This window comes from Narcine bancroftii, chromosome 9, assembly GCF_036971445.1.
Source record: "Narcine bancroftii isolate sNarBan1 chromosome 9, sNarBan1.hap1, whole genome shotgun sequence".
Taxonomy (NCBI): domain Eukaryota; kingdom Metazoa; phylum Chordata; class Chondrichthyes; order Torpediniformes; family Narcinidae; genus Narcine; species Narcine bancroftii.
In genome coordinates this window covers 9,443,775-9,515,863 of record NC_091477.1, presented here as the reverse complement: position 1 = coordinate 9,515,863, position 72,089 = coordinate 9,443,775, and the positions used below count along the sequence as shown (strand labels likewise).

At 40.9% G+C, this 72,089-nt stretch overlaps 1 protein-coding gene across 2 annotated transcripts; it reads right to left on the bottom strand.

Moving 5' to 3' along the window:
* Positions 1-13,849: 13,849 nt before the first annotated feature.
* On the bottom strand, positions 13,850-61,933 carry LOC138743169 (palmitoyltransferase ZDHHC12-like). 2 transcript variants are annotated; one of them, XM_069898074.1, is made up of 8 exons: positions 61,817-61,933; positions 52,490-52,651; positions 41,512-41,648; positions 33,992-34,088; positions 24,443-24,595; positions 22,170-22,339; positions 19,058-19,223; positions 13,850-14,227 (listed from the first exon to the last, which is right to left on the bottom strand). In XM_069898074.1, the coding sequence occupies exons 3-8, from the start codon at positions 41,517-41,519 to the stop codon at positions 14,030-14,032; spliced, it is 792 nt and encodes a 263-aa protein (XP_069754175.1). In that variant the 5' UTR covers positions 41,520-41,648; positions 52,490-52,651; positions 61,817-61,933; the 3' UTR covers positions 13,850-14,029. The 2 variants fall into 2 exon arrangements, with proteins under 2 accessions (XP_069754175.1, XP_069754174.1); XM_069898073.1 differs by lacking the exon at positions 52,490-52,651.
* Positions 61,934-72,089: the final 10,156 nt, after the last annotated feature.

Here is a 72,089-nt window from a genome sequence, read left to right as displayed (position 1 = left end):
TGCTTTACCACTGGCAGCCTCACCTTAGTTGCCTTGACCCAAAACCCTGGAATCGATCCTCTCCACCTCTCTTTCATCCTCAGGAACATGTTTTCAAACCTGCCTCCCTGCCCAACCACTTCCCTGTATGCCACAGTGTCAAATTAGTTTGATTATATGTCTGTGCAGGGCCTTTGGGGAAATTATTGTTTCCAGCATGAAATCATCAAAATGTCTCCTACATTCTTCATCCCACTTGAGTCCACCTGACGATAGCTTCCTGCATTGTTCACTCAAGTCCACCTGACGATAGCTTCCTGCATTATTCACTCAAGTCCACCTGACGATAGCTTCCTGCATTGTAGGAATACAAATATATTATCAGATATGATAAAGAGGACAGGAAAGGAAGGGTGCCAGCCTAAAACATCGATTATATCCTATGGATGCTGTGAGACTGGCTGAGTTCCTGTGTTCTTCCAGCATCTCTGTTTTTACTACAGCCATAGTATGTGTAGACTTTTGTGCTTTACTTGTCTAGTTACTCTTTCAGTCATCCATCTGTAATATTAACTCTGTTTTTGTCCTGTCTCCAGTGACACTCCTTGTTCTAATATCATTTCTGACCCAATATCTCACACCTTTTAATTGGTTTCTCTTCCACTAACTGGTCTCATTCCAACTTACCAACAAAATGGCTTCATCAGAAGCTAATTATCACAGCAGTCCTGTCTCAGCTTATCAGATGTATTCCCTTTGTCCAAACCATCCCCCCCCCCCGCTCACATTCTCCACAACTTAAAACTCACTTAAAGTACATTTAGAGATACAGCATGTAACAGACCCTTTCGGCTCACAAGCCTGTGCCACCCAATTGCATCCAATTGACCTGTAGGTTTTTGAAGGGTGGGAGGAAACCGGAACACCTGGAGGAAACCCACACAGGCATGGGGTGAACGTGCAAACTCCTTACAGACAGTGCTGGATTCGAAACCGGGTCGCTGGTGTGGCTACAGTGTTGCACTAACCGTGCCACTCTCTTCTCTTTTTCTGTTCGACCAAAGGGTCTGAATATAGCTCTAAGTACAATTTTATTAAAAAATACTTCAGATGTTGGAAATCAGCAGCAGTGGAAAGAGGAGCGGAGTTCACCATTCAGGTCAAAGCTTTAACAAAGCTTCTCTGATCTGGGACGTGAGCTCTGTTTCTCTGCCAAGATTGCCATTTTCTCCTCAGTCTGCTGGAGGCCCTTTGGAATTCCATGTTCCAATGTCAAGTACTGGAGGTCATGAAGCTAAGGGGGTGGAAAAGTTTGAAGGAGATGTGCGGGGCAAGTTTTCTTTTTACAGAGACTAGGGGAACAGACTACCAGAGAGCTGAACACAGCTCAGGCCAACACACAAACCAAGCTCTCCTCCATTGACTCTGGCTCCACTCACTCGGACTCAGAAAGCTGCCAACACACTAAAGGATGGATCCCACCCTAATCATACACTTACTCCCTGTCCTGTCACATAGATGAGCTTGAAAATTCAAACCAGATTCAAGAACAGTTGTCAAACTCTCAAATGGACCTGTCATTTTTAAAAGATGATGCTATTGCTTTAATTGTACTTTTCTCTATGCCCTGCACGTTGTAACACTATACCCTGCATTCTTCGACTTATTGCTACACCACACTTTTGTTATATTATTGCACTACATACTGTAGTTAAGTATGGGCTGATTTTCCCTGATGGCACACAAACAAAACTTTTCATTGTGTCTTAGAGCATGTGACAATCAACTCAATTCAATTCAGGAACAATGGTGGAAGTAGATATATTAGGTTTGCAGAGGAACTCATGAATATGCAGGAAATAGAGGGATATGGATGATGTTCAGGCAGAAGCAATTTAATATATGCCATCATGATCAGCATAGTCATTGTGGGCTGAATGGCCTGCTTATTTTTAGATATACAGCACAGTAACAGGCCCTTAAGACCAATTAACCTACTAACTAGAATGTGGGAGGAAACCGGAGTACCTGGAGGAAACCCATGCAGGTCATGGGAATAATGTAGCAATCGTGTTACGAGTAATATTAGTATGGTTATGGATAAATATGTTTTTAAAAGAGATTGATTGTGGGGGTTTAGTGTAGGTCACTTCACAAACAGAGAAACACTTCACAAAAGGCATCTAATTTAAAATGCAAGAACTTTGCTGAAGCTAGATGTTGAGGCTTCGGTTGGCTTTGCAGAAACAATGAAGAATGTTGATCTATTTTGTATGGGCAATAAAGTCCAAGCTCAGAAGTACTGATAAGATTGGGTTTGGAGCCTTGGGGTAGATTTTTGTTTTTTACCAACAGAAGAAAAAAAAGGATTCTTCTCTGAGAGAGAGAGAGAGAGAGAGAGAGAGAGAGAGAGAGAGAGAGAGAGAGAGAGAGAGAGTCAGTTCTACAGTAGCAGTTGAGGCTGCAAAATGGAAAACTTGTTGAAAACCCCATTTTGAAGATGGGTTGTGAGTTCTGAGTTCAGCCTGTTCAAAACCCTTGTAGTCCTTACAAGTGGAAATGGGTGACTAGAGTGTTTCTCTTGAAATAAGGGAAAAAAGAGGAACTCTGTGGTGACCTGGAAGAAGAGGTCATCATTTGGAAAACCCTTGATGGGGCAAGTTTCTTCGTCAAGACACTGAAGTGACTGATTAGGGGAAATCAGTTTGTGTGTGTGTCCAACAAGCAACACATTTCTCTCTGAAACCAACAAGAACCTTCCTGAGCAGTAACAATTTAACTTTAAGCACCAGACCCTGGTAGAGATTCATAAATGTTGAACTCTGTGCACAGTCTAAGAATTGCCTGATACCAGTGAACATGGAGAAGTGAGAAGTGAATGAATGGATAGTGAAACAAAGAACTTTCCTGAACATATACACATTACATACACATGCACTTAGAATTAGAAGGGGGTTGTTAGGTTAAGGTAATAGCAATAATTTTAAGAGGGATCTTGTTATTATACTTCAAGAAAATTGAAAGCAATTTTTGTTTAAGTGACCATTGTCCTGGTGAATTTCTGTTGCTGCTGGGTATTGGAGTCCTTGGGCTCGGAACACTCCTTATAAGCATAGAAGTGCCAGAATCAAACTCGAGTTTGCATGCGCTGTAATAACATTGTGGGGACCACTATACTATTGGTGCCACCCTCTGTTCCTGTGATGTATTGTTGTATATTTCTCTGTTCAGTATTTTCTCTTTGGCTCAGTCACTGCTTTGCTTCCAGCTGGGAACACACGCAGATTGCCTACTACAGGAGGGCATCCATGTGACAGGTAGAAGCACATTGGATTGGTGAGAGGGTTTTGTGGCATCACCAGGCAACTGTGCGATAAAGCTCCACCAATCTCCCAGCCCTTGTTGTGCTGGAGCTCTAGTGATCCGAGACAGATGGACGTAAACCACCAGACAGGGCTGCGTGCCTGATTCTCCCTTGCTTCCTGCACCTGGAACAGATGGGTAACACGATCAGCCTGCTATCTTCTGGGACCTTTGGATCGGGTATCCTGGAAAGTGATCAAAAGATCAAATGCAGTTCAATCGTCCAAGCCTCGCTGAATTTGACTCACTGTCACCATGAGGAATTTGATAACACCAACAAATGAATATTGAATGAACATTCTGGCTTGTGGAGCTGCCTGTGAAATGCAGATAGGCAAGACGGCGCCTCAGCCCCAGGGACCCAAGTTCAATCCTGACCTCTGCGGCTGTCTGTGTGCATCTCTGCATGTTCGGCCCGTGACCCCTCGTTGATGTGATTTTCTAGACATATCGGCAGTTAGGTTCATTAGTGTTAGGTCTGCTTTGTTCGTGAATGAGTGAGTCAAACACCAGACTGAGTCGAAATCAAGGTTCTTTGTTCTTTATTGCCGGATTGTAACACTTGCAACTAACAGTGTTAGTTGGAGAAGGCGCATTCTGCCGTTATCAGCAAGTGGTGTTTTTTATATACCTTAGGATACGTACTTAGTAAATTATCATACCATGACATTGTCCAATGAATAAACTGTTGCTGTCCCTCTCTGCTAGCCTCCTGCACATCAATTTGTCATCCCCACTCTTATCTTGAGAGTACAAGGTCACAACTGCATCTTGTTACGGCCCAGCACTGGGTGACTCCCTCTACATTCCCAGCTCATGATGTTTTTACCTAACATTAGCTGCTGCAAATGTCAGCACTACACTTTTACAGTGGCACTGACCTGGGTTCAAAACTGGCGCTGGATTGTGTACCTTTTGCACTGGTTTCCTCCCACCTTCCAAAGATGTATGGGGTTGGCTGGTTAATTGGTCGTATGGGCGTATTTAAGTGGTCCGGGTTCATGCGCCGAAAGGGCCTGTGACCATTCTTTATCTCTAAATTTAAAATAAAGTATGTGTTGGCTAAGTGGCAAGAACTTGATGGAGTTGATACGAATGTGGGAACAATGAGTGAAAGGGAAAAATAATGGGGGAATGGGATCAATCTGTTGGCTAGTATAGACATTATGGGCTGAATGGCCTATCATAAGGAAATATTAAACGTGTAAAATTTGGGAATAGAAGTTTCATCATTTGAATCTGTAGCACGTTCAGAGTATGACCTTAATCATTCATAGTTCAGTATCTGTCAAAGTTCAACATTCAGATTTATTGTCAGAGTACATACATGACAACCCTGAGATTGATTTTCCTGTGAGCAAAGCAGAATTACCACTTATTGGTAGTGCAAAAACTGTACTCATGTAAACACATAAAGAAATGTAAACAAATCGACTGTGCAATAGAGAGTAACAAAATTCCATAAAGTGCAAAGTCAGAGCCCTTGAATGAGTCCCTAATTGAGTTTGTTGTTGAGGAGTCTGATGGTGGAGGGGGAGCAGCTGTTCCGGAACCTGGTCATATGAGCCTGGTGATGCCTAGACCTCTTTCTTGATTGGTATCAGTGAGAACAGAGCAGGTGCTGGGTGGTGTGGATCCTTGATGATCGTTGCTGCTCTCCGATTGCAGCATTCCCTGTAGATGTTCTCGATGGTGGGGAGGGTTTTGCCTGTGATGTCCTGGGCTGTGTTCACTACCTTTTGCAGGGCTTTACGCTCAGGGCCATTGGTGTCCCCATACCAGACTGTGATGCAGCCGGTCAGCACACTTTCCACCACACACCTGTAGAAATTTTCCAGGGTTTCCAATGTCATACCAAACCTCTGCAAATTCCTGAGGAAATGGAGGCACTGATGAGCTTTCTTCACGAAGCCATTAGTGTGTTGGGTCCTGAGATAGTGACACCCAGAAATTTAAATTTGCTCACCCTCTCCACCTTTGATCCCTCAATGATCACTGGATCGTACACTTCTAGTTTTACCTTCCTGAAGTCAATGCTCAGCTCCTTGGCTTTGGTGACATTGAATGTGAGGTTGTTGTTATACACAACCTGCTATTGTGAATTTGTAAATGGTGTCATTGTTGTACCAACCACAGAGTGATTGGTGCATAGTGAGTAGACCAGTCCTTGATGACCAAGCATTTTGTACCAGTTTTGTACAGCAAGACTTACTTACTGTCCTTTATATAAAGAACTTTGTGTTCACATCTGAACTATATAACCTGTGATCAGAGGGCTGCAGTGGATGAATCTTTTAATAGGCTGGCTGCTTTTCCAAGGCAGCAGGAATTAGAAGTAGAGTTGATGGAGGGGAGTGGGGTGTGTGTATGTGTTGGCCTGAGCCACCGTCACAACCTTTGGTAGCTATTTGTGGTCTTGGACAGAGCAGTCCCATAACCAGAGAGTGATGTACCTTGATAAGATGCTTTCATGGGGCACCTATATAAGTTGTTTGGGGGATACTGTTGACATGCACATTTCTTCAGACTTCTCAGAGACACTTTCTCTGCCATTGCATCCAGCTGGGTGGACCATGACAAGTCACGAGGAGCTTAAACTATCACTGTTGAGTTTCTCCAGCACTTTTGTGCACTGGCCCAGACCCCAGCATCTGCAGATTTTCTTGTTTAACTTCAACTGTCTACTGTCTCCACCTCTGATTCGTTGATGCAGACTCTGCATAGAACATTACAACACAGTACAGGCCCCTCGATCCTCGATACTGTGCCAACCTATATATTCCTACCAAAATAAACCCTCCCTTTCCTTATAACCCTCTATTTTTCTTCCATCCATGTGCCTGTCTAAGAGTCTCTTAAATGTTCTTCCATCCTCCACCATCATCCCTGGCAAGGCATCCCAGGCACCCACAACTCTCTGTGCAAAAAAAAAAACGTACCCCTGATGTCTCCCCTAAACCTTTCTCCCTTCACTTTGTACACATGCCCTCTGGTGTTTGCTACTCCCCCCGAGAAAGAGGTGTTGGCTTATCTTGTCATTCAGGTGCCTTGCCATTCGGCCTGGGCGATCATGTTCCTCCATCCATCAAGGTCTCTGACCCTCTGAATTGCAGGTTGTTGCCTCCCGTTTCTAATCGTGATGTTAATCCATCTATCATTTTCATTCTCTGTCTGCCTCGGCTTCTTTTCCCTTCCAGCTGTAAGAAAACATTCTAAAGTATCTCTTCGCAGGATTTGTCCAAAGAATTTTGATTGCTGTTTTCCGATTCTTTTAAGTAATTTTGCTTTCATTCTTTGTAGAACTTCTTCATTTGTTATCCTGCCTGTATATGATCTGCGCAGCATTCTTCTAAGAAACCACATCTCTGGTGCTTTGACTCTTTTACCCATTGCATTTGTGATGGTCCATGACTCACAGCTACACATCAATGTAGGAAGAATGTAGCAGCTGAGAGTTTGAAGTCATATGTCATTTGCTATTTTCTTGTTTGTTAGGGTGTTTCTCATTTCTATAAATGCTGTTCTTGCCTTTGCAATTCTTGCTTTTATATCTATTTTCATTTGCCATCAGATGTTCCCCATGACCCAAGGTACTTGAAGTTGTGAACTTGTTTCAGGATTTCATTTTTTAATATGATCCTACAATTTTGAATATCAGATTTCTTTGATATTACCATTACTTTAGTTTTCTTGTTATTTAAAGTTACCTTGTCTATGCCTCTCATTATCTTGTAGACCTGTATTAAGTCACCTCTTATCCTTCAGTGGTCGAAAGAGAAAAGTCCCAGCTCTGCTAACCTTGCCTCATAAGACATATTTTCCAATCCAGGCAACATCCTGGTAACTCTCCTCTGTACCTTTCCTGTAATGAGGTGACCAGAACTGAACACAACATTCTAAGTGTGGTCTCACCAAAAAAACCAGTTCCTTGGTCTTGCAGACATTACGGGAAGTTTGTTGCCCTGGCACCAGGCAGCCATCATTCAATTTCCCTTCTGTACTCCGCCTTGTCGTTTTTAGGGATCTTGCCTACAAAGGTGGTGCCATCTACAGATTTATAGATGGAGTTGGATCTGTTTTGAACATTTGCTAGAACTTCCAGGGATATGTTTGAAATCATGGCCTGCAGTATAAGATCATGGATTGGCACTTTAATTCCTTAGCTGAAAGATGGCATCTCTTATAGTGGAGCAAGGTAGAGGAGTACCAAGTTCGGATCTATGAGGCAAGATTAGCAGAGCTAGGGCTTTTCTCTTTGGAGCGAAGAAAGATGAAAGGTGACTTAACAGAGATCTACAAGATTATGAGAGGCATAGAGAAGGTAAATATCCAGCACCTTTTTCCCAGAGAAGGAGTAGCAAACACCAGAGGAGATCTGTACAAAGCGAAGGGAGGAAAGTTTAGGGGAGACGACAGGGTTGTAACACAGAGAGTTGTGGTTGCCTGGAATATCCTCCCAGGGGTGGTGGTGGAGGCTGGAACATTAGGAACATTTAAGACACTCTTAAACAGGCACATGGATGAAAGAAAAATAAAAGTTATGTGGGAGGGAGAGTCTAGTTTTTTTTGTAGCTCAACATAGTGGGCTGAAAGGCCTGTTTTGTGCTGTAGTGTTCCATGTTCTATATCCATTGGAGGGACATCAAACAACACGATCCTCGAGCAAAGGAGAAAGAAAAATGCTCTCAATGATTCTTTGTATTGAGCAGCACTTATTTGGTGCACGGTCATGCTTGATCAATGAGGAGCACACAATGCTAAGTGTTGCAATTTAACCTGCCACCTTTGTAAATCCTTGTGTAATTTGGATTGAGAATAGAAAATACTGGGACAGAATGAAATTTGTGACCTCCTCCCTGACTTCTACATTTCATGAAGGCTCTTCTCCGTTCCTTCAATTCTCATTTTATTTTATGTTAACATTAGATATCAATTGCACAACACTTTGTATTTTATCCTGTCCCTTTTTTCTCTCCATGTGTTAGTGGTTCTCAGCCTTTTTCTTACCACTCCCATCCCACTTTAAGTAATTCTTATGCCATCGGGTGCTCTGTGATTAGTAAGGGATTGCTTAAGGTGGTTTGTGAGTGGGAAGGGAAGGTTGAGAATCGCTGCTCTAGACCCATCTGTTACTGAAATATTTTGCTTGAGAAAAATTGTCATTGGCCCATTTCCTGTGGAGTTATGAAAGCATGCACATGACAAGTCAATTAGATACGATTAAAGCAGTGGTTTTCAACCTTTTTCTTTCCATCCACATCCCACCTTAAGCAATCCCTTACTAATCACAGAGCATCTACAGCATAGGAATACTTAAAGTGGGATGTGAGTGGAAAGAAAAAGGTTGAGAACCACTGTGCTATATTCTTGCTGAATGCTCCGCAGTTGGTTAAGCTGCCCACGACTGTAAGATTTTCAGTTGGGATATAGGTAGGCTAATTAAACTGAGAGATCGTAACATGATGGTTAAATTGTCAGAATCAGATGCAATATTCCAGATTAATGGTTCTCAACCTTTATTCACCTTTACTAAATATTCCTATAACAAACCCACAGACCACCTTAAGTATACCCTTACAGAAGTATTCTGATAACAAACACACTGACCACTAAAGGTTGGCCATCCATAGATCACTCACTTTGAATCACAAGTTCCAATCCCACCATGGCAGCTGAGAAATTTATATTCAAATAATTAAATATATATAGATCTTTTTTTAAAAAAAAGAATCAAAGCTGGTCTCAGTAACATTGAGCTAAAACAAAAGGGTTTCTGGAAGACCCCTTTGGTCCACTGATTTCCCTTTCAGGTTGTAAATCTGCTGCCCTTACCCAGTCTTGCCATTCTGTGTCTTTGAATACAAGAATGTGGAGGCTATTAATGACCTCTTTATTTCAGGGGCAATTGGAGATGGGAAATAAGTGCTGGCATTGGGAGTGGCAGTGGCATGTGATGAATGAAGAAATGTAGACATATGGCCCCTATATGTAATCTTGCTTTACCCCACACAAAACTCTGGGAGATAAAGTCATATAACATAGAAATAGGCTCTTTGGTCCCTTGACGACGCTGACCACCATTTCTACATTCTCTTTTACTTTCCCCACATTCCCATCAACACGCCCCCAGATCAACCTGCTCGCCCCCCAAATAGGGTGCAATTAACAGTGACTAATTAAACCACCCTTCTGAGCTTCTTTGGGATATGAGAGCAAACGGGAGCATCTCGGAGAAAACCCACACGGCCGCAGGAAGGAAATGCACATCCAATTCGGTGGCTATCCCTCAAAAAATGAAATTCGGATCCCTTTATGTTTTGTGCCTGTGGAAAAGTAGCTGGCAAGAAGCTGGATTCTGATGGCACAGAGGGAGAAAGACACTCGTCAAGAAGGGCGCAGGCATTTAACGTTCACTGACTTTTGCTTCGTACGGATGCGGCGGGACCTGCTGAGTTTCTCCAGCACTTATGGGTACTGCAGGTAGAAAGGCGAGTATGCAAAAGTGTTGGAGAGACTCAGTAGGTCTCGCAGCATTCATAAGAGGCAGAGGGTATATATAACCAATGTTTGGGCCTGAAGTTATGTGTAAATAGCCTGAATATGGAGGGGAGAGGAGAGAAAGGACGGATAAAGGACCAAATGGAGAATACAGGCCAACAGGCCGTAGCTAACATGGGTAGGAGGGCAGGAGAGGAAAGCTGAGAATTGATCGGCGGTGGGGGCAGAGCTGGAATAAAGAAGACACAGGGATGGGGAATGAGAAAGAGAGAGACAAAAGGAGGAGGAAAGGAGACATTTGGATAGATGGGAGGAGAGGCTAACAGAAACCAGAAAAGATGATGCTAAAATGCCATCTGGCTGAAGGGTGCCCAGACGGGAGTAGAGGTGTTGTTCCTCCAAATTGCAGGTAGTCTCATTCTGGCAGTGCATGAGACCATTGGCACATAGGAATGGAACGGGAAATGAAATGGGCGTCCACTGGGATCTTCACGCTATTGTGGCAGACAGTGCCGAGGTGCTCCTCGAAATGATCTCCTAATCTGCGTCCAGTTTTTCTGATGTGGAGGAGGCTACACTGGATGCTGCAGATGATGTCAGCACATTCACGTTAAACGTTGTCTACATGGCAGCATGGTTAGCGTAGCGGTTAGCACAATGCTGTTACAGCTCCAGTGACCCTGGTTCGAATCCCACGCTACCTGTAAGAAGTTTGTACTTTTCCTCCTGTGCGTGCGTGCATTTCCTCCGGGTGCTCCGGTTACCTTCCACTCTTCAAAACATATGGGGACTGTAGATAAATTGGGTATAATTTGGCCTCATGGGCTCGTGGGCTGGAAGGAACTGTTACCTACAGCATCCATAAGGAGAAAGATGAGATTCAGCGCAAGGTGATATATGTTGAGGTCAATAGCCCCATCCAGTGGTCAACTCAATAATTACTGGTACAATGCTCATCAGAAGGTCATTGAGTTAATATATGAGATCAGCTGAAATGTAAACACATCTGGTCAGAACATGCCAACTTTTAAACTAATTCACTGGATAGAGACTTATGGCTCTCTTATGCTAAATGAAGTTAGCCTTTAACTCCAGGCTGAAGTTTGAAAAGAATGCACAGAGATGCCACATTCCCTTTTTAAGACATGGATTGAGAGCATTAAGCCCATCAAATCATAGCTCCAGAACAGTGGTTCTCAACCTTTTTCTTTCCACTCACAGACCACTTTAAGTAATCCCTATGTCATGGGTACGCTGTGATTATTAAGGGATTGCTTAAGGTGGTATGTGGGTTGGATGAAAAAGTTTGTAAACCACCATTTTAATTGTACCTAATTGACTTGTTACGTGCACGGTTTATGAACTCCAAAGGAAATGGGCCAATGACAATTTTTCTCAAGCAAAATATTTTAGTAACAATTGGGTCTCGAGCTGTGATTCTCAAGCTTCCCACTCACTTCCCACTAATCACAGAGCTCCGATGGCATAGGGATTACTTAAAGTGGTATGTAGATGGAAAGAAAAAGATTGAGAACCACTGCTCCAGAAGGATCCTATTTGTTTGTGCATTATCTATTCCCCCCCCCTCCCCCCTCCCCAGTTCCCAGCCATTCAACTACACACTGGGAACAACTGACAGTCACCAATTAACCAAGGCAAGTTTGACTGGTACTTCTCTCCCTGGAGGATTGGAGGCTGAAGGGGGACTTTAAAGAAGTCCATAAAATCATGAGGGGTGCAGATTAGATAAACAGAGTTTGGCTTTTTCACCAGTAGGTGAGTCAAACAACAGAGCACAGATTTAAGGTGAGAGGGAAAACATTTAAAAGGGACCTGAGGAGCACTTCTTTCACACAGAATGTAGCGGGTGTGTGGAATGAGCAGCCAGAGGAAGCTGTAGAAGCTGTAGATCTTGGGGGGGGGGTGGTGGTGGGGGTCGGGGGAGCCCAATTGTAACATTTAAGACATTCAGATGATGTATGTAGAGAGGACAGGTTTGGAGGGATATGGGCCAAACAAAATGGACAAAATGGGACAACCTGGTCAGTATGGACAAGTTAAGCTGAAGGGCCTGTTTCCCTTTTGGATGACCATGACTCTATGAGATTGTGACCCCTGGTTCTAGACCCCTCAACTGGGAGAAACTTCCTCCTGTCAAGACTTGTACGACTTTTGTAAATTAAAATGAAATTGCTCACCATTTCTGCTAGAGTATGGGGTGAGTTTACCACTCAATCTCTCTTTATTTGGCAAACTGCCTCTCTTGCCATCAGCCTAATAAACCTTTGCTCTACTCTTTACATGACACGTAAATTCTTTTTTGATGTCCAGGGACCATGGTGCTCCAATGTGTTTCATCATCTTTTAAACTGTTTAAATGATTTCTGAGTGTGCTTGAATGTTTGCTGTTGCCAAAGACATCGGTGACATCTTCAACAGCCATTCAGTGATTGGCCCAGAGCAATTAACAAGTACGGGGCCTCTCGAATCGGCTAGGAGTTAATTGGTAGATGCAGTGTGGTCCCTGTTGAGCTTAACGCCAGGGGAAAACCTCCTCCAATGTCACTCTTCGTTTAGGCAGTCCAATGAGAAAAAGCTCCAGAATCAGCTATAAAGTTCTTTGGGATCTCAGTGAAGTCGAAGACCTTTCAAAATGCTTGTATCCTCTGGCAGTTGTAAAAGATCCCAAGCTCCTGTTTTGAAAGGAAGAGGAACTTTATCCAAATGGCCAATAAAATAAGCAGACCTAAATCAGGAAGAGTCAGTCCTTGGGCTTGCTTTTCCACGTGATATCAACTTCTCTGATTTCCGTTAAACTCCCTCCTCCTGCCTCCTTTCCCCTAACTCTGTCGCTCTTTCCCTCTTCCCTTTTCCCTCTTTCACAGAGCCAAAATAAATTCTCACATTTCCACTTATCGTATCCAATTAATGTCTTTGTACAAACCGGGGATCTTAAAATAGAGGGGGAAAAAAACAAGGGAAGGACGACTGCAGAGAGAGTGCTTGGAATTGAAATAAAAACAGAAAATGCCATGAAGATCAATAGGCTGAGACATGTATTTGGAGACACTTTGCCCCCTTGTGAGCAGAAGAGGAAGTACAGTCCTTCAAAACTTTTTAAAACTTCAGAAACCAACCAGGGCTATTGTAACACTCACTGTGTCCATGGATGTATCAGTGCATAGATGCCTTTTTTCATGTAAAGTATGTGTGTGTTTTGGGGTGCATATTTAAATACTTTTTTTTTTGCTAATCTAAATTTAAATTTAAATAAATTATTATTTGTGTACAAGTACAACCCGATGAAACAGCATTCTCTGATCCTCAGTGGAAAAATGCATTCAGACGTAACACAAATACTGACAAACAAGACATATACAGAGTGTATATGCATATATAAAAATCAATAAATATTGTTTAATAAATAGTAGAGTCTTGCATGATTTACACAAGCAGTTCATTTCAGTCATCCAGCATTCTCACTATCCGTGGAAAGAAGCTGTTTCTCAGCCTGGTGGTTCTGGCTCTGATACTCCTGCATCCCTTTCCCAAAGGGAGTAGCTGAAAGATGCTGTGTGCAGAATGTTAGAGGTCCTCAGCAATTTTGCAAGTCCTCTTCAAACAACGATCACCGTAGATACAGTAGATGAGGGGGAGGGAGATTACAGCGATCGTCTCTGTTTCTCTTCTGGTCCTTTTGGATTGACCTCCGATCCACTTCTTTGCAGCAACCGTACCGCACTGTGATACTACTGGCCAGGATGCTCTCATTGAGCTCCTGTAGAAAATTGACATGATGATGGTGGGCACATTACGGGAGAAAGTCTGCCAACTTACCAGGTCTGACATCTATGTGATTCCCAACCCATTCTGTGTGATTAATTCTGACATTTTCTTTTGCAATAATTGGATAACTCTACAGTGCAAGGGCAATTAGTGACATTCAACAAATGCCTGCAATATCAAGATTAAAAAAAAATGAACAAAGAAACAAATGGATTTCTCATTCCTTTATAGAACTATTTATAAATAAAACATTTCATAACCATGTACATTACCAGAGCATGGTTGAATTACCTCGGTTGTATGTTGGCTCACTTGTTTTTCTATATATGAGCTGTAGCTGTTATAGTCCAGAATGTTCATGAGAACTTTAAACAAACAAAATAAAGGATGGACAATTTAGCAGTCACACCAAGTGGTGTTGCAGGTGTTCCTTGATCTCCCTGTCACTCAAAGGGTCAATAAAGTGGAAGAACTCCAACAAACTGAGCTTCATATCTTGGTGAAAGGGGTTCTTAATGCGGCCACCTCTTCTCTGCAGGTAGTCAAGTTCATGACAGTGTTGTACTTCGTAGGCTGTCAGGTTCAACATCGCCAGGGCCAGCTAAATGAAAGAATTAACAGTCACCTGTCCATTTTTCACCCGAGTCATTCCACTCTGAGAGTTCCACAGAGGAACTATGTGTCTTGTGCTAATAGTAAAGCTATACCCAAGAACATCTGTGTTGGACATCCGATGGACTTAAAGAGTTGAATGATCCTGATCATAAATTAAGTAGATTGAATTGGGGTCTGCAAGATGGGCCAATTGTTGACTTTGGCACAACTTTTACCTTAATTGCACTGATTCTGAGAAGTGATTTTATTTTTCTACATCTAAGTATTTGCTCAATCATTTACATACATTGGAAATCAAATCTATTCCTGAATCATTACAATTAGGCATTTAAGACAGAAATTGATAGGTTCTTGATTACCCAGGACATCAAAGATTATGGGGAGAAGGCCGGGCAGTGGAGCTGAGTGGGAAAATGGATCAGCTCATGATTAAATGGCAGTGCAGACTTCATGCGCTGAAGAGCCTATTTCTGCTGTAATGGTTCTTATAGTTTCAAGAACAAAATTGGCTGATAAGTTTTATCAATCGAGGCATGGAGTATAATTGCAGGGAGGTTGTGATAAATTTCCAGAACACCTGGTACTTTCTGCAGTACTGCTAACCATATGGGAGGAAGGAGGTCAATGCTTTGAAGTAGTCTATAAGATTGGTTTGTGGGATGGAGCTACAAGATAGAGGTTTGAATTCCCTGCTGTCTGTGAGGAGTTTGCACATTCTCCCAGTGTCTGTATGGGTTTTATCTGGGGGGGGGGGTCTGGTTTCCTCCCACCAAATGGAAGTATGTAACATGATAAAGGGTCTGTAGTGAGAGAATGGTAGAAGGCTGATCCCGTGGGGTTAGGGATGAAGGTCACATACATAAAGCAAAGGGGAAAAGAATTATAAGCACCATGAAGAAATTCCTTTACATACAGGATGCAGTCGAAGGCAGGTTCCATTGTGGTCTTTAGGAGTGAATTGGATAATATCAGGTGAAGAAAAAAATGGCACGGATGCCAGGAAATGGGCTTGGAGGTAGTTTAAGTGAATTGTTCTGGTCGAGAATCAACATAATGGCCTCCTTCTGTGCTCTAATCATTCTCCAATTTGGTTCCATGATTCCAAATGTCTGATTAAAGTGGTTTAAAAATAGACATTCGAGAAAAAGTAAGTTTGAAATTTCAGAGTGAGACCAAAGCCAAAGTTTGTTTCAAATGGATAAAAATGAATTATTTAAAAAAAAACGATTAAAAAATTTCAAAATTCCTTTTGTTTTCCAATAATTTCTGCCATCCCACAGATAAATACAAATGAAAGGAACAACCTCCTCCACCCATCAATATGGTGAGGTTTTTAAAGCCACAAGAGTTTATTGAAACTGAAATTACACCAGAAGTCATAATTTGATGGGGGGGGGCTTTCTTTTTATATTTTTACACCAGCCAGCAAATTGCAGGTTTAAACATGAAAGTCCACCGTGATTGTCGTGGAGCACGTACACAAAAGTTCAGCAGCTCGCGCAGCAGCTATAAGAAGTAAAGGGTGATGGCCATTTCAGGTTGAGCCACTTCATCAAGGTAGGAGCGAAAAGCAGGTGTGTGCCTGAATAAGATGGTGGAGGAAGGAAAGGAGAGGAGGGAAGAAGTATAGGCTGACATCTAAGAGGTCACAGGTGGGAGGGTAGAGGAGAAAGAAGCTGAGAAGTGTTCGAAGAGGGTAGCTCTGAATGGAGAGGGAAGGAAAGGGGGTGGGGAGCTAGAGGGATGGAGACAGAGGGAAAGGAAGAGACTCATGGGACGAGTTTAACAGTTTTTTAAAAATATTTTATTTATAAGGAAAACAACCATGATTACAAACAATAAAATAAAACAATATATCAAAATTTTAACATGGTTTATATATATATAGAAAATCTAAGAATCTACTAGAAAAAAACCCAACCTCCCTCCTCCCAATCTAAAACTACACTCTCCCTCCAAATGGCTTCAAAACCCCCTAACCACCAACAAAAAAAAAAGATAAAGAAAGAAGCAAGAGGAGAATACTAAACAAAGTTCACTTAATATAAGTTAAGGAGACTTGGCGGCACCCAAATCTCTATCTTTAAGTTTTCAAATTGAAATAATCCAAATATGGGCTCCAAATCTTTTTAAATACACAATATTTACCTCTTAAATTTATGTTATCTTCTCCCATGGAATACACGACCTTAATTCCAAATGCCATCTTTGTAAATTAAGATCCATTTGATCTTTCCACGAAATAACTATACATTTCCTCACCACTGCTAACGCTAATATCAGAAAAGCTCATTGAAATTTATCCAATTTATAAAACAAACCCAATTCACTAATATCTCCAATTTAAAAAAATTTGGATCTAAAGAAAATTCACTTTTCAAAATATTCTGCAAACAATCTCTTACCCGATACCAAAAAAAACACCTAACCTTATCACAAGACCCTACTGAATGTAAAAATGTACCTTTTGGATTATTACAATAAAAACACAGAAAATGGAGAAGTTGATGTTAAAGCCTCATGGTTGAGAGTGCCCAGACAAAATATTAGATTTCTTCCTGCAGCTGTTGGTATGGCAGTGCATGGGTAGACATGTCAATGTGGGATTGGTATGGCAGTGCATGGGTAGACATGTCAATGTGGGATTGTATAGGTGCTTAAATACCTCCAATGTTAGTCTTTGCCAAGCCACCTTTATGCCTTGTGAAGCTCCCCAGTCTATGATAGCCATCTCACTCCTTCTACCTTTATAGTTTCCTTTGTTTGGATTCAGAAACTAAATTACAAATTGTAATATTCACATCACATGTCATCTTAATGACAAATTCTATGATATTCTGATCACGTTTCCCCAATGGACCCAACATGATTATTAACTCAATCCTTCCTCATACACCACTACTCCACGCCTAGTATTTCTAATGAGAGAGGGGGAAGTTTATTTATACAGCAGGTTTTGTACACAGAGAGTCGTAGGTGCCTGTCACACATCACCAAGGGAGGTGGTAGAAGCAGATGCCTTGTCAACATTTTAGAGGCATTTAGGCAGGCGCATGAACACACAGGGAATGGAGGTATAGGAAGCATGAGCAAGCAGATGTGCAAATTCATTGGCATCATGGCTGGTACAGATATCATGGGCCAAAGAGCCTGTTACTGTGCTCTATTCTAGGTTCAGACTGGGATAGCCTGTCCCTATTTGGCTCTTCAGTGTATTAGTTGGTAAGCCATTGTGTATGCACTCCAGGAATTCTTGCTTCACAGTATCTTTGTATGGTACATTCCTTGGTTCCCCTTAATCCACAACCCACAGTTTCTTCAAATGACCAATAAATGGTAGGCCCCATTCCCTTGTCGACTTGTCTGTCCATGGTCTCGTGCACTGCCAAACTGAGACCACCCGCAAATTGGAGGAACAAGACCTTACATTGCATCTGCGCGCACTCCAACTGGATGGCATTCACATCGTCTTCTCTGGTTTTTGTTAGACCCCCCCCCTTCATCTTTCCCTATGTCTCCTTTCCTCTAGCTCTGTCTCTATCTGTCTGTCTGTCTGTCTCATCCCCTCTGTATCCACACACAGAGCTAAAAAAACATCCCCCTGCCCCAAATCAATTCTCACCTGTCCTCTCATCATTTCCAGTTTACATCTTTTGTCTGTTGGTCTGTACTCCTCTCCCTCCAATTCTCCCCTTTTCCCCAGACAGACGGCTGTCTGCTTTTTAGTCATATCTGGAGCTGAAACATTGGTTATATATCTTTACCTCCTTTGGACGTTGCAAGACCTGCTGAGTTCCTCCAGCATTTTTGTGTTTTTTACTACAATCACAGCATCTACAGACTTTTGTATATGAGAGAAAGGTTGTTAAAAATTGACCTTAGCCAACTGGAGCTCACAGGATAGACAGGTAATATCACTGAGGCACATTTGAGAGATTACCTGGGTTTTTGCATACTTATTTATGACATAGGAGGCCATATACAGTAGTTCAATGGGTGCATAGAAGTTCCAAGCAGAGAAATACCGTTAAATCTTTTTCCCCTTGTATATTTTCCTGTAACTCCGCCACTTACTTTCTTACCCATGATTCATCAATTTGCGACACTAATGGCCAATTAACCTGTCTGGGGAGGGAATCAGAGTACCTGGGAGGGAATATGTAAACGCTTCACAGGATGAATTTTGCCCAGCTGGGAAGTCTAAACATGTGGACACCATCACACAGAGGAAATGATTATGTGAACCTGAGATGAGAAGATATACTTTCATTTAGGATTTTTGTGAATCTTTACCTGGGAGAGCTATGGGTGACCAGTCAATGAGAGTATCCAGGGCTAAAATCAACAGATTCTTGGACAAAGCTTGGTGGACATGAGGGACATGAAATCCAAATAAAACTGCAGATGATGAAAATATGAAATAATTATTCACGTGATCATTATATACTATGTGTTGTGCATTTTTGTGTTGCACGTACACACCATGTTCTGTCTGAAATGTTGCCCTTCAAGTCTCTTTCAAATCATTCCCCCTCTCACTTTAAACATGGACCTTCTAGTTTTACACTTTCCTACCCCAGGGGAAAAGACTAAGATGGTTTATCTCATTGATGGCCCACATGATTTTATATCCCTAACGTTGGAGAAGTCCGTGTGGTGCCCAGAAGGATGCAATAGGTGCAAATGGAAGATGAGGCACTGGACCTCTTTCCTGTCTGAAGGATATGATTTTATTGGATAGCTGAGGAGAGATACAGTCTATTGTTGGTTCTTGTCCTCAGGGTACAAACGGTATTTCTCCGCACAGTTTACTCACCGTGAAGCACGCGCGCAGAGACACCACAAGTGTGCTGGCCAGCAGAACAAGAAAAGCAAACATCATAGGCAGGTGGAATCCAAATCTTTGAAGCCACGCTGCACCCAAAAATGTTGCCATCCAGCAATTCAGTGCAAGGAGGACCAGAAAGATGAAGAAAACAGATCTACAAGAGGAGGAGAAGTCAAAATGATTTACGTTTTCACAAACCGGTCAATTTTATTCTCTTCAAAGTGAACCATGACCACGTTTGGATATCTGATGAGCATGGTCAGGTACACTGCAGATAATGACAAAGAGATGTCCTCCTACCTCCCTTTCTTAGTTTCAGGGATGTCTTAAAGGTGGTTAAGCCACCTATTGAGGCTGTTCTGTTTGTTTTTTTTGTCCATGGGGACTCTCTTCCAAATAGAACATAAAATGCAATTAATGTCATAACATAACATAACATAACATAACAATTACAGCACGGAAACAGGCCATTAGGCCCTTCTAGTCCGCACTGAACCAAACACCCCTTTCTAATCCCACCTCCCTGCACAATGCCCATAACCCTCCATCTTCCTCTCATCCATATACCTGTCCAACCTTTTCTTAAATAATACAATTGACTCCGCCGCCACTATTTCTCCCGGAAGATCATTCCACACAGCTACCACTCTCTGAGTAAAGAAGTTCCCCCTCATGTTACCTCTAAACCTCTGCCCCTTAATTCTTAACTCATGTCCTCTTGTTTTAAACTTTCCTCCTCTTAACGGAAATAGTCTATCCACATCCATTCTGTCTATCCCTTTCATAATCTTAAATACTTCTATCAAATCCCCTCTCAACCTTCTACGCTCCAAAGAATAAAGACCCAATCTGTCCAATCTCTCCCCATACTCCAGATGCTTAAACCCAGGCAACATTCTGGTAAACCTTCTCTGCACTCTCTCCACTCTGTTTATATCCTTCCTATAATTAGGCGACCAGATGTCCACTCAAAATATCCAATGGAGAGTTATTTTTTTGTAATATTATTTCCTTACATCTCCCTTCCTTCAGATCCTGTTCCCAAGTCTCTCTCTCTCTCTCTCTCTCCCCCTCTCCCTCCTTCTCCTTTCTCCTCTTCCCCTTTCCTCTTTCCTCTCCTTTCCCTTCCCTTTCTCTCTTCTTCCTCTCCCTTCCTCTCCCCTCTCCCTTTTCCTCCTCTCCTTTCCCTTTCCTCTCTCTCTCCTCTCCCCTCTATTTCATTTCTCCTACCTCCCCCCCTCTCCACCTTCTCTCTCTCCTTTTCTCTCTTTTTTTCTCTCTCTCCCTTTCTCTCTTTCCCTCATATCTGACCAGCTGATCAGTATTCTTATTTATTTGGGACTTGCACTATCTGCAAAACTTTGCTTGAGATTGTTGCTACCTCTTCTCGAAGCATTTATCATGAAGATGCTCGGCCCTTCTCTCCAACAAGAATCTCCTTTGCTTCTTTGAACTTGTTCAGTGGTTACTGTTTCTCTTTTTGATCCTTATTTACCAAAGCCAGCAAACCTCTGTGGCTCCAATTTGTTCCTACTCCACCATTGGTTCTTGCTGAGTATTTCCGGTGTCCATCATCTGTTGCATTTATTTTGTTTTGAATGACTATCTTTTTAATTTCATCTCATGAAGAGTTCACTCCCCCAGTTTGAATTCTGGAATATCCTCACTGAATTTCTCTTCCACTTTCCTTGCTGGTCTCCTTTCAAGACTTCCCACAATCTCTTTCTTTGCCAAGGTTTTGCTCAGCCCTCCTTCCAAAATTCCATGTTTCAACTTAGAGTCGATTTCGATTTTTCTGTAAAGGCTCTTGGATTAATTTTCTGTGATTATAAATGCATGTTAAATTCAATTGGTTGTGACTGTTATAATTTTTAGAACCACAGACAGCACACAATCAAGCCCTTCAGCCCATCTAGCCTGTGCAAACTATTTTTCTGCCGAGTCCCATGAACCTGCACTCTATATCCCTCTATACCTCTTCCATCCACATTCCTATTCCATTTTTTCATAAATGTCCAGCTGCCAGCTCATTCCTCACCCTCACCATTTTGTGCATGGTTCCTCTGAATGCCTCTGTTTCACTAAAACATCTCACCTTTCACCCTTAACCCATGAATCTTGTCTCACCTAAGCTCAGTGAAGAAAAAAACAGCTTCCATTTACTCTATCTCCACCCTTCATAATTTTGTACCTCTTTATCAAATCTCCCCTCATTCTTTTACACTCCGGGGAATAAAGTCCTAACCTGTTTAACCTTTCCCTGTAACACAATTCATCAAAGTCTGAGCCATATCTTAGTAAATTTTCTCTGCATTCTTTCAATCTTTTTGATAACTTTCCTGTGAATGGGTTATCATAACTGCACACATACCCCAAATTTGGCCTCACCAATGTCTTATACACTAATACATATATATATATATATATATATATATATAGCTTCATCATTTTATAATATCCGTCACACTTTGGTTATAATTTTTTGTACTCCTCTTTCAGAGCATATCCTTGATTTTCAACGCGTGTTTCCAGCAGGCTCTGGAATTCTCTCACAATTCCCCTTTGTGTTTGCTCTGGTTTACAAGATCACAAGATTCAGGAGTAAAAGTAGGGTTTATTGGTCCATCGAGTCTCCTCTGCCATTCTAATCATGAGTTGATCTCTCCTCCCACTCAGCCCCACCCCCTAGCTTTCTCTCGGTAACCCTTGATGCCTTGACTAATCAAATACCTGTCAATCTCTGCCTTGACAATGACCTCACTTCCACAGCCACCTGTGGCAACAAGTGCCACAGATACACAACCCTCTCACTTGAGAAATTTTACTGCGATGCTCTTCATAACCTACTTCTGTCCAAACTGCCTCAATGGGGCTAGATCTTCTCTGACCTGGGCTGCTGTTCATGGTCAAACCTAGACAAGGCCTCCATGACAGCAAGGGCTCAGGCGGTGTTCCTCGGAAACCTTGGTCAAGAATGAACAGGCATATGTTGACAGGAGGCGAAAATTGGGCCTAGATTTACCAATCCTGCTAATATCTGAGAAAACTTTTAAAAATTAACAATTCACGCTGGTAATAAATTTCATAAACCGGTTCTAACCTATTCTTGTATCCGACAGCATTGTAAATAACGGAGCAGTAGTGATCAAAGTGTGCCACACAGCGTTTTGTTGCAGGGCAGTGATTAGATCGCAGTGGTCGGACAAGCTGACAGGCGTGACACAGATTCTTTGCTGACAGTTGACCTGAATCTTGTTTGTTCTTAATGATCTGAAAGAGAAGCAGCAATCAGAGCTTCACAGAATAGGATCTCAGGCACTGTGCCCTGCTTCCCGAAGGCACTGATTCATATTGCTCTCCCCAATTCATATTGTGGGCTACTGAATACTGACTCAGGTATCGGAGCCAGAATTCGAGAGGATGCTGTGGGCAAGAAGGGTCCCCTACTGGCTTCGGCTGCTTCCTGATCATGTTGGGAGGTTTGGACCTGGGGCTCTTTTTTTTTCAAGTCACTTTCTTTGAAAACAGTTAACCGTTGCCGAATTTCCGCAGAGCCGCCCAAAAGATGAACAATAACATTATAGATAATTAAACACCCTCCCCCTGCCTTACTAATATACTTAATAATATACCAATAAAAATAAAGGGATTGCTCTGAGAATTCGATTGGGATGAATGGCTTCTTTCTGTGTCATTAGACATATGAAAACTGAGTATGATGTTTGAATCGGTTCTAGGCTAATTGACAAGAGAATGTCAGGGATTGATTGCTACATCAACATGTACACATCTCTATACTCTCTGGGTCTCATGTCTGAGGACAGAAAGGAGGAAAATTGCATAGGGCCAGATATTTTTACCAGCAAGGAATATCCATGTTTCATTATCTTTTGGTAACCTATCCCTTCCTCCCCCTTCAAAATTCACATAAGATTAAGGGTCAAGTTTGCAGCAGGTATGGTTCCAAAGCTTGTGAGTGCTTTAATGATGAGTTTAAGTTTGATGTTGGGGAAGTTTTTTATTGGGTCCAAATTTTCTACAGAGCTAACACCAAAGTAAATGGCTGTCACCATTATTCATGAGGAAACAGTGCAGCAACTTTAGTTGAGGTGAATTTACAGAAGGTACAGTCTGAATCCTGCCATTTCACTAATAACCTCAGGGAAGAGCATCTCATCCGTGGCCTTCTAAACGTCTTTGGAAGTAAATTGCATTTTCCATATTATTGCTTCTTAAACTCACTACATCAGTTGGGTGATATTATTTTAATGATCTGATAAATATTAATGGTTAATAGTTAATTTTGGTTAATTAACCACAATTAACCATTTATGGTTAATGGTTAATATTAATTTTTTGGTTACAAAATATTAAACATTTCAAGAGTGAAATCTCATTCTTTCAAATTTTTTAAACTTACACTATTTTTTTCTGTTCAATCCTCTCTTTCTTCATTGATTTTTTTCCATTCTGTTCCTTATCCTTAGTATTGATTTGGTATTGAATTTATCCTTTCTTGTGTAACCCCTATTGGCTAAGGAGGCAACTAATTTCTTGCCACATTCACCCAGGTTCTATTTTTCTTCCTTCCTTCATAATAACAGTATCCACATTGTCAGCAAAAAGTGGAGGGCAAGTATATTAGAAGACAATGCCATCACGAATTTTCACTCTCGAGGAAGCTGTACCTATTTAGTTTCAATGTCCACTTCTTCCCTCACCACCATTCGGGGCCACAAGCTGTACTTCTAAGTGAAGCAACACTTCACCCGTGAATCTGCTGGGGCCATTTACTGCATCCAGTGCTCCCGATCGGTGAAACGTGGGAGATCGCTTCGCGGAGCTCCTTTACTACTGCAACAGCAAGGACTTCCATTTTAATTTCACACACCATTCCTACACCGACATGTTGGTCCATGACCTCATGCACTGCCAAACCGAGGCCACTGGCTAATTGGAGGAGTAATACCTAGTATTTCATCTGGGCCGTCCAAATGGATGGCATCAACATCAACTTCTCTGTCCATTATATCCACTGTCTCCTTACCTTCCCTCTCCTATCAGAGAACAACCATCTCCTTAAATACTTCTCAAGTTTTTTTTTATTTCTACTCTCTCCCCTGAATCCTATGAAACCTTACACTGTAGGCTGCTCTCCACCTCCTCCCCCTGCCCCTTCCTGCCTCTTCTCCTCCTGCCCCTCCCCCCAACTTTTTCTCAAGCACCTGGCTGCTTTTGCTGATAAAGATGGGCTCAGGTCTGAAAAGTTGGTTACGCTTGTGGAAATTTTTCAGCATGTTTGCACATTCTCTTAAACTTCTGCCTCTTGATCAATGCTATTTGTGTTGACGTTGGCTGGAAAAGCCTTCTCACCTGTCTCATGACTTGGTTATACTGCTCTGTGTATCGTGCCAGGTTCCCTGGATCTGATAGTGAGGCGTCCAAGTAGTAAAACCACATGGCAAGGTTACAGAGAATGAAGATCAGGTGATAGCTCCAGAGCTCCTTCCAGTCCATTGAGATAGCCTGCCAAAGCAATCAGCATAAATCAGTATAAACCTATACAGAGGATTCACCAGAAGGAAGAGAGTGATTCGAGTCCATACCCAGATCTAGTCAATCAATCCCTTTCACCAATGCGATAAACTACCTCTTGAACGTTTAACCTGTCTGGGCACACTCATTGGCTGACTGTACCTTTGGCCCCACCCACAGACTCCTGAATAAAGCAACTCCCTCCTCCATCAGTTTGACATATCTTCAGTCTTTTGGTGTTATTGAGGGTGCATCAACTCCACATTGCACCAAAGCATTAGAAAGCAGCATTTCTCAAGGATCTAATCAATTCTTCTTGATTGGTTTACTTCCCACTGCGCCAATATATTCCTTAACATAACTATTCCAAGTAAGAATATTTTGTCTCAGATCCTCCTTGCAACTTTGCCTTAAACTTTTCAATCTTTCTTTTTTCTCTGAACCTGCGGTGCAATTAATAACTATTCCCTAAACCACCATGAATTGAATTATCTTCAGTAAGCAGCGCTGATTGACATTGAAATTAACAGCAACTAATCCTTTTACTGGATTCAAAAGAGTGCCCTGATCCTTTCCATTTTCACTTTAATGGAGAACTACAGGAATAAACAACACAGAGAGAGGCCTTGGACAGGGAAGTCCGCAGGCACTGGGATTGTAGCGCAATGGAGAACTAAAGGAATAAACAACACAGAGAGAGGCCTTGGACAGGGAAGTCCGCAGGCTCTGGGATTGTAGCACAATGGAGAACTACAGGAATAAACAACACAGAGAGAGACCTTGGACAGGGAAGTCTGCAGGCACTGGGATTGTAGCGCAATGGAGAACTACAGGAATAAACAACACAGAGAGAGGCCTTGGACAGAGAAGTCCGCAGTCATTGGGATTGTAGTGCAATGCACAAAAGTGCTGGAGAAACTCAGCAGGTCACCCAGCATCTAGAGGAAACAAAGCGATTTCACCAACGTCAAGCCTGAGCCTTTCATCAAGATATGAGCAGAAAAGAAGGCAGGCGTCTGATTAAGAGGAGAGGGAGGAGAGGAGAGGAGAGGAGGGACCTGTGAAGATTTAAGAGGAATTCAAAGCATGCAGGGGAATCCCACATAGCCACAGAGAATACCGCACAGAGCGGGCTCTTTGTCCCGACCAAGGGAAGAGAAGCCTCGCTGCTGATTGGCTGTGGTGTCCAAGGCAACAACTGGCAGCGCCGGGGCAAGCAGCGGCACTGGGCTCGGTCCTGCTGAGCTCGTCCCCTTCCTCAGCACCTTCACATTACCTGCACAAAACTGAACGTAGACCCTGGTGTGTTTCTTCTTTCCAAATCATGTGCAAATGTCATAACAGAGGTTAGGATCTAACCCTTATTATATAGCTGTGCTTTGGTAGGAATCCTTCAGCTTCAATGGCAGGAAAAGATGGATAGGAATTTGGAAGGACACAAAATATTATGTTCAATAACCATCCGCAATCGACAAATAAAAATCCATTTGTCACTGAGGAATCTGACGGGATTCCAAAGACTCAATCTGCCTGCTAACTCATGTAACAAGTATTAAGTCAAGGTCAATTAAATATTGTGGACAGAAATTAATAATGGGAACACTATTAGCTTCTTCTGATGGATGAAAACACCTGTTATTTACATTGATCTGGGCATCAGCAATTTAAATCAGTGACCAATTGATTCAGGTTCAAAAGATGCCATCTGTTCCTTTAATATAACAAATCAAATCAGGCATTATTCCAAACTTGATCTATTCAGTAAAAGCAGCTCCTTCTCCATCCATCCCCAAACCCTGAATAGAGTATGAATAATACACAAAAAATACTTTATAATACCATTTATCTCTTTAATTATAATTTGATAGATTTCACGCTGTTGCTGTGATCTCCGAATATCTATCCTGGGGCCATTATGTTGATGCAATCATGAAGAAGGCTCGCCAGCGGCTATATTTCATTCAGAGCTTGAGGAGATTTGGTACATTACCAGAAACACTTGCAAATTTCTGCAGGTGAACCATGGAGAGCATTCTGACTGGTTGTATCACAGTCTGGTATGGGGGTGCCAATGCACTGGGCAGTTAAAGGTTACAGAGGGTTGTGAACTCAGCCACTGTCATCATGGGCTTTAGTCTTTACTCCATTAAGGACATTGTTAGGAGGCAATGTCTCAAGAAAGCAGCCTCTATCATCAAGGACCCTCACCACCCAGGTGATGCCCTCTTCTCCTGCTACCATCAGGGAGGAGGTACAGGAGCCTGAAGATGAGCACTCGACGTTACAAAAACAGCTTCTTCCCCTCTGCCATCAGATTTCTGAATGAAAAATGAACCATAGACACTACCTCACATTTTTCCCCTCTTTTTTGCACTAATTATTTATTTTTAAATAGCGTATTTATGGAAATGTAATTTATAGCAATTTTTGGACCTGTAATCAACAATACTGCCTCCACAAAACAACAAATTTCATGACACACGTTCATGGACAATAAACCTGATTCTGATTCTGATCCAATCTCATCAGGAGTATTTACAAGAATTTCTGTTGTTAGATTCTGTCCTTTACTGTTAAGTTGTCAATATATGGGCAGCGGGATAATCTTTCCCTTTGTGTTCACATGTTTCCCCTCTCTGCGGTTCTGTATCACTCTGAACTGCCACTTTGTGCTGGCCCATGTTTTCATTACACTGTGTCTGTTCCTAGCCTCTGTTGGCCTCGTATCTTCCCCAGTAGGTCTCTGTATCATTCATTCAACAGTTTTAACAATTTGTATGGTGTTATGGTTAGAGTTAGGGTTAGGGTTTTTGGGGGTGTTTTTTGGTAAGCTCGGGTCTGTGTTAGGGTGTCCCTGTAATTTGTTATAAGTGTGCTGGCCCATGGTGTCTGTTGAGGAGATTGCTGTTGTTGTGGGGCTTCTATTTGGGTTGTATTTGAAAAGGGTTGAATCTCGGTAAGGGTGAGGGTTAGGGTGTTAATATGCGGACAGTGGGATCATCTTCCCCCTAGTGTTCACTTGTTTCCCCTCTCTAGGGTTCTGTGTCACTCTGTACTGCCACATTAGGGTTAAGGTTAAGGTTAGGATTAGAATTAGGTTGTAAGCTTGGGTCTATGATAGAGTGTTCCTGTAATTAGTCCTAAGTGTTCTGGCCTAGGGAGTGTGTTGTGGGAATTGGTGTTGTGGGGCTTCTATTTGTGTTGTCTTTGGATGGGGTTGAGTCTGGGTAAGGGTGTCGATAGGTGAAGTCTGGGTAAGGTTGCCTCTTTGATTCCTGATTGTGTTCTGGCCTGGGGGGTCTGTCCTCATCAGTGCCTGGCAGAGTTAGCCGGATGAACTCAAGGCCCATGTGGGATTATATTGGGTTATTTGGGACAGTTTAGGATTAGGATTAAGTCTGGGTAAGGGTACCTTTATGCTCTCTGGCTGTGTCCTGGCCTAGATTCTACCTCAGGCAGTGCCTGTTTTGAGTTTGTTGTTAGGCCTTAAGGCCCTTGTGGGATTGGTTTTGGGTTGTTGGGGCTTTAGGATAAGGTGAATTATGGGTAAGATTGTCCCTGTGATTACTGGTTGTGTCCTGTCATAGGGGGTCTGTCTTAATTCTTGCCTGGCAGAGTTAGCTGGATGGACTCAAGGCCTATGTGGGATTATATGGGTTATTTGGGACGGTTTAGATTAGGGTTAAGTCTGGGTTATCCTGTGGTTTGGTGACATAACCTTGAATTCAAGACACTGTGCGGAGTAACTGAGCCCAAAATGATTGCTTGGACATTGGTGGGAGAGTCACACATTGTCAAAGTTGCTGAACAGAGGAGTTTAAATAACTCTCATCATTAAGATTCACAGCAGATGTTTCGGCTTTAATACCTTTGCTGTTTACAGATGTTATTGAGTGTGTAGTAGCTTTAGTTCATGCTACTGCAGTGCATCAAGACTTTATTGCCTGTAAATAAGTTCCAGGATTCCAGAATAATGGAGGGTTTTATATAAATGCACGTTATTTCTTTCTTAAGCTTTTTCCAAATGATGAACGACCAGAGGAACTGCTCACACTAACCACCTGAGACTTTCATATTCATGAAACAATATTTATTTATTTATAATGACCAACCTTTTAATTTTCAGTGTAGACAAACAGCCCATTTCAGCTGATGAGTCCATGCTGCCAGTTAACCTACACCGCTGGTACGTACTCGAGGGCCGAAATGGCCTGTTACCATGCTGTATGTCGGCATTAAAAATTAAAAAATTGGCCACCCCTAGTCTATATGAATCCTTGTCCTGCCTATGTATTTCTTGTCTGAATCTGTTATGTATGGTTGTGTGTCTGCATGTTTTGCACTGATGACACGCATGGAGAACGCAGTTTAGTCGGGATGTACTTGCGCAATTAGATGACAAATGACTTGGCTTGGCTATGATCAAAAATCAAGTTGTAATGAGAGGAAGGATTTTTAAAGGAGGTCTGAGGAGTAGGATTTTTCGGAATCAAATTGCAGTGGAATCAAATGCAATAATGGACAGTCCTTGAGTTACATAAAGCTCCTACTCCAGAGAACTGTCTGCAAGTGAATTTTCCCTTAAGGCAGAAAAGTCCATTTTAAAAAGCTACTCATGTCATATCGCTTGATATTTCATTGACTATTTTCCCAAATTAAATTAATGAATACCCATCGTCACCAGACATTAATGAATATCTCAAAACATATCATTATTTCTGGCATGAAAAATTCTTAAAAAAATTATGCAGTTAAATTTCCATGAGTCAGGTAAACTGTAACCCAGAGTCTGCCTTCACTTTGGCTGAAAGACATTTAGTCAGACACTTAAAAAGATAAGGATTTGGTGTTTCTTCTATTGTGATAAAGAAACCTGGGTTCTTTTTTATTACATATTTTATTATCAACTCATGACCTCATGGGACGCACGCATTTTGCAGTACACCCTCTTGACTAGGCCTAATTTTTCACATGCTTTGTCGCCAAGAGTAAGTCATGTCCATCTGGGACTGCTACAAATATGATGTAGTGCTCCTTACCTTTATCTTTCACCTTGAGTCGAACCTTGAGCTAAGCAGAATTTGGATGGATGAGTGGCTTTATCTTCTTTGCCCTGATGTCATGTTCACGGATCAAATTGACCTTTGCCCCTGTGTTCAGCTTGAAAGGAATATCTGCTCCATTTGCATGCAATGGTGCCATCCATTTGACCTGCTCAGCTCTATGTTACAGAGTTCTGTGTTGTGTATTGGCCTAAGTGTTTTGCAGTTTTATGTTAAAAAGTGACAGTTTGCCTTAGAGAGCCAAGGTGAAGGTGGACTGCTAAGAGAGTGGGAGATGGACTGAGCATGTGCAGAAACTGAAAAAAATTCTGGACTTGGATGATAAACCACCACTGGATGGTGCTGTAGAGTGGAAAAAGTCCCAGAACATGGGTCATGGTCTGAAGGACAGTTTAGAATGTTGGGATTTCAAAAAGGATGAACATTCCGAAGGCAGCCAGAAGGATTTGGACCAAGCCAGTGGTTCCTCTCTCTCTGCAAGCAACACAAGACAACTTTGAATTTTGTGCTCTCTCTCTCTCTCTCTCTCTCTCTCTCTCTCTCTCTCTCAAAGATCTTTTGGCTTCAATTTACCAAACAAACTGAATTTTGTTTATGATCTTTGCTTCAGTTGAGATCGAAGTTTTGTGAGTCTTGTGTGTTTTGTGTCTAAGTTTTTCAGTGGGCTGGTTGGAAATATAACTTAGACTTTAATTACATATGTTATATTTAGGCTGGGGAATTTATTAGTTTTACACTGTTATAGAAATTTGCATAGTAACCAGTGGGCATTGTTATAAAAGGGGGGGGATTTTGAATTAAAGTTTGAAGGTGAATTTTTGTTAATAAAATAATTGTTCATCTTTACCCCTGTGTGTGATATGCCTTCTTTGTGGTTGCTGGTTTGATCTTGCAACATCTGTTTACGCTTGACTGTTTAGTGTCTTTTGGTTTGAAACCTTCCTATGCCACCATGCCCACAAAGAATGTAACACTAAAGGCAGTTTCTTCCATAATGTGTACACTTTCACTTTTGTTTTGTTTCCCTTTGGAAAATCATTGCTTTGCATAGTGATTCTGTTTGCATTTGTTACAGACTTTTCCATAGGCTGGGCATTGTTTTGGTGCATGTTGAGTGCCACATCATTTACAATTAAATGTCTCTCTCTCCATCGTTTTGCTGTTTCCTATGTCTCATTCTCTATTTATGTGTGCATTCAGACACTGTGGCTATGGCTGTGCCTTCATTTTCACTGGCCCTTGAACTCACTGAATGTTTTTGTGTGATGCTGAGCTAATTCACGGGTGTTACATATCTTCACAGCTCCAGCTAAGGTAAGCACCATCCCTCACAACAACTTCTTTCTCACTTTCTTGACTTTAATCCCCAACACAAATTGATCACGGATCATTGAATCTTGCAGCGATTCAAAATTGTATGTTCTTGCTTTCAATTTCAAGTCCATTAAAAAGTGTCAAAGCTCTCTGCCTGCGAGCAAAACATGCACCTCTTGAACATTTCATTTTTCTTTGGTGAGCAGTGCCCATCAAACCTCTCAATAACCTTGTCAAACTTGCCCTGGTCATCAGCCTTGGCAAAAACAAATGTATTGAAAATTTCTAGTGCTTGAGATCCTGCCACAGTATATAGCAGTGCAATCTTAGTGCATCAGGTTTGCTATTGAGTCTAATGACTTGCAGATACAGCATGAATCGCTCTTTGAATATCCACCACTCATGGTCAACATTCCCAGTTCAATTCGCAGCATCAGGCAGCTTCACACTTTTCACTTCTCCTCCTGATACCCCACCCCTGGAACTATGTGATGTTTCTTCTATTGAGTTATTTGTATTACTTATATTTTATTATCAACTCACAACTTTGTGGGACACATCCATTGTGCATCTAACACGAAGTACGACATTTCATCTCTGATGCCCTCTTAGTGGTCAGGAGGAACACCAACTCCCAATCACTATGAAGGATACAGATCTAATGCAAAGAAGTGAGATTAGTGCAAGGCGGCATAAAGATTGGTATAGATATGATGGGCCAAAGGGTGCACTTTTGTTCTCCACAACTCTATGACTAGATGATTATGAACAACAATTAGATGAGTTCAGTGCCAGACCTTCTTAATGAACAATACAAAGGCAGAGAAATTAAAATCATGATACAGACATTAGTTAATCAAATTTGTCAGGTTTGCCTCAGAACCAATCACTGATTAAAACATTCTATCTACTGATTGAGTGACTGACTTTTTATCCAACAAATTGATTTGTTGTTTTTTGGGGCCTGAGTGAAGCACAAGTCTCAAATGTTAAGTTCAGGATATTTTGTGGTGAAATGGAATTCCATTCCATTTCTTCTGCTTGCTATTATCAAGATTATTATTCCAGATAATTATAGTGCAGTGTGTTTTTCTGACTGTGACTAAAAGTTACTTGGTAACTTTTTAACATTTTCATAAAAACACAATGCTGGAGAAACTCAGCAGGCCAAACAGCAAACTTTATTTAGCAAAGATAAAGACACGTAACTGACATTTCGGGGCTGAGTCCTTCATGAACCTGAATAAAATGGTGGAGGGGGTAGGGGAGAAACACAGTCCCATAGACAAGAGGTCATAGGCAGATAAGGGAGGGAGGGCACAACAGTGGGAGGGGAGGTGGCACTGTGAATGGAGAGGGAAGGGGTGGAGAACTGGAGAAAAGGAGACAGAGAGATTGAGGAGAGCAGGAGAACAGGTAGTGGTCTTGTTATTTTTGCAATATGTTCAATATACTGAATTTCTCCAGCATTGTGTTTTTACTTCATTCATGGCATCTGCCAGCTTTCGTGTTTTGCATTTTCATAACTTTGATCAGGGTGTAAATGCTGTTCCTTCATCTGGGAGAGCAGAATCAGCAACATTTACCCAGGCTCAATGCATTAGAGAGGCAAAGCTGTCCTTCGGAGGTGTAGCACTTCAGGAAATGTCTGCAGCAAGGTCCTTAAGCAGCAGTGTACTATTGATTCGAGTGAAACTGATCAAGGACCAGTGTTCATCAGGAGACCAAGGAGAAAATTCCTGTTCTTTCATAAAGTGTCATAAGTTCCCATCCATCCACTTGGAAGGGAAACTCTTTTTAAACTCATTCCATAAAGAGCACTTCAAACTGTGTAGCACTCCCTAATATTGCAATGGAGAAGCAGTTTAGATTGGGAGTGGTTTAAGATGTCAGAGCCCAAAGGATATCACTGAAAGGGTGCAAGTTAGTTTTGTGAATGTTAATATTGTGCATACATTATCAGCTGAAACACAATTTCCTCTTTTAATGTCTAAACTCTTCTCTTTCATAACCTCTTCTATCTTTCTCCAAAGCAATAATGTCACCCATGAGCTTTCATATCTTGTGCAAATTATTATCTTTTCCAACCATAGAACAGTACAGCACAGAAACAGGTTCTTTGTCGCATCTAGTCTGTGGCAAACTAGTCTTCCTAGTCTCATTGATCTGCACCTGGACAACCCCCTCCCATCCATGTACCTATATAAATTTTTCTTAAATGTTGAAATCGAACCTGCTTTCAGAACTCACAACTCTCTGCATGAAGAAGTTCCCCCTAATGCTACTTTTAAATATTTCACCTTTCACCCTTAACTCATGTCTCTAGATCTTGTCTCACTTAACCTCAGTGGGAAAAGCCTGCTCGTATTTACTCTGTCAATACCCCGCATAATTTTGTAGACCTCCCCTCATTCTCCGACGCTTCAGGGAATAAAGTCAATCAACCTTTCCCTGTAACTCAGCTCCTCACATCCCAGCAACATGTAAATATTCCTGTAGTTAGGTGACCAAAATTCTTTCATCCACGTGGCATTGAAATCAAGAGCAATTAATTTGACATTGTCATTATCAGACACTCTTAACTATTGTTCATTACTCTCAAAGTTTTCAGACGTTTTACACTCAAGCTTCAGGTCCACTGTTATAGAAACTCAGCAGGTCACACAGTGTACTTTATAGAACAAAGATAAAAAATACATAACCAACATTTCAGGCTTGAGCCCTTCATCAAGGTATGGAGCATACTTTGATGAAGGGCTCAATTCTGAAACATTGGTGATGTGTCTTTGTCTTTGCTACATAAATACACCATGTGACCTACTGAGTTTCTCCAGCATTGTGCTTTTTCCTTCAACCACGGTGTCTGCAGACTTTCATGTTTTACTCAGGTCCACTGTTAGTCATTTTCTGATTTGCTTTGATCTCTCTTTCATTTTTAACTTTGCTGCCCTTTCGCACAATGACACAGACTTTACACCCATACATTCAAGCATTCAGCTGCAGTACTTACCATAAAGATGTACACAGGATATCCCCATCCCACAATCATCAGAAAGTAGGTGAAGATTGCAATTCTACTCTGCTTCTGTGCACCATAGATTAAATCCCTTAGGAAAGAAAGTAAGAATTGTAACTTGCGATGAACATTTTTAGTCAAAAACGTTACTATGGTGGATGGTCAAAATCCTGGGAGCTTCCTCTCCAACAATAGGGTTGGAGTATGTTCACTATAGCAAAGATTCTACTTTCTCGAGGGTAATTATGGATGGGCAGTATGTCCCATTTCTACCAACACATACATGTCAATCACTAACACTTCAAAATAAAGTACACCAAAGAAATTTGTCTCAGACTACCATGAATAAATACAGATAAAAGCATCAGCTGCAATTATATTTGGTTCTAAACATTTGATGCCCTCTCAGTGGGAGATTGTGGAAGATAATCAATGGCAGCCTTATCTGAAGCAAATAAGATCTGTATCCACTTCCCCCCTTGCCTAATGAGAAAAGAAACAAGCCGTCCCTCCAGGTAAATAGAGGAGAACGTGAATTGAGGTTGTTGCACAGATGACATGTGTTCTAATGTTTAGTTTTTTAGCTTTAAAGAGCCCTGCCGACAAAGAGCGGAGCTCCGTTGCCGAATCTTGTACCTCTCTTCCTGAATCCATTCCACGCTGAGTCCTGGCTTCTTGTAAACAGGTAGGCTCAGATAACTTCGGGAAATGCAGTTTCTTAACGATCTGTTGCCGTTTTTTTACTTCTTTTCAGCAGTTTTACCATTAGAAACTAACTCAACACCTCTAACTATTTCTAAACTTTTAATAAGTTTTAACGGGCACTTATAGATAAAACAATAACAAAGAGTCAGGAGAGGACTGGAAGGCACGTCTTTTCCTTACGCCATCTTGCCAATTACAATTATTGAACATTGAGGAAGGTCGTAGATCCCGTCGGTCTTGGGCTGTTTGTCTTCTTTAATTGTGTGTTTGTAAAAATTGGGTGGTGGCGGGGGGGGGGGGGGGGGTGGAGTGAACAAGGGGCAGGGGATGGAAAAAATATTGGACTCTGCAAATTATATTGTGTGGCAAGAAAATGTTTTGTATTGTTTGTTTGCATTTCCATGAGCCTTTGAAAATAAAATATTCAATAAAAAGATAATCAGTGAACGAAAGAGACTGCCTTACTTTTCATGCATTATTATTTTTTTATGGTAATGTTGTAAAATGGTTATAATATGAATGTTTGCTCTATGGTACTGCAGCAAAACACTGAATTTCATAACATGTTTATGACAATAAATTCTGATTCTGATTCTGAGATGATTATTACTATTTTTCTTCCTGTTTTCTGTCCCTGCAAATTCTTCAGTACGAGTGCCTGTACATACTTCAGATCTGCAATGTGATGTGGGAACTGTTGGCAATGCCCAAATGTATTGTCAGTCCCTCATTGTTCCTTATGGGGGACAGTGCCATGCACCAGGGAAGTGCACGAACAAACTCAGTGAGACCAATGCTTTGAAAATAAGAAATGTTCTAAGTAAGCCATTCAAACTGAGGCTGAGAGAAGCTGGTCACAAGTAATTGGTTGTGGAAAGGTCAAGACACACAGGGGACTGCAGATGCTGGAAGCTGGAACAACGACAACCTGCTAGAGCAACTCAGCAGGTCGAATAGTGTCAGTGGGAGAAAAAGGTCATGGAATGGTCAGTCTGTTGTGTAGTACTTAGGTCTTTAAAATGCTGTGGTGGATAGTTCATTCTTAAAAGCCTCCTGAACTTAACATATACTTGCAGCATGACTGGATATATTTTAAAATGTCTGGAATTAGCACATCTCAATGGCCTGCAGGATCAAGAACTGGCTGATTGGAAATAAATGGTTGCACATGCAAACATATTCAGAAGAAAGTCAGGAAAACATATTTAAGAAGAGGCTGTAAACAAGTTTCTCTTGGGAATGTTGAATCTCTCCCTGTAAAGACTGTTATTTTGAGAGATCTAGAATGAGTTCATTCCTGACACACTTGGACTCAAATCCAAGATCTCCAGACGCATTCTGAACTTTTGCTCTGACAACTTCAACACAGAAGAATTGTGTTGAGCATTGTATGTGGCCTAATCATGGATGCCAGTGTGTGCTCAGATCTGATTTTGTGTGAGGCAATTGGCAGGTAAGTACAGGTAGGCCTCAAACAGAGCACACTTACTTTTCCAAACTTTATTTAAAAGATAACAGAAACATAGCATACAATATAAAAATAGTGAATGAAAATTTTTCATTAATATCCACCCCCCCCGCCCACCCTTACAGCCAGCTCCCTTAAGGGGAGCAAAAAAAAATTATATATAAAAAATTTTTAAATGTTAACAACATTTCAAAGTATATCTAAATGCATATATTTCAAATACAGAGACCATTTACTAACAAAAGAAGAATAATTATCATGTAAAGTATAAGCAATTTTTTACATACCAACACATACTTTCAGTTCATTAAGCCAACGAACTATATTAATCTCAGTATCATCTTTCCAGGTACTAGCAACACATTTACGCGCTACTGATAATACCAAACATACAAAAGCAATTTGAATTTTATCCAATCCAATTCCTCTAAACGAATAAAAATTTCCCAGCATAAAAATTGTTGGATCTAACGGTAGTATAAAATTATATAATTTCTCCAAAACTACTTTGATTCCTTGCCAAAATGATTGAACTTTAACACAATTCCATACAGCATGTAAAAAAGTTTCAATACATCAACCACATCTAAAACAAGAATCCGAATTGCTAAACTCATATTTTTTTTAACTTTTCTGGGTTCAAATATAATTGATGTAAAAAATTATAATTAACCATTCCATATCGCACATTGGTCAATTTAATTACATTATCGTGACACATCTTCAGAAAAAATGAATACTAAATCACTCTCCCATTTAAGTTTAGATTTCTCCCAATCTGGCTTATCCATACCATCTTGTAACAAATTATACATAACTGAAATATAACCCTTTTTTGATATAGAGGAAATCAAAGATTCAAATCTCGACAAAGTAGGTAAAATCATCTCTCTACCATAATGATCTTTTATCAAAGCTCGAAGTTGATAATATGTAAACAAAGAATTTACAGGTATATCAAATCTTTCTCTCAATTGATTAAAGGAAAGAAATTGCCCCTCTACAAAACAATCTTGTATAGTCTTTATACCTTTGGAATCCCAAATCTTTAAATGATTGTTAAACATTGTAAAAGGAATAAGCTGATTATTATAGTAGAGATAAAATAGATAATTTATCTTTTGACCCTAACACCCTATTTTATTTTAGCCAAATCTTTAATAAATATTTCAATATCGGCATATCATATTGCTGTAACAAATTCAAATTCCAACAAAATATAAATTCATGTATTTCAACCCTAGAAATACATGCCATTTCCATTTTTGCCCAGCTAGGAGGCTGATTTAAATCCATCAATCTACTAATGAACTAAAGATATAGTACTAATCTACTAAAGATTCCGATTCAAAAGATAAATTTTTATGAATCAAAATCGCTACTCCTCTTGACTTAGAATTAAAAGAAGAAGAGAAAACATGACCAACCCAATCCCTTTTCAATTTCAAATGTTCTTTCTCAGTCAGATGTGTTTCTTGTAAAAAAGCAATATCAATTTTCATTTTTTTTATATGCCAATATTCTCTTTCTCTTAATTGGATTATTTAACCCCTGAACATTAAAATTCAATTGAGACATTTTTTAACTACTAATATAGTTATACACTATAAAATAATGCTTCCCTCTACAATTCTTCTAAAAATGAAAACTCCCTCAAAAAAGAAAAAAAAAATTAAAAAACTCAAAACAACAACAAAAAAACAACACACAAAGGTAGTAATACCCTAAAAAAAACTGGGTGTGGTAAACCTACTAGTGTCAGATGACTATTAAAGTTTTCAGTGACATCCACCCCCCCACCCCAGCCAGATATTAATTATTTAATTAAACACAATCGAATATAGTCCATATATTCAACCCAATGATTCCAAGCCCAATGACTGCTCCGGATCTTCAACATCAAAAATACTTTGTGTCATCTCTTCTTTTTTCCATTCTTTCCATTCCCATGTCCATTTCCATTTCAATTCACTCTCCTCTTAGGAGATAACGGAGGAGAAGATCCATTTCTTTGCAATTCTGGCAAAGAGTTGGCAAAAACCAAGCATCATGATCATTATGCAGGATAATGAAAAGCAAATTTGTAATCTTTTCACCACAAAACGTCTTTAGCCGTATTAAATTTTTGTCGTCTTCTAATAACCTCTTGACTCAAATCAGCATAAAAGAACACCCTATTATGTTGAACCACTAATGGAGATTGATTCTGTCTTGCGTTCTGTACTGCTATACCTAGAATCATTTCACGATCTTGATATTTTAAACAACGAATCAAGACTGCCCTCAATGCTTGTCCTGGAAGTGGTCTTCTTCTCAAAGCTCTATAAGCCCTATCCAATTCCAAACCTTCATGGAAAAACTCTTTACCCAGCACCTCTGGGATCCAGTGTTTAAAAAATTTTATAGGGTCAGCACCTTCCATATCCTCTGGAAGACCAACTATTTTCACATTATTCCTTCAACTTTGATTTTCCAATGAATCAATCTTCCTCATTAAATCTCTTTTCTGAATACCCCAATCTACAAAAGAACCTTCCATTTTTTCTCTATTACGTTCTACCTGAGTTTGACACTCAGAGAAAGCTGTTACAATTTTCTTAAGATTATCTTGCACAGTATCAACTGATTTTATACATCTATTAATATCACTTTTAACTACAGTCATTTCCTGTTTCACAGTTGACATTTCATCACACAAAGTATTCATTTTTATTTTCATCTCCATAAATCCTTGAGTCATTTGAGTTGATATTTGCTTTGACATATTATGGACTTCCTGTATTTGACCAGCAATCCCTTTCAAAATAGTGAACACTGAATCCAGTCCATATTCCACTTCCACTTTTTGAGATTCACCCTCTTTAACTGCAGGCTCTTCCTCCTGGACGTATTCCAATAAGGTAAGTTCCTCTTCTTCCTCAGTCAGCACAGCTCTTTTAACCGAATGGCTGCGGGTGTGGACACCCGCCACCGGCACCCCGACCTCTTCGGGACGCCGGCACTCAGGTTCCTCCACTGCGCTAATTTTTTCCAACAGCTCCCGGACCCGCGATGCCACACGCAGGCCAGGCGAAGCCGTCGGATGTGCAGAGGCATCTTGTAACAATACCCTGCGCACCACCGGGCTGTCCAGCAAGATGCCGGGCTCATGGGTCCCCTTATCAGCCGTGCCACCCAAGCGCACGACTTCACATGGACATGGGTCGGCAACGGCTGAACTCACCGATGTGCTGGCGCCGATCCTGCATCCACAGGATGTCAAAGTCAAAGTCAAATGGGCTGGAGTCCTCTGAGGCTTGGAGACTTCCAGTGACGACTCCATGGATTCAGCTATGTAGGTAGGCCTCAATTCTTCCGCACTTTTTTATGGTAGTTTTTTCTGAAGCAGACGTTTGAGCTTTTGCACATTGGATGCCATCATAAAGCACTGTTATTTAAAATACTGTAAATCTTATTTTTAATCACTTTTATACTATTAAAAAACCAGGTATTTAATGATCCAGCTGGGGAGAGGTGGAACACACATCTTCCTTCTACGCCATCTTGCCACGTCCCCAGAGCACACTTACTTGAAGACAAGGGAGAGATTGTGCTTTAAATGATCAAGTCACTGACAAGACCCATAAAGAAATTAACTTGATTATTTCAGTTATGGTACCAGTTAAAAGGATTTAGGGAGTACTGAAATGGAACAAGACGTTGATGGGTGCTGAAGAGAACTTCTGATAATTATCTCTGGAATTAATACAATTACAAAACGCTCCCAAGGAACGTGTGCCCATAATTGTGAATGCACACCTAACCGCAGCAGTTCTATGCTACCGTACCTAAATTTGTATTTGTGTTTAAAATACTTTGGAATTTCTGAAATCTACTCTAATGTTTTGCCACATTCTAATAATTTGGGAGAATATGGACATAGAAGGAAGAGATGAACTGAGCATTCACTTTGGGCCTGCAGTCAGAAATGCGGTAAAAACTGAATGATGGTGAAACTCGGCAGGTCAAACGGTGTACTTTATGTAGCAAAGATAAAGATACATCACCAACATTTCAGGTTTGAGCCCTTCATCAAAGCATGAACAAAATGTAGGCATTCGCCCAAACAAAATTGTGTGGGGGGGGGATGGGGCAGGGGAAGGAGCACAGGCCTCAAAGGCAGTAGGTAATAGGTGGACAAGGGATGGAGGGCACACCAGCAAACAGGGGGAGGAGGGATGGCTCTGTGAATGGAGAGGGAAGGGGATGGAGAGGGATGGGGAAGAAAGGGAGAAGGGAGAGTAGGCTGGCAGAAACTGGAGAAGTCAGCGTTAATGCCATCGTGTTGGAAAGCGCCCAGACAGAAAATTAAGTGTTGCATCTCCAATTTACAGGTGACTTGGGTTTGACAGTACATGAGGCCATGGACAGACATGTCAGCATGTGAGTGGGGTGCAGAATTGAAATGGTTGTTCACTGGGAGGTACCAGTCACAGATGCGGACAGAGCCAAGGTGCTCAATGAAGTGATCTCCCAGCTCGGAAATAAAGTTCTGATTTGATCAATCAGCTCCAAAGAACCCACCGCCAACCTACATTGACTGTCCAAGAGAGATTGTGTATAGGCAACTGAGGTGTTAGATATTGGACACATTTATTTCCATGTTAGTGTCAGTGTCACCTTAAAAGTATCAAGGATTATCATCTTTGTTAAGATAGTGGGTAAAATCATTGCTATTTTTCATCCGGACTTTTTCTTGTTTCTATCGCTCCCTCTGTGTAATCAACATACATTTCCCTCACTGATAAATAAAGGAATGAGCAAAAGCATGGGATTGCATCCCACACTGCTGAGGCAGATAAAGGTCCATCACATTAGCAGGTCAGGAGCCACATAGAAGCAGCCGAGAGATGTCTGGCAGGCTTCTTTCACTGAATGTTGATGAACCAGATGGGTCATTGGGCAACAATTCTTCAGATTTCTGGCTGTGATTACTGAAACTAGCCTTGTTTTAAAATCTTGATGGATGGATTAATGGAATTCCCCTATTTGAGCTCTTGTCTCTTGACTAATAGTTCAGGTTTCCTGCTTTGAACTCTTTTGTTTCACCACAAAGTCACCATATTAGTGTTCTTGATGAAGAGGGTAGCCTCACAGCAACCAATGGTGGGAAATCAGGCAGCATTGATGACATCACCCTGGGAACTGATGACATCACCCTGGGGAGTAATGACATCACCCTGGGGAGTAATGACATCACCCTGGGGAGTCTTATGAAGGGCTACAAGGAGTGACATCCAACAAAATCTGATTTATGTGATTAGTATTTGTTAACGCTAAGTGAGGCCGAATAATAACTAACCATGTCATCAGAAGCAGGTGGCTGAATTTATTGGAAGATGGACCAGCTTGAGGGAAAACTGTATTATCTGCCTCAGCATTTAGGTCTTGATGATCATCCCTTTCTCTCTGCAGTTCCACATCCAGCTCGCAAAAGTCCTGAAGATAAAGACAAAAAGGAGTGTAAGACAGAAAATGATATCCAACTGTTAAAAATACTGGGACTTTGGACAGGAATGTAACCACCATGAAAATACAGTAAACACCCTGGTATCTGACACCTATGTGGATTGGTGGATGCCAGATAAATGAGTATTCCAGTTGCCTGAGTCTACATATTGCGTGAATGGAGAACAAACGGCGAGGCGCATTAATTTTAAACTTATGTATTTTTTACCAATGTATTTTCCACGATTTATTTTTGCCTGTTGCTTGAGGTTGCAGTTTGCTTGAATTCTGGATAACAAGTATTATATGGTACATCGACAATAGAATGTCTTTAGTGAATGCATGGAGTTCAATTCTAGAGAGTGCTCAGAAAGGATATATTTGTCGTGTAGTGGAGATTTGGGCAATTCTTTTGAAAATTTGCGGACTAAACAAAAAACCATGAGAAGAATTTTAACAAGCAAGATTTTTTCAGATGCTTGACTCTATCAAACATCTAATTGAAATAAATTTTACCAAAATCGCTTAGCCCTTTTCCTCACACCAGGCATTCTTGTTCTAAACTTTTAGCATCCAAGGAAATACACATAAAATACATAAAAATGCTGGAGAAATTCAGCAGGTCCTGCAGCATCCATAGGAGGTAAAGATATATAGCCATAGTTTCGGGTCTGAGATCTTCGCCAAGGTATGAGCAAAAAGTAGGCAGGCTACTGAATAAAAAAGTTAGGGGGAGGAGGGAAGAAGGGGCAGGGGAGGATCACAGGCCAACAGCCAAGTGGCCATAGGAGGGCATGGATAGGAGAGCAAAAGAGAAAAGCTGAAAATTGATCAAGGAAGGGGGTATGATCTGTGAATGCAGAGTTGTAAGAAAGAGATGGAGACAAGGAGAGGGGAGCTGGAGGAAGGGGGTCAGGAACAGAGAATGAAAGCTATATGGGGAGGGGGGCCTTGGGCCTTATGGAAACTATCTGGTTGGAGGGTACAGACAAAATATGAAGTATTGTTTCACCAATTTGCTGGTGGTCTCAGTTGAGCAGTGCATTAGACTAAGGACAGACTTGTCAACAAAGGAATGGAATGGGTAATTGAGATGGGTGGCCCCTGGGAGATCCGCACTACTGCTGCAGACAGAGCTGAGGTGCTCAACGAAGCAATCTCCCAGTCTGTGTCCTGTCTCTCCAATGTAGAGGAGACCACAATGGGAGAACCAGATGCAGTAGATAGGCAGATTCACAAGTGAAGTGTTGCTTCACTTGGAAGAACTGCTTATGGTCAAGAAAGGCAGCGAGGGAGTTTGTGTGGGCACAATTGGAGCATTTTCTGCAGTCACAAGGAAGGGTACCAAGGGGGAAATTGGTGGGAAGGGATAAGTTGATGAGTGAGAAATGGAGGGAGCTGTTACTGCAGAAGGTGGAAAGTGGAGGAGTTCCCTATCCCTATATCTCCCTTCCTTCAGCTCCCCTCCCCAACTATCTCTGTTTTCCCATCCCTCCCTCTCTCTTTCCATCCCTCTGTTCCCTTTCTTCCAGCTCTGCCTTCACAGAGCTACCCCCTCTCCCAATCAGTTCTCAGCATTTCTGCCATGCCCTCTTATCCATGTCAACCTTTGTCCTCTTTGCCCCTTTCCCTCCTCCCTCAGCCTTTTTAATTCAGGCACCTGCCTGCTTATTGCTCATACCCTGATGAAGGACACAGGCTTGAAACGCTAATTACATATCTTTGCCTCCTAAGACCCGTTGAGGTGCTCCAGCAATTTTATGTATTAAACTTACAATCACAGTGTTTGCAGACTTACGCAGACAATGGAAAACCTAGAACAGAGAGTCAGTTTAACTTTGACTCTAAGTGATGGCACCTCCAACAATGCAACGCTCCCACAATTCAGCAGGTGAATCTCTGGGACTAGAAGGTTCAGGCAGAGTTTGAACGAATAGCTTTGAATTTAGAAATAGAAATGTTATGAATAGTTGACACCGCAATTCTGCTTGAGAAGTACTGGTAAAGATAACATGAGGCATTTTATTTTCTAAAGGTATTTTCCAAATTACTAATGATTGTAAATTTGACATTCAAAAATTTAGACCTACAGCATGGTTACAGACCCTTCCAGCCTGTGAGCACAAGCACCCAAATACCCCAATTAACCTACAATCCCCATACGTTTTGGAAAATGATATTTAATATGATTAGCATAAAATATTAAAAGGAAGGTAAGATATACTGTGCAGAATATATAGAAATATTTTTGAGAGATAAATTGGGAAAGGCTTGTTAGATAGGTTACATACAAACACTTTAAATCAAATCTTATTTAAAATACTGGAGTTCTGCCCCATGCTAGACATATCGACTCCACAGCTTTTGCAAGAGCTTTGAAGAATGAGAGAGAGACTTCATTAATGGATTATTGTTTACAATCTTGTCAGAGCCCCCTTCTGTCTGGAAATATTCTAAGAGGGTAATGTGGTTTTGCAAGCAGAGAGAGTCAAACAGTCTTTCTCTCTAAGATATATATATATATATATATATGTATAGAGAGAGAGAGAGAGAGAGAGAGAGAGAGAGAGAGAGAGAGAGAGAGAGAGAGAGAGAGAGAGAGAGAGAGAGAGAGAGAGAGAGAGAGAGAGAGAGAGAGAGAGAGAGATCAATTCTACAAGCTTGTGCAAAGCCATTTGGAAGATGGCCTGGTCAATGCCCTTGTGGTTAATGCAAGAGGAGAGGACTGGCTGTCGAATATTTCACTTGGAATAAGAGAAGCAAGACTTGAAAGAAAGAGATTATCATCTGGAGAACCCTGAAGGGGAAAGTTTCATCAGCAAGACACTGAAGTGACTGAGGAAGTACATCAGTTGTGGATGTCCTGGAATAACAAATCTCTCTCTGAAAACCGACAAGAACCTTCCTGAGCAGTCACCATTGACCTTTCAAGCACCAAAGCCTGGTGAACTTTATAAATGATAAATTCTGTTCACAGTATAATAATTGCCTGCAACCAGAGAACTTGGAGAAATGAGAAGTGAGACTGGACTGTGAACCAAAGAACTTTTCTGAACTTACACACACATTACATACACGTGTGCTTAGAATTAGAAGGGGATTAAGTTAGGTTAAGTAAGTCAATAGTGATAAGTTAAAGTTTGATTCTATTTTCATGTTTAAAGATAATAAAAAGCAACTTTTGTTTAAGTAACCATTTGTTTTGGTGAATAACTATTGCTGCTGGGTTTTTGGGATCCTCTGGGCTTGTAACAATACCTAGAAAGTAATCCTTTAAGCCTGACATTACAACATATAAATTAACTGGTTTGTATGTGGTCACTAGTGGCAATATCCTTTGTATATCAGGGTCCAGAATTATTTGCAATATTCAGAGTTTGATGACATTTTTCATATGCATACATTTCTTTCCTTCCAAGTAAAAGTGAATTGATAGACATTTTTTTTTCCCTTGAATGAAGTATCACATTTTACTGCATTGTATTTCATTTACTATCCTATTTCCTTCATACAATCAAATCTTTCCATCAAATCCTATGGAGATTATTCTGTATAGCCTTGGAGTGCTACTTTACTGCTGTACTCATCACATTTGTTCTCCAGTTATGGAACAGAAGAGGCTTATTTCAAAAAATGAACAGAAATATAAACCATGCATTCATAGGTTAATCTAACATTATCTGCTAAGCTTTCTGATTCTCTTTGTGTGTCACCTTTTCCTCTCTGGCCATTTAAAAATATATATATTCTCATGCTATGAGTGTTGCCTCCAAGGTCAATATAACTTGCCTTTGAGAAGGTTTAGTCAGCATTACTCTTCTCTTTATCAGGTTAATACTAATGAATTGCTCATGTTTCATATTTTCTAGGGCTTAAAAGGTCATTCATCCAACCGGCTCCATCCCAGTTCTTGAAACAATCCACCCGCTCCCTCCCCCACTTCTCTCTGCAATCAGTTCTCTTTTACATCACATCTCCACCCTGATTCTCATACTAACCACACAACACTAGGTATATTTACAATGAATCCCCCAGTTAGCATACCTTTGGAAGTGGGAATAGATCAGAGCACCTGCAGGAAGATTAAACAGTCACAGAGATAATATTCAAACTCAAACAACATCAGAGGTCATTTGGACCAGGATCCCAGCTGCTGTGATGCAGCAGTGTCTCACCACTGTGCCATAAAACAGAGTGGCCATTATTTCACACGTTTACCACGGCCATTATTTCACACGTTTACCACGGCCATTATTTCACACGTTTACCACGGCCATTATTTCACACATTTACCACGGCCATTATTTCACACGTTTACCACGGCCATTATTTCACACGTTTACCACGGCCATTATTTCACACGTTTACCACGGCCATTATTTCACAAGTATACCACTGCCATTATTTAGTATGTTCATTATTGATTCATTAGCTAGACATTTGCAATATTGTGTATAATTTTTGCCATTAGTTCCCATTTTCCAGTCTATCATCATGTTTCAGATGTTCAACTAATCACTTCTTACATTTTGTGAGTGTCCCTGCCTCTATCACCTCTCAGACATTTCATACCAGGTTTCAATCACATGCCAGACAAAAAAAAATCTTCCTCAAATCCTTTCTAAATCACCTGTCATTTTAGATCTACACCCTCTGGTTATAGATACCTGTTAAGAGGGAACATATGTATCCAATGCATCTCATTCTCCTCAGGTTTCTCCATCACCAAAATAATAATCCCTATGCAGTTTCTCCTCAGAGCTGATATGATCCATGCTAAGCACGTCCTGATGAATATTCTCAGCAAACTCTCCACTGAAATCCCATCTTTCCTGTGGTGGCACACATAAAACCTGAGGCCAAACAAATGCCGTGCACAATTAAACAACAGTCTACATATGCTGTGATTGTGATTTTCATCAGAACCTGCAGGTTTTAATCTTTTCGACAATCAGTTTAGAGACAATTATAAATTATGCACCCCAGAAACAAAATGATAAAAACACAAGTTATCCCAATGCTTAATTAATTAATATTTATTCATATATTAAGACATCTATGTGAACTGCTGCCTCAAAATGCAGCCAATATCATAAAGGACCCCCATTACCCTGGTCATAACTTCTTCTCACTACTCCCTTTGAGTAGAAGACCAGCACCTCTAGGTTCAGGAACAGTTTCTTTCCAACAGCCATCAGGGTCTTGAACCTCCCCTTGTTACATTAATCATGGACTGCTCAAATATCACAAAAAGGGCTTTCTACATTATTAAAATGCTGTTGTTTCAGCTATTGAAAGCCTCCCGTCCAGCTGCATCACAGTGTGGTACAATTGCTGCCCAGAAATGGATTGGAGGTCAATCCACAGGACCAAAAGAGTGGCAGAGAGTCTCCCTTCCCCTCGTCAACATGATCCACCGGGGTCGTTGCCTGAAGTGGGCATGCAAAATCACTGAGGACCCCTTGTACCCTGAATACAGCATCTTTCAGCTGCTCCTGTCGAGGAAGAGATACAGGAGTATCAGAGCCGGCAACACCATCAGGCTGAGGAACTGCTTCTTCAATCAGGCAGTGAGAATGCTGAACGAGCAAAGGAACTGCTCATACTAACCATCACAGACTCACATATGCACAAAATTATATTTATTTCTTTATTTATTTGTAAAGATGAAGTACTTTTCCTGCATATGTATTTTATGCGTGTATGTTTGTTTTATCTGGTTGTGTGTCTGCATGTTTTGCACTGAGGACCTGAGAATGCTGTTTCTTCAAGTTGTACTTGTACAATCAGATGACAATAAACTTGACTAAACAATGTTTTTCTTGCTTTTTAACTGTTAAGATTTATTATCTATATATTTTTTGTATTTATTAGCTCTTTTAATTTAATGTGTAACATTGCAATTGTTTTTTTTTATTGGACCTCTGCTCTCCTGGTGAGTTGAAAACTCAAGTCCCTATATTCTCTGAATGAAGCCTTGCAACTTAGTCACAGGAAGGGGAACCAATGTTTTGGGCCTGGACCCTTCATCCAGTGTAAGCAAATGCAGACAGGTACCTGAACAAAAGAAATGTCGGTGATCAGCCTGATTTTTGACGAAGGGCTCAGCTCTGAAACCTTGGTTGCGCTTTGGTTGCCATAGACGCTGTGTGACCTGCTGAGTTTATCCAGCACTTCTGTGTATTCCAATGCAGAACCCAAAGGTGTTGGCGTAATTCAGCAGGTTGCGCCTCAGCCATATAAAATGAAAGGCAGTCGATGTTTTGGGCCACGGTCCTTCTTCATTGGTGTTCCTGGACAAGAGCTCAAACCGGAAACACTGAATGCCTTTTATGTCTATGAACGCGACATGACCTGGTGAGTTTCTCCAACACTTTTGTTTGCTGCACTGCACCCAGCCATCTGCAGATTTTCTCATTTAAGACAAACATATATTTTACAAAGTTGTACCATAGTTCCCTTCTCATAGATTTAATGTTCCAGCTGATAAAGGCAAGGATCCTGCCTGCCTTCTTTAACCATCTAACCTACCTGCTGCCTTTCAGAATACTTGGACATGAAAGCCACAGCTTAATCTGATTTTCTTTGACACCCCCCCCCCCCCATTTCCCCCCAACAGCAAAACAAATCGGATTTATTGGATTTTGTGTAACTTCATTCCACTGCAGAGCGTGCACCACTCTCTAGAAAAATGCTGATTTAGTACTAATGGGGCCAAATAATGGACAGTTTCCTTGTGAATAATGGCATCCAACATCACTTTGGCTCACTCAGTGGTGACCCTGTAGACTCGCACTCAATCCCAGATCGGAGTGATGAATTAAGGTGTTTTTGCCTTCATAACTCTCTTGTTCCATTTTCAACTTAAAGTCCCTGTGTCACACAGCTCCCATTACAGCAACAGTTTTAATAGTTTTAGCTAAGTTTTTACTCCTTCAGATGCCGGGAGGAATAATTTTTGGTGCATTTCCAATGCTGTTCTGACAATTAGAGCCGCGTTTTCCCATCTTCTTTGTATTCCCATTGCTCTGGGTGTGCCTGGTTTATTTCAGCATGTATTAAAAGTGATGGAAACAAGCTGAGTGTTAAAAAAAAGAAGCATTTGTAATCTAAATGGATCTGTGGTGGGTTTACATCACGGTCAATATAACTCCACAGAATTATTGACTTGATTTTTCCAGCATTACAGATAAAGCACAATTTGTCTGTCAGTAATTCAATTCTGTCAATAACTGACTGCTATGATTCTGTCCCTACTTGTCTCGTCACTGAAGAATTAACCACTCTCTCGGTACCATCACACTTCACCAACCTGCTGATGAGCACCAGAAGGTAAGTGGTGCCAATCACATCTCACAGTGTTACTGTTTTGATAATTAGATGAAGTTCCATTTATCATGGCCAGTAACTTGTTTCATTTGAGGCAGCTGCACATTTAATTTGTCAGCTCACTGGGCTAGCTATAAATTTACCATAAGCTTAGCTGGAGGTGACTGACAAGCAATCAGTGGATTTAAAAAAAAATCATTCCCAGGTTAGGAGAAAGCATTTAATGCTTGACTCAAGCCGCCCTTAGCAAGCTCAGAGGCAGCTTGTGTGGTAAAGGCACTCCCACAGTGTGGTGTGAAGTGTTGAGTACAAGCCTTCTAACCAAGTAGTGATAGAGGGATCTGCAGTACAGTATGGTGTGTACCTGAGAGTGGGAGTTGGAACTGAAGATGCCAGCACTCTCATTCATCAACTGCTTGGATAACTTTATCTCCACACAGTGGTTGCTCACTTATTCAATAATCAATTTAAAAGACATTTTCCTTCATTCTTTAGGGCAGGGGTGGCCAACCTTTTAATTTTAAACTTAGACATACAGCACGGTAACAGGCCATTTTGGCCCACGAGTCTGTGCTGCCCAATTAACCTACACCCCCGGTTCATACTCATGGGCCAAAATGGCCTGTTTCCGTGCTGTATGTCTAAATTAATTTTTTTTTAAATAAAGGTTGGCCACTCCTGCTGTAGGGAAAACCAATGATGTGAGATTACCAGTCTAAATTGTGAGAGGTTAATGTTCTGGGATTGACCTTGTGAATGAAGTAGGCTTGGAGCTAGTTTACAGCTAATTAATAAACAATGAGGAACAGGAATGGCTTTACATGTAGCAAGCAGTGACATTGTAAATTCACAAAGGACTCTTTTTTTATATAGCTACATGCGGTGATGTGTTTCCTCCATAATTATCTTTGTCGGTTATATATATGGAGCTGGTCCACCCACGGATGACTCATACCCTATGACTTTTTCCCCCATGGTTCTGGGCCATAAAGGTTGAGCCACCTTTCCCCTGCTGCCACTCCTATCCTGGGATTCAGACCAGCAAGGTTCTTCTGTGTATTAAAGCCTATCATTTCCTTAGCTTGTCTCTGTGGTTACTGGTAGTGCCCTACACTACATATTCCAGATTCCATATACAGCTTTGCAGCTGACACTAATGCTACAGGCTGAATCCAAAACATTGATAGAAAGTTTGATGGTATGGTGTGTGGTGAGCTGTTCTGTGGTTGTATCACCACGTAATGTCAGGACAATGAGTTGCCCTGAAATGTTAACAAAACATTGACTTCAGGCAGTTGGGTGGACAACACATCTTGATCTAAAAGTCGAATCATGGAGATGGAAGACAGATTTAAGTTTTGGGGTATTAATATCTGTCCTGGTCCAAGCCTGATGAAAAACAAAGTGAACCAATACCTCTATTTCCTTGAAAGCCAAAAGAAAATTTGCATGTCCCCAATGTCTCTTAGCAATTATTATAGATGCACAATGGGAAGTATTTGTTTGGATGCATTACAGCTTGGTATGGGAACTGTTTTGGCCAAGACCACAAAAAATTGCAGAGAGTTGTAAATGGACCTTAGGCTCATTCAAACTAACCACTCCTTTATCCACACTTCTAACTCTCTCAGGAAACCAGTCAAGATATTAAATGATTAGATTTAGATTTCATATTTATTGATGGAGAACATAAATGCCATCACATACAGCCATGAGATTCTTTTTTCCTAACGGCAAAGCAAAATTGCCACTTATTGGTAATGCAAAAAACTGTACACAATGTACACATGTAAATAAAGAAATGTAAACAAACTGCGTGCAATGCAGAGGAAAAAAAATAAACTGAAAAAGTAAGAGCCCTTAAATGAGTCCCTGATTGAGTTTGTATTTGAGGAGTCTGATGGTGAAGGGGTATCAGCACATGCTGTATGGTGTGGATGACAGCATCTCCTATAGATGTTTCGATGCTGGGGAAGGTTTTGCCTATGATGTTTTGGGCTGTGTTCACTACCTTTGGCAGGGCTTTACGCTCAGGGGTACTGGTGTCTCCATACCAGACTGTGATGAAGCCAGGCAGCACATCTTGCACCACACAGCTGTAGAAATTTTCCGTGGTTTACCATGTTATATCAAACCTCGACAAACTCCTGAGGAAGTAGAGGCACTAACGTGCTTTCTTCACTATGCCAATAGTGTGTTGGGCCCAAGAAAAATACTCCTAGATAGCAACTCCCAATAACTTTAATTTGCTCACCCTCCCCATCTTTGATTCTCCAGTTGATCACTGGTTTTCCCTTCCTGAAGTCAACAGTCAGCTCCTTGATTTTGGTGACATTGAGTGCATCACCTCAATCACATCCTTTTCTCCCCTTTTCCATTGGACATTAGATAAAATTTTGTTCTCAAGTGATTGAATGGACTTCTCATTCCAACAAAACTCCTGTCCGTGCACTGTTTTAATAGAACTTTTTCTCTATATCATTATCCTTTGCACTTTTGTTTTATTTTGCTCAATCTGTTGGATTTAGGTTAGGGTTGTTGTGCCTGGATAATGTGCAAAGTTTTTCATTGTTTCTGGTATATCTGGTAAATAATTCAATTCACACTCCAATTTGGGCATATCAATGATGTAGCCATTGTGTTAAGACAAAGTGAAGACATTTTGGATTCACGGGAAGAAATAAACGTGAGATGTTTATCTCAAGTGCTAATCTCTTGAACCAGGAGTGCTAAACTATGATGTCTAGTAAACCAATCAAGGGATCTCTTCAGCAACACATTAGTTTATTTCTAGAATATGGAAATAAAGTCTCCCCATTAAAAATGATAACAGCATGGGACTTGATTCAGCTGTAGCTGAGGAACCAGATGTTAAGCAAGCTGAGATTTTAATAGCAATAGCTAAAATTGAGGTGATCAGCTCAACATAATAGTAAAATTTAATACAATGTAATGAAAAAAATGAAATTATTGTCATGACCACATCAAAAAATGTGTGGTTTTGCAGCTGAATCCCAGCGAAAACGTTTCTATAAACCATCTTACCAAATAATGCAAGAAAAAATCAAAGTGAGGCAATGTCTGTGGTTCATTTATCATTTTGGAATCTGATGGCAGTGGGGAGTGCTCGTCTTCAGGCTCCTGTACCTTTTTCCCGGTAGTAGCAGAGTGAAGAGGGCATGGCCTGGGTGGTGGGGTGGGGGTAGAGGAGAGGATATTCAGAAATAAGAGCTCTGAATTAGTCTGAGGGTTCTCTTGAATTACAGGAATTTCCCTGAATGTTCCTCCAAAGGTATGTTGGACAATTGAGGGAAAACTTGAGTCATACATCATGAATACATATCCTTTGGCTCACAATGTCCGTGCCAACTATTAAATCTCAATTTATACTAACCCAGATTATAAAGAACTTGATCCTTAGCCTTATTGAACTACTGCAGTCTCTCTGCTTATGGTATTTTAATCAGTATTTGTGTGGAAGCAGGATTGACAATTTAGCTTACAGTTTCAACTTGGAATGAGATGCACTGGAGAAAAACCTACAGGTTCTTCTTCAAGGCAATTGTTGCTCTTTGGTTAATTGATGTGATGTCTCGAGCTGCTTTGTGACTATAAGACTTCATTCAGAGAACATAGGTACCTGGGTTTTCATCTCACCAGGAGAGCTGAGGACAAATACAAAAAAAAAACTTCAATTTAAACATTGGTGAGCTCAAATTTGGAATATTATGTGGAGTCTAGGTGCCTAACTACAGGAAGAATATCAATAAGATTGAAAGAGTGGAGTGATAATTTACTAGGATGCTTCAGGGGTTGAGTTATTAAACAGGGAAATATTAAACGGGTTAGGTCTTTATTCCTTGGAGTGAAGAAGAATGAGGGGAGACTTGATAGAGGTTTATAAGATTATGAGCGGTATAGACAGAGTGGACGGAAATAAGCTTTTTCCACAGATTGGCAGAGATAAATAGTAGAGGTCATAGTTTAAGATGAAGAAGGAAAGGTTTAGGGGGAACATTAGGGGGAAGTTCTTCCCTCAGAGAGTGGTGGCATGTGGAATGAGCTGGCAGCTGATGTGGTGAATGTGGGCTTGATGGTGTGGTTCTAAGAATAAATTGGATAGAAATATGGATGGGAGAGGCCTGGAGGATTATGGAATGAGAGCAGGTTAGTGGGATTAGGGAGATGATGGTCAGCTCAGACTAGAGGGGCCAAATGGCCTATTTTGTGCTGTAGCATTCTATTGTTCTAATAATGCACATTATATTAAAAGAGCTAATTTATACAAAAGATATATAATAAATATTCACAGTTAACATTGTGCAAGATAAAAAGTGGCATTTTAATAATGCAGATAATCCTTTATATGATGTTGGAGCAGTACTTGATTAATGAAACAAGGGAAGGTTCAGGACCCTGATAGCTGTTAGAAAGAAACAGTTCCTGAACATAGAGGAGCTGGTCTTCAGGGTTCTGTACCTTCTACCAAAAGGTAGTAGTGATAAGAAGTTGTGAAGGGGGTCTTTATGATGTTCGCTGCCTTCTTGAGTCAGCGCTTCGCATCAATGTCATAATACAGATCAATAAATAAAAATGTTAATTAATAAAACGTTGGGATTGTAACGGCACTGATTTACCACAGCTTACAAACAAAGAATGCATTCACTCGACTGGATAACATGTGTTTTTAAGAATTTGTTTCTGAGATCTGCTGATATGTTTCGTAATTCATAATTCAATTCAAATCAACTGTTAAAAAGTTTAGATGAAAACTCATTGATCTGAATCATTAACTCTGTTTCCTTCTTCAAACAGGCTACCTGACCTCCAGTATGTATCCAGCATTTTCCATGTATTTTTCATTAGGTTTGCTGGGTGTCGAAGTGTGAGCGCTGCTACGTGAATAATTCTGATGCAAAGTCCACAGACTGTACAACAGGCTTTAATTAGCTTAAACTTGTACACATCAGGTCTCAGTACACTGCTGGCTCCACTGTGTCTGACTGTCCCCAAGGGGGCCGGGTCGAGTCTTTATACAGGCTGGTGATTGACAGCAGGCAGGTGGGCCCAGCCTCCCAGGTTTGCCTCCCTGCAGGTAGAGTGGTTGCCTCCTGCAGTGGGCAGGTGGGCCCAGCCTCCCAGGTTTGCCTCCCTGCAGGTAGAGTGGTTGCCTCCTGCAGTAGGCAGGTGGGCCCAGCCTCCCAGATTTGCCTCCCTGCAGGTAGAGTGGTTGCCTCCTGTAGTAGGCAGGTGGGCCCAGCTTCCCAGGTTTGCCTCCCTGCAGGTAGAATGGTTGCCTCCTGCAGTAGGCTGGTGGGAGTGCAGCCAATGCAGTTGTTGATTCACCACAGTAAGACGATAGTTGAGAATTGGAAATGCTCTTTTTTTTAAAATCCTGTAACTTTATTTTCATGATTAACAATATTATCTTTTTTTAAATTTGGGATTATGCAATCATTTGAAATCAATTTGCCCAACTACCAAACTCGTGTGCTTATAATCTCTTAATTAATTACCTCATGACCTTACTCCTGATGCCGTCGAGTGAATGAAAGGAATGTGAGATGGTGGGGAAACAGGGTATTTTAGCATTAATATTGCTCCAACACTTGCGTTCTCAAATTGCAAAATCACGCAACATTCTGCATATTTTCAACAGAAGTGTTTATGAGCTGAAATGACCATCGTAAGTGGCAGCAGGAACCATGAGAAATTATGATATTAGGCAGCACGGTTAGAGCCAGCGATTGGGATGGGGTTCAAATCCTAGGCCATGTCTCCATGTGTGCAAGTCCATTGGATGTCAGCACAGGCTCATGGGCTGAAAGAGCCTGTTACCATGCTGCATGTCTATGTCTAAATTTGTATGTCTATGAGGTCAAAGGCCTTCAAGTGCTAAGTATAACAATTCTGAAAAAAACTTTCAATTCCAGAAAAGACCGCAACTACGCAATTCAGCCAAGTAAAAATCAAATGAACAAATTTGAGAGAATGAGTTTAGAACTTACCCAGTTTTTAATCTAAAAATGATGGGGAGAGTTAATACATTCTGAAATGTCCTCAGCCTGTTCCCAGCTGGCCTCCGGTATATCGCTGTGTTGAAATGCTTTTTAGCTTTCAGTATGTGGCCTCCCTATTGTGTTCGAGGCTGATGGCCACATTCCAAATTGGCAAGGTGTGAGCTTTGTGCACAGACCGGCGCAATTGCTGATCTGTCTTTGTGCTCTTGATTTTTACAGCCTCACTTCATCAACTTCCCGCAGACACCCCATGCCAATCCACTATCTGGTTGGTGGTGCAGGAGGAGGAGTTTGGATGACTGAGGTTTGCAATTGGTTTCTCTTGGGAGGGGTCTCTGGTCAAGCTTTGCTGACCTTATAGGCCTTCCCCTACACATTGAAGGATTTTCAAGTTTGGCGGCAAGGCCAAAGTTAGGGTACAAATTTGTCCCAAAGTTATGGGGATTGAATGGGTGCCAGGGATAAAAGAAGTCAAGTATCTCCAGCATATCCCACACTTGGCGTTGCATGGCTCAGGTGCAGCCCATAATGATGTGATCACCGTGGGAACCAGAACGAGACAGGAATGCATTCTGTTTCTCCTCAACAATTCCAGGATTTTCTTTTGTTTATGGTGTCCATGGTCTCTTGTATCCTTTCAATCAACCATTGCACTAGTCCTCAGTTGAACCTTTCACAAACCTCCAATATCTGTATTCTTCCAATTCTGGCTTCTACATTAATTTAATATCACTGTACATGTTCCCAGTGTTGTCAATCGTAATTTCAGTGGCCAGTTTCCTCATCAAACCACCTCTCCTCTTTCTTATCTTCCTTTAAGGTGTTCCTTAAAATGCTCTCCTTAAACTACAGTAAAACCCTTGGCATTTGGCACTGATGGTGATTGTTCAATGCCGGATAAGCAAATTTTCTGGTTGCTTGAGATTGTGTGTTACATGGATAGGTGAACTAACAGTGAGATGCACCAATTTTAAACCTGTATTTTTTACCTATTTATTTCCGCAATTTTGCCAGTGGCTTAAGGCAGCCTTTGGCTTGAATTCCGGATAACAGGGGTTTTACTGAACATCTATTTTTTTGATTGAGCTGTTGGTCATCTGCTTAGTTTACATTATTCAGAGTTCAATTTTGTTTGGTATGGGCTTATAAACTGCCATGCAATGCTTTGTGACACTGAAATTAAATATAAGTGTTGACTTCTGAGATGAAATTCCAATAATTGAAGAATTATCTTCCCCTGAACTTATTTTACACTTTTGGGAATCATTTTAATGGTTTGAGTTATGAGCACATTTTTAAACTGTAGCAGATCTTGTGTTTTAAACCATGGTGTCCCTTCTGGCACCTTAATTTTGTTTATTATCTTCCAGCATCTTTAATGACACTGATTCTTCTCACTATATATTGCCCACACCAGTAATCCACAGTTAGTCATGCACTCATTCTGCACTAATATTTAGAATTATATGTGAGCTGATGCAGGTATGATTTGCACCAGTTGTTCAACCCCATCCAATTAAATACCACAGCACTCATTTGCAAGTTTAATAAGAAAATCAATATAGGCTAATTTACTACCTCTCCAGTGTATTTGGCAACTTCGCAATCCAAGTGTGACTCCACACACATATTCTTGTCATTAATCAAGTTGTCTTTCCTTAATTTGTTTGTTTCTAGGCAGAGCACATGAGTGCTGATTACCTTTGAAACCCCCTCAGCAAAGCTGATGGGATACGGACAGCTATTGGCTGCAATCTGTTTGTGACAAGTTCACTCACAGTGCTGCTGAAGCACGGGGGGGCCATTTGGAATGATGCCTCATTTGTTCAGAGGCCTGGTGATTATCTAACCTGCTGTTTCCCTGCCTTTCCACACTATTAGCTCCTCTTCTCCCACCAGTAATGGCACCGTTTGAATTTGTCGCTGCCAGCAATCTTCTCGCCTTTTGTCGACGTGGCTGCTGTGAGCCAAGACAGCGGTCAACAGCAGCCGACTCAAGCCAGAAGAGGCTGCTTTCGCGTTTGATCCTGTTCTTTCTTGGCACTCAAATACAAGCAGTGGTAAGGCCACAAAATGAGTCGCTGGCCAAATCTTGCTGGCTTCTTGCCTTTATGCTGCAAAGCCATTGCTCAGGATGTGGCCGTCACAGGCAGGTTCAGCATTTACTTTCAAGTGAAGTCAAGTTTATTACCATCTGATTTCATGTGTACAACCTGATGAAACAGCGTTCTCCAGTCCTCGGTGCAAAACATGCAGATACACAACCAGACAATTCACACATGCAGACAATATTGCATATGCAAGTATTCCTATACGGTATAAAAATAAATAAATATTGTTCAGTGAATATGAGAGTCTTGGATGGTTAGTGTGAGAAGTTCCTTTGGTCGTTCAGCATTCTCACTGCCCATGGGAAGAAGCTGCTCCTCAACCTGGTGGCTCTGGCTTTGATACCCCTGCATCTCTTCCCCAATGGGAAAGATGCCTTGTGCAGGGTGGAAGGAGTCCTCAATGATTCTGCGTGTCCTCTTCAGACAACGATCCGATCTCGGTCGATTACATCGATTGGGGGGGGACGAAGGGAGGGGGTGACCATTCCTCATTGCCCCTGACAAGGTGACGATGATGGGAATCCAATGAAAGCTGCTGCCATCCCACTGCTGAACATACTCTCTCAGTGAAGCTATGTGGGAGTTCCAGTCCGCGACAATGAATGACTAGGAAACTCACAAAATCTACAGCTGGTGATGTTTCCCCTCTAGCTTCTCCCATCATGGTAGATATCATGAATTTGTGGAATGACATCAAATGCATTGTTGACCCAGCACTGCTGGAAGCTGGGGCTTGACTGGCTTCAATAAAGAATGTTTTGTTAGCAATTCTACAATTGCTCTTTGGCTTACTAAAACATTAAAGAGGCTACAGAAACAATATTGGCAACCAGGAAGGGTTGTTGCTATTTTACAGTAATGGACAGCGATCGTGCAAATTTAACAGAGGAAGTTCTCTGGATAGAATTGTGATGATGGAAAAGATTAGACTTGGCAAATATATTGGTCAGTTCAGGAAATGGAGCACATGGAAATGCTCCTGTACATGAGTAAATCTTCAAGCTCCGAGGGAAAAAAAAACATAGGTCAGAGAATGCTGCCAAATGTGGACTACTGTGTACAGGTTTGGGTGCCTTATTTGAGAAAAGATGTGCTAGTGCTGGAGAGGGTTCAGAGAAAATTTACCAGATTGATACCAGGAATGAAAGGGTTAGTGTATGAGGAATGATTGTTGGCTCTTGGACTCTACTTGCTGGAGTACAGAAGGATGAGAGGGTTGGGGGGGAAACGACCCCATAGAGGCATTTTGAAGGCGGAAAAGTTTGGACAGAGTAGATGTGGCAAGGATGTTTCCTATGGTCGGGGATTTTAGGACACATAACTTCAGGATAAACGGGCATCGATTTAAAACAGAGATATGGAAACATATCTTTAGTCAGAGGGTCGTGATCTGTGGAACTTGCTGCCACAGGCAGCTGTGGAAGCATGGTTGTTGGGTTATTTAAAGACAGAGATTGACAGTGTTCTGATTAGTCAGGACATCAAGGGTATTGAGGAGAAAGCCAGGGAGTGAGGCTGAGTGGCTGGATTGATCAGCTCATGATTAGAATGGTAGAACAACTCAATGGGCCACTGGGCCTACTTCTCGTCCTATATCCTGTGACATGAAAAGAAAGTGTCAGTTTTACTACTTCTGATGAAATCCAAGACATTTGAGATGTGGGTAAATATTATAGGGCTGCAAACAATTGAATGATGGATGAGGTCTCTTCTGAATAAGTTCTAAAGATCTTAAAGCAGCATTTTTAAAAATAAGTGTTTTGCCAACTAGTTTTGTATGTCTCAGAAAATTTAGAAATGTATTTGGTTTGCTGAGCTAAATTATTGAGCTATAGATCATGGATAGTTTGGGGCCAAAGAAGCAACAGATCAGATTGAATCATTTGGGATGAAGGGCTCTTCTTTACTTCGAGCAGTGAAGAATTGAGGAGGCATCTGCTGCTAAGAAGTCTAGAGCTCATGATGCTGGCATACAGGATCATTGACTTTAGGTTCAAAGTAGACATGAACTATGAAAGGCAGATGAGATGCGAGGGAATGTTTATCCCAGGATGAGACAGCAGTGAAGCTGGCCAGCCCTCTCCAGGATGACTGGCATGGCAATAAAAAATATGTGTATCAATATAACCATACCATTGTGGGTGGAATTTGATCCTTAAATATTTCGTTCAGATTTATTTATCATCCAATTGTACAAGTGCAACCCTATGAAACAGTGTTCTCCGGTTCTCGATGTAAAACACTGCAAACACACATATAGACAAATAATAACTGTGGCAGATATATTATATTTTATATTATTTTATAAATATGTTTTAAAGGAGATAGAATGTTGGGGGTTAGAGTGTAGGTCACAAACAAACAAACACTTCAAAAAAACAGATCTCATTTAAAATGCAAGAGCCTTGCTGAAAGTGAGACATGGAGGCAGGAGAAACTTTGCAAAGAAAATAAAAACTATTTTGGAAATGCTTTGCTAAGGAACTTCAAAAACAGGTGTAAATGGATTATTGTTTTGAAAGCAACAGATGAACAGGGTTAGAAGATTGGGAGAGAGAAAGAGAGAGAGAGAGAGAGATGGGGGGGAGGGAGAGAATTCAATTTGAGTTCTGCAGTGGATTTTGGAAGCTGGCAGCTTGTTTAAACCCCATTTTGAAGATGAGTTGTGAGTTCTGAGTTCAGCCTCTTGAAAATCCTTGTGGTTCATACAAGAGGAAATGGCTTGCTGAAATAAGGGAAACAAAAGGAACTCTGTGGTGACCTGGAAGAAGAGGTTATCATTTAGTAAACCCTGATGGGGCAAGTTTCTTTGGCAAGACACTGAAGTGATTGATGGAAGTAATTCAGTTTGTGTGAATCGCTCTCTGAAACCGACAAGAACCTTCCTGAGTGGTAACCATTTAAGCACCAGTGCTTTGTGGAAATTCATAAATGTTAAATTCTGTGCACAGTATATGAATTGGCTGATATCAGTGAACTTGGAGGAGTGAGAAGTGAGATTGGACTGGGAATCAAAGAAGTTTCCTGAACATATACACATTATATACATGTGCGCTTAGAATTAGAAGGGGGTTAGGTTAAGTTAATAGTAATAAGTTGAAGTTTGATCCTGTTTTTATGTTTAAAGAAAATTAAAAGTAACTTTTGTTTAAGTAACTATTTGTCTTGGTGAATTTCTATTGCTGCTGGGTTTTGGGGTCCTCTGGGCCCGTAACAATACACATGCAAAGTAGGTATGTACAAATATTAAAATAAATAAATATTATTGTTAAATAAACAGTTGAGTCACAGAGAGTTTGTATGAATAGCTCATCAGTCATTCGGCATTCTCACTGCCCATGGGAAGAAGATGTTCCTCATCCTGATGGTTCTGGCTTCTATGTGAGTGGGGAAAAAGGTTAAGAACCATTGCTCTACACCCAATTATTTTGCTTGAGAAAAATTGTCACTGGCCCATTTCCTTTGGAGTTATAAAACCGTGCACGTAACAAGTCAATTAGGTACGATTAGAACACTGGTTTTCAAATGGTTTCTTTCCATTTACAAACCACCTTAAGCAATCCCTTACTGATCACAGAGCACTAGTGGCATAGGGATTGCTTAAGGTGGGATATGAGTTTAGGGAGGCTGTTTGAAAGCCACTGCTCTATAGCATCCGTACCATACTGTGATGCAGTGTCCAGGACGCTCCTGTGGAAAGTTGACAGAATGGTGGCCGGTATCCATGCCCGCCACAGTCTTCTCAGGAAGTGCAGTGGCTGTTACACCTTCATGACAAGTGAGAGGCTGTCTTCTGTTCAGAGGCATTCATAGTGCAAGATCATGGGATCAACAGAAAACTGGATTTGAGGGAAACTCTGGACCAGACATGATCTTGTGAACAGTGGAGCAGGATTGAAACACCATTTTGCCTATATTCTGTTTTATTTTATGTTTGACGCTCTTATGCACCAGTATCCTGCCTAAATCTAAGTTTGAAATCCCATAAATAAGATTTTTGAAGCCCAATAAGATATGCGAGGAAAAGAGCACTTAAAAATGAATCAGGATTCATATACTAGATCTCCACAAATAAAGGCATCTCATCATCCATTAAAAAGCAGGTTGTTCTTTAAAGCTGTAGTTGCTTTATTGCTCTGTGAATGCACGATCTCACAATAAACGTTCAGAATTCTCATCAGTTAAGCTACCATTTTCACAGTGCAGGGAATATGAAATAACTATGCCCCAAGTTAACAAGAACAGTGGCATATCTTACACAACAGCTCCTCTCAGTAGAATAATCACAGCAAGCTCATTATCACTAGTTGCCCATTCTAAGTCTCGAGATGTATCTATGTCCCTCTCCCAGATCAGTCCTCCAACACTAGCACTTTGTGACTGTGAAATGAGAAATGCTGAGTGATAATTATTAACGTCAATTTATGGTTGGATGGGTTAAAATCGCTACACAGACCAACATACTGGATACTGTAGCTGGTTTCTGATAGCAGATTTTGCTCAATGGATTTGTCTTTCTACTTGTTAAATTTACAGAACACATCATTATTCACAACATATACAGTATTTTTAAAAAATATAATTCTTCTGTGCTGTGAAATTGCCCATGGAATTACTGTGATGCTTTAATACCATTCTGTTGGGGAGGAACATTGCACCAGCATCAATTTACTTAGTCCTATTTTATATTGTGCCTTACAAAATACTCTTCCATTTTCATCCGGATGAAGCAACTTGATTCTATCACTCTCACAGATTAAAGGTATTCTCCAACATTTTCTGGGCAATATCTAGATTTCTTCCAGCTTTTGGTAATATATTTGGAACCCTCACGTTTGATGACCTCACAATTACCAAAATGATTATGAAGTCGCCTGTATCTCACAATTTAATAACAGTTTTTGGAAGTCAAATTTTAAATCTACAGGAATTATCGCATTTGCATTTAACAGAGAAAAATCGTGTGCCACACACCCTCTCTCCACCCTGAATCCTTTAACCTCCTCAAAATGTAATGCATTGTCGATAAAAAAGTAACATATTATATAAACAGCAATAAAAAAATAACATCACATGGTTACCAATCATCTCCTCACCATGTTATTATCCTCAATACCATTGACCTTCTAAAGATCTCATCAATTCTCATGCCACTTACAGAGAATAAATGACTGCCTTTGAATTTTGAAGAAGCTGCTCAATTTTCACTTGTAGCAGACCAAGCGACTGGGTAGCGCGGTGTTGTGAACCGTCGCTGGGGCGACTCACTGAGTGAATGTGTAGATCTGCGGGCCAGGTCACTGATCACTGATCTGGTTGAGGAACCGCGTGCACGTGGCACCGCGAACCGAGTCGCGGTGTGCCTCTTTTGAGAGGGTGTGGGGCTCCCATTGTGTTTACACTAAACACACGAGCCCTGAGGATTAGTGACATCACACCCAGTCTCGCGGAGCCCAAACCAGGAGGGCTATAAAAGGAGGAAGCAAATTCAAATAATCCTATGTATGTGTATTAATTTAGTAGCTCTATTGGAGTAGTCGCTACACTCTCTTTTGAATGTGGGCTGATGGATTGCATATGCTGTGGCTGGAGTTGGGATGGGTCCTATAGTTACTTTTTCAGACATTCCCTAACACCATCAATCCAACATTTAGCCCTCCTCAATGTCATCACCCCATCACAGCCACTACCTGACTCCATCATTCATTTGAGTCCAATGTATAAGCTTCAGCATGTACATCCACAGTTAGCACCAATTCCCTAACCTTTCCCACACATCCCACTTCTCAGACCAAAAGATAACTCGGTCTTAATAATGAAGGTGTAAAGTGCCTCCCCAAAAGTACTGGGGTGTATTTACAGCAGAGAGAATGCCGCAGTTCAAGAAAGTGCCTTACCATACCTTCCTCGAGAACAATCGGGATTGGCCGGTAAATGCTAGTGAATTCAGTAATCCTGCTATCTCTTCAATTAAGTTTACTGTGGTGGGCAATATTTTGTTTTGAAGTAACAAAAGAACAATAGAGACAATTGTACTGTCATGTATGATAGTATATGAAAGGTAATACAGTAAAAATCCAAAAATCTAGTTGCCAAATATCCAGATCATTCGAGAATCCGGACACCTAGAAAACTCTCAGCTTTTGCCACAGAAACACAGGAGTCATGGGAATGTAAAAAAAAAATATTTGTATTTTGCATCTTATATGAAAAAATGTTTGGCAATAAACTATCAAAATTTATCTGTTTATTGCCCTTAAATTTGATTTTTAAAAGTACTGCTTGAGAGTCCAGAAAATTTGAAAACCTGGACTGACCCAATCCCCGAGCAATCTGGATTTTAGGACTTTTTTACTGCAATTCCAATGCAATACTAACTATTTCTTCACCTTATAGAATTCTGTTTTGACAGTTTCAAAGATGCTTTCATCAATCTTCAAACTGTAGACATAAAACCACAGAGTTACAAGAATACAGGAGATTTTACAAAATCTTTCTTATCAAACCCACTTACACTGGAGTGAGGGCATCACCTCCACTCTCTTGCACTTTCCCTATTTTCTTTTCTAACATGCCCTAGATCAATACATCTCTTCAGGTTGCCATGCAGGTTGATAGGATAGTAAAGGAGGTCTATGCACTGCTGGACTTCATAAGTCACAGGATTTGGTTCAGGAATCGATAGGTCATATTGCAACTCTACACATCTCTGGTGAGACCACAGAGTATTGTGTTCAGTTCTGGTCTCCTCATTATAGGAGGCACGTGGAGAGGGTGCAGAGGAGATTTACAAGGATGTCACCAGATTGGAAAATAAGTCTTATGGGGCAAGGTTAGCAGAGCTATGACATTGTTTTGTGCAGAATGTAGGATGAAAGGTGACTTATTAGAGGTCTACAAGATTTTGAGAGGCATAGTTAAGGTAGAGATCCATTGCCTTTTTCCCAGGGCGGGAATAGCAAACACCAGAGTACATTTCTGCAAAATGAAGGGAGGAAAGTTTAGGGGAAACAGAGAATTGTAGGTGCATGGAGTGCCTTACTAGTGGTGATGGTGAAGGCTGAAACATTAGGGGAATTTAAGAGTCTCTTAGACATGGAAAAATAGAGAGTTGTAAGCAAGGAAGGGTTTAGTTTTTCCCTTTTTTTGGCAAGAATATATAGGTCAGCAAATCATTGAGGGTTGAAGGGCCTGAACTGTGCTGTAGTGTTCAATATTCAATATTCTATGTTCTACCCATCAAACTTTCTTTCAGAGGTACTGATTTCCACCACTCTTACAGACAGTGAATTACAGATAATTGATATCTAGCAGTTTGATGTATGAGTGATTTCATTTCGGATAATCATAAAATAGATTTGCACAAAATTATATGAGATCAAAGTTAGTATGCCCAGCACACATAATCAATGGCAATATGCCCATTCAATTTAGGTAGCAGGTTCATTTTTCAGTATTATGCGGAAGCATCGTATCCAAAAAGAGGTTCCCTCGTCTGTGGGAGACTTATAACTATTGATGTAATTCCCATTCTAAGGAAGATGTTTCTGATAACTTCATTGACTCATCCATGTATCTCAAGACAAGTCTCCACATACAATCCGACTTGGCTTTGATGTAAAGCTGGTGAGGCATCTCTTTGAATCATTGCCATGTGCCTCGTGAAGGTTCCTTTTATTGTTATGTAATGATGCATTAAAAATGTAAAATACATGATATACTTCAACTTATGTCTGCTGTAAGGCAAACATAGAGTTGCCATGAGCATTGCCTGATGTACCTAAGAATAGCAGAAAGAGAAGCAAAAGAAAACCCTTTCAGAGACTCCAGTGTCCGTGGATTCACCTCCAGCAACATAAGACTCCAGTTCAAACCATTTACAACCTGAGCTCCAGATCCAAACCTCGAACACGATCAGAAAGTCTTCAGCCTTCGGGAGACCTTCTCGCCATCAGCATCTTCTCGAACCCCATTTCCGATACCTGGTTCCCATGAGGTCACGTGATGAGATTCAATTACTGGTGTCCATAGGGGAATTTTAGGATTTATCCCTGTGGCTGAGTGGGAGTTATTGTGAGAATTTTCTAGAACTAATTAAAACAGCTGTTGTCAGTTTTGAACAAAACCACATTCTCGTTCATAAATGATTTATTGGACATTTGCCTTTGCAAGCCAGTTCTGATGAACATGGTAGCTCAAGCTGAGAGTCAGAGTGAAAAGTGAAAAGGTGTTTGATTAAGGCAAGTGCTTCTGTTCTCTGACCACAGGCACTCAGTTATTCCTGTTCTTGGGAGAATTTCCAAGCCAGACTTCAGTTCTGTGGCTTTCTATTTCTCCAGCAGCTTCTGCAATCAAAGGTAAAAATCTCATTTGTAGTCTCTCTTGTAACTTCACAATGTCACTGAGTTTTGGAGCGAGGCAGTGTAAAAGAACAGATTTAAGGTTTACATAAGATCTCAATGCAAAGCCACAGTTATGATTGCAGATCAACCATCAACACCAAAGAAGATATCAATAAGGAAGAACAGTTCATTAACACCAAACAAATTTAATCTGGTTACAAGAAGGAGATAAAACAAATAATTTTTAATATTTAAATATTGCCTTAAACAACCTATGTCCTTCTCAATAGCCTCAAGGGGTTGCAGAGGACTGGAGCAGGGCACTAGAAAATGGGAAGGACCCACCCCCCCATTTGAGAAGCAGAAACAAAGGAGATGACCCACTGGACGGTGACCATGGCAGTGAACCAACGAGGGGATCTGAGATTGAAGAGAAAACAGGCTGTTGTTGAATCAAAGGGAAGAACCCACGCAGTCTGCAAGCTGATGGTGACTGCAGTCAAGGGTCTCATACCAGGCTGTGGACTGCTGGTGAATGGCTTGAGACTCACTTAAGAGGTGTCAGGCATCAGAATCAGGTTGTGAGAAGGAGCCGAGGGCGCTGATCATGTCAGAGGTTTGCACCTGGAGCTCGGATTGCCGATGGTTTGGACTGAAGCCTGTGTGGCTGCAGAGGCTATGAGAGACACTCGGTTACACTGGGGAGACTCTCTTTTGCTTCTCTTTCTCTGACTGTAAGGGGTGCTGGGTAATTTCTGTGGATGGTGAATCTTTGTCTGCCTTACTGTAGAGTAAAGGAAATTTTGTGTAATATCACATTCTCTGTTTTATTACATGACAATAAAAGAATCTTGAAACCTGAGTTAAATCATTTAATTGCCTATGACAACCTTCTTGTTGTATGGTCAATGTTGTTATTCAGGAAACCCAGTAACTTCCACACAATAATCCCCCAATAAGAACATTGCAATGATCAAGTCATGTCATTTGATATATGCTCTCTGTTATGTGCCCTAATGTGGAAGCATCAGACAACATGTTCTGTTGAAATGTGTTTCAGAAGTGGAATTCAATTTGGAAACATTATTATATTACACTTTTTGCGCATAACAACACTTGGCATAAGGTTGTAAATTCTTGTCCCTGAATCTCAGTCATTTAAATCTCATCTTCGTTCCTTTCCTGCGATCAGCTGCAAAAAGATTGGGAACACAAGTCAGGAGTTTATATATTTTTGTTTACATTTATATTATTAAAACTATACCATTACCTTCCCCCCCCCCCCGCAAGATGTTACCTTTATAGCCTAGATCTGTCCAGAAATCAAACAATTTTGTAACTTTGATGACATTTGTTTTGTTCGCAGATACACGTTTAATTATTCATGCTAAGTTTGAGTTGACTGTTGTAGCTAGATATTCCTGGGAATATTCTTTTATTTTTATGAATTAATCTTGCATTACCTTTTGCTTCCTCTCATGGGTGGCAGCTGTGTTTGAATCCCACAGGACTTTGCTTCTGTAGGATTCAGGCTAAGAATTTACAGCCATACGTCAACTTGTGTCCAGGATATATTCTGGAAGTGGGGACCCATATTGATTTGGGTGTAAGTCAATCATTATAAGGTGAAATATACTGTACAACATAAGATACCATGACACACATACATATTTACATTAACCTCTATATTGTACATTCACATGGACATATACATACATATAGATTTCAATTACATATTGTGACAGATTACGTTATATTTTATATTGTTTTAAAAGGAGATAGATTGTGGCAGGTCTTTTTAACGTAGGCCACATGCAAACACTTCAAAACAGATCTCATTTAAAATGCCAGAGCTCTGCTCAAGGCAGACAGTCCAGGCTTTGGGTGGCTTTGCAGATACATTGAAGAATGCCTATAGAAGCTTCACAAGTAGGTGTTAATGGATTATTGTTTTGGAAAACAACAGATGAATGAATTCAGAAGATTGGGTCCGGTGCCACAGTCTGAGTGAAGTTTGCTGTTCTAAGAGGGTAATTGACAAGCTGGCAAACTTGTGGGAAAACCCTATTTTGAAGGTGGGTTGTGAATTCTTAGTTCAGCCTGTGGCCCATACAAGAGGAGATGGCTGGCTGCATAATGTTTCATTTGAAATAAGGGAAACAAAAAGGAACTCTCCCTGATGACCTGAAAGAAAGAGGTTATCATCTGGAAAACCCTGATGGGGCAAATTTCTTCAGCAAAACACTGAAGTGGCTGATCTGAAGGAATCAGTTGTAGGTGTCCAACGAGAAACAAGTCTCTCTCTGAAAACCGACAAGAACCTTCCTGATCAGTAACCATTTACCTTTCAAGCACCTGGTGAAGATTCATAAATGTTAAATTCTGTGAACAGTCTAAGAATTGCCCGATACTGGTGAACTTGGAGGAGTGAGAAGTGAGATTGGACTGTGAATCAAAGAACTTTTTTTGAACTTATATACACATTACATATACATGTGCACTTCGAATTAGAAAGGGTTTAAGTTAAGTTGTTAATAGTAATAAGTTGAAGTTTGATCCTGTTTTTATATTTTAAGAAAATTAAAAGTAATTTTTGTTTAAATAACCATTTGTCTTGGTGAATTTCTATTGCTGCTGGGTTTTAGGGTCCTCTGGGCCCATAGCAATATATGTCCTATACTATAAGTTAGATGTATACTGTGTACCTTTACATGGCTGGCAGTACAATCAGGTATTTTTGGCTTTTGAGCCCATGTGTCGAACGTATGATGCATGACTTAATATCTGCTAAGACCCAATGTTGGTCCCGGTGTAAATTTTAATTTTTTTTAAGCTCTTATGGTGACCTCGGACATTACTTGATCAGGTGTAAGTCGAGGTATGGCTGCATTAAAAACCAATAACTATCTGCAACTGACTGCATTATTTATGATACCTTTAATGTAATTAAATAAAAACATGAGTTAATTTATCATACCATTTTGGACAATATTAGGATATTGACAAAAAGTTTAATCAAAAAGTATGCCATTCACATGAAAGAAGATGTTACTGGGACTAGAGGGTTTAAGATATAAAGAGATTGAGAGAGTGCGGAGAAGAATTACTTGGGTTTTTCCAGGTCTTCAGGCATTGAGTTACATGAGAAGATTAAACAGGTTAGGACATTATTCCTTGGAACGAGGAAGAATGAGGAGAGATTTGATGGTTTAGACAGAGTGGATGTGAGTAGGCCTTTTCCACTTAGGTTGGAGGAGATAAAAACGAGGAGTCATAATTTTAAGCTGAAAGGGAAAAGGTTTGGGGGAACATTAAGGAGAAAGTTCTTAACTCAGAGAGTGGAGGGCATGTGGAATGAGCTGGCATCTGATGTGGAGAATGTGGGCTTGATCTTGAGTTTAAATGGGAGAAGTCTGGTGAGTTATGGAGTGGGAGCAGATCAGTGGGACGAGTGAAATAGTGATCAGCACAGAATAGAAGGGTTGAATGGCATGGTTCTGTAGTTCTAGATACTTGATAAGTTGGGGCATTTTTCCCTTGAACGAAGGAGGAAAAATGGTGACCTGATAAGTGGTGGATTAAATCACGAGGAGTACAGATAAAGTGAATGGTCATTGCCTTTTCCCCAGTGTAGGGGGTCCAAGATGAGAGGGCAGAGGTTAAAGGTGAAAGTGTGTTAGGTATGTGGAATGAGCTACACGTCCTCTGGTAGAGGAGAGTACTGTTACAATGGCTTAAATGGCATTTGGACAAGTAAATTAACCTAAATATTTATGAAGGATTTGGGCCAAAAGCAGGCAAAAGGAAGTTATTTAGGAAGGCAGCTTGGTAGCCCTGGATGAGTTGGGACAAACCTCCTGTTTCAGTGCTTCATGACTCTAAAGGTATATCAGATGAAGACAGGTAGGTGAAAAGAATTTGGGGAACAAATCCCAGTGCTTGGAACCAAAGCATAGAGATTTTGGAAGTGCTTTGGCCACAGAATAAATTTGCCTTTTAGCGCCTGTGGACGCTGTGTGGTGTCTTGCTGAATTTCTCCACCACTGAAAGAGGTTCCCTTTAACTGATTGCAATCCAGGAAATTGCCAGTAGATGGAAGTGTCTATCAAGGATTGCACTGTGCAGCTAAGCCAGGGAAATTTCTCAGAACTATAAAAAAGCAATCTTCTGGAGGAACTCAGCAAGCTCTGCAGCTCAGTGGGAGAAAAACGGCTCTTTTGTCATTCTTTTTTCCCCACTGATGCTCTCGACCCGCTGAATTCTTCCAGCAGATTTTTTTCTTTGCTCCAGATTCCAAGCAACTGCAGTGTCCCATGTTTTTACATTTCTCAGAAGTTCAAATTTTTCATATTACAGAATGGTCACAGCACCCAAAGAGACTGCTTGACCTCTCAACTCCATTCCACCTCTGCATTAGTGAAATCCAGCTCATCCCTGAATTTTGCCCTCTTCCCCCATAACTCTGAAAATTCCTTCCTTTTAAAGTAGATAATTATTGGGAAAAATAATCAAAACAGGACATATGCAGTGAATGGGAGGGTACTGAGGAATGCAGAGGAACAGAGAGATCTTGTAATAATGGTTCATCGTTCTTTGAAAGTGGAATCTCATGTGGATAGAGTGGTGAAGAAGGCTTGGGTACGTTGGCCTTTATAAATCAAAGCATAGAATATAGGAGCTGAGAGGTGATGTTGAGATGATTCAAGGCATTGGTGAGGCTGAATTTGGAATACTGTATGCAGTTCTGGTCCCTAATTTATAGGAAGGATATCAATAAGGTAGATAGGGTGTAGAGAGATTTACTAAATTATTGCCTGGATTGGAGTTTCTAGAATACAAAGAAAGATTGATTAAACTGGGTCTTTATTCATTGGAGCATAGAAAGTTGGGGGGGGGGGGGTATTTGATAGGGTATTTAAAATTATGAGGGGAATAGATAGAGTAGATGTGAATAGGTTCTTCCCCTTGAGGGAAGGTGAGATTTGGAACGAGGGGTCATAAGTTAAGGGTTGGGGGGGAAAGTTTAGAAGTAACATGAGAGGGAGCTTCTTCACTCAGAGAGTGGTGGCTGAGTGGAATGGTCTTCCGGAAGAGGTGGTTGCAGCAAGGTCAATTTTGTCATTTAAGAAAAGGTTGGATGAGTGCATGGATGTGAGGGGATTGGAGGATTATGAGCAAGGAGCAAGTAAGTGGGACTAGAGGAGATCACTTAAATTGGTGCGGACAGATGGCCTGTTTCTGTACTGTAATTTTTATATGGTTATATAAATGGATCTAAAGTCTACAATACTGTACCCCCATAACATGGGAAAAGCAGTAATCTGGCAGGGAGTGTAGTTAACATCATGCCATTTTGACGGCATGGTTGGTGTAGTGGTTAGAGAGCCAACAATCTGTCTGTAAAGAGTTTGTATGTTCTCCCCCCGTCTGCCTGGGTTTCCTCCTGGGGTTCTGGTTTCCTCCCACCTTTCAAAATGTACCTGGGGTTGGAGGTTAATTGGGTGTAATTGGGAGGCTCAGGATCATGGGCGGGAAGGTCCTGTTACCATGCTGTATGTCTACATTTTAAAAAAAATGTTTTAATAAGACATTTGTTACAAGCCTCTTTGTGAATCTATCTATCTTAATAAGATTTACCCGTATCATTCCTGCGGCATGGATTTATGTTAGCTGTAGGTTAAGTCATGAAGAAAGGGAGCACTTTTCCAATAGGGAATGCTCACGAAAGCTCCTCGTCCCGCGATTTCCTCGGCACCTGCAGATAAATCTGCAGCAAAAATGCATTTAACATGATAAATCAGCACTGATGGAAAATTGACCAAGCTTCCTAGCCCAGCAGGCTGCAAAGAACCAGGGGCTTTCAAATGAGCTCTTTAAACAGGCTGCAAACTGAAAGAAAACAGACTTTTTTTTCTCTCTTTCTGAACCCCTGTGGTCTGGCTGTCTCAAAGACTTATGAATCCAGAGAACAATAACAATTATGATTCCAACAGGTTTGGAAACATCTTCAAAGTCTTTGGAAATGCATTGTTCAAATCAATGCTGAAATTAAACCAATACATCTGCATGTTTTCTCCCCCCAATCTGCTAATAAGCCCAGACGTTTAAATTTCAATCAGGATGACCATTCTTTGGAGAATGATTGGTCAATTCACTAACCTGGGACTGAGAAAAACCCTTAGCTCAAACACAGTAACTGGAGATTACGATAAAGATGTTGCAACGAAGACTTAGTTTTGTGTCAATCAAGTTGTAAATGAGAAGGGTGAGTTCAAGGCAATGTTTAGCAATTCACAAGATTGATCACTTGTACACATAGGAAAAAAAAGTCCTCTGAGCATTTGGTGGGATAAGCTATGCTTGAATCACCTGGAGTTTAAAGAAGACCATTTATTGGAGTAATATTTTAAAGGAAGAGCAACCTTGAAAAAATTTTATTTACAACACGATAGAAGCCAAAGTCAGCCATTTAAACCCAATTACATCCAAATTAAACTACAACCCCATCTGCTTTGGAAGGTGGGAGGACACCCAGGGAGGTCACGGGAAGAACATATAAACTCCATACAGACAGTGCTGGATTCGAACCTGGTGCTGGAATAGCATCGTGTTAACTGCATCGTGAAGTGA

What these genes read in the sequence shown, in the direction of transcription:
- LOC138743169 (XM_069898073.1), bottom strand. Translation starts at nt 61,837, where the DNA reads ATGAAAATGGAAGAGTATTTT. An exon ending in ATCCTGTGTACATCTTTATG is followed by an intron (nt 24,596 to 33,991) that starts GTAAGTACTGCA and finishes TTGCTTTGGCAG; the next exon opens with GCTATCTCAATGGACTGGAA. An exon ending in GCTGTCGGATACAAGAATAG is followed by an intron (nt 19,224 to 22,169) that starts GTTAGAACCGGT and finishes CTCCTCTTGTAG; the next exon opens with ATCTGTTTTCTTCATCTTTC.